The 60948-nt window shown below is 39.2% G+C and overlaps 3 protein-coding genes across 3 annotated transcripts in view; 1 reads left to right on the top strand and 2 right to left on the bottom strand.

Moving 5' to 3' along the window:
- Nucleotides 1–16979: 16979 nt before the first annotated feature.
- On the bottom strand, nucleotides 16980–31067 carry TRAM1 (translocation associated membrane protein 1). The gene is made up of 11 exons (XM_056485999.1): nucleotides 30809–31067; nucleotides 27827–27890; nucleotides 27131–27252; nucleotides 26812–26928; nucleotides 25869–25927; nucleotides 25402–25486; nucleotides 22635–22705; nucleotides 22441–22545; nucleotides 21760–21903; nucleotides 20750–20910; nucleotides 16980–17616 (listed from the first exon to the last, which is right to left on the bottom strand). Exons 1-11 carry the CDS (start codon nucleotides 30929–30931, stop codon nucleotides 17543–17545), a joined length of 1125 nt encoding a protein of 374 aa, XP_056341974.1. The 5' UTR covers nucleotides 30932–31067; the 3' UTR covers nucleotides 16980–17542.
- A 2538-nt stretch (nucleotides 31068–33605) lies between these two features.
- Nucleotides 33606–47822, bottom strand: LACTB2 (lactamase beta 2). Its single transcript, XM_056485998.1, has 7 exons — nucleotides 47589–47822; nucleotides 46895–47058; nucleotides 45454–45577; nucleotides 44282–44460; nucleotides 40142–40290; nucleotides 38343–38424; nucleotides 33606–35791 (listed from the first exon to the last, which is right to left on the bottom strand). The coding sequence occupies exons 1-7, from the start codon at nucleotides 47708–47710 to the stop codon at nucleotides 35748–35750; spliced, it is 864 nt and encodes a 287-aa protein (XP_056341973.1). The 5' UTR covers nucleotides 47711–47822; the 3' UTR covers nucleotides 33606–35747.
- A 3981-nt stretch (nucleotides 47823–51803) lies between these two features.
- The window catches only part of XKR9 (XK related 9), a 13666-nt gene continuing 4521 nt past the window's right edge, over nucleotides 51804–60948 (top strand). Inside the window, exons 1-2 of the mRNA XM_056485552.1 lie at nucleotides 51804–51908; nucleotides 55257–55799. Coding sequence (XP_056341527.1) covers nucleotides 55504–55799 — 296 coding nt within the window. The 5' untranslated portion in view covers nucleotides 51804–51908; nucleotides 55257–55503. The remainder of the gene's footprint in view (nucleotides 51909–55256; nucleotides 55800–60948) is intronic.

Here is a 60948-nt window from a genome sequence, read left to right as displayed (position 1 = left end):
GTGTGTGTGTGTGTGTGTGTGTGTGTTTACTTTCCAGGAAGATCAAAACTTCACATCTAAAATGCTTTGTTTTCCACCAAATTCAAACTTCTGTTCACCAGCACTTGTATCTCAGCTCTGATTTCTTCTGGCTGTCTTGCTGATTATTCCACTAGGAAGTACTTCCCCTACACAACATTTCTTGATTTGCTGAAACATTTCTAAGCATTACTCCTTTCCATGTTCTCCAAGCAATGCTGTCAGGAATGTTCTAGCAGCGTGTTTGTGAATTAAAACTGGTATTTTACAGTGAAAAAAAACCAGGAAAGGTCTAGCTTGCCTCTATTTTCTTAAAACTAACATATTCATGCAGCCAAGATGACTGTAACAGGAGATGTGCCCCTATTCTCTTTTTCTTCTCACCACTGCCTTTGCTACAAGAAGGAAAGCCACACGATCACACCTGCAGCAATAGCAAAGTGCCTGAGGACCCAGCTCCCCAGAATCTGTGTTTTCAGAAAGATCTTTGAGGGACACAGGCTACCATGATAATTTAGCTTCCTGCAAATAAATTGTAGAAGGGAGAATGGCAACTGAGCTAAGCATGCCTCAAAGTTGTGCCAAGGGATGTTTGGAATTAATATCAGGAAAAGTTTCTTCACCTGGAGGGCTGTCCCACAGTGAAACAGGCTGCCCAGGGAAGTAGTTGAGGCAGCATCCCTGGGGTATAGATGAGGCACTTAGAGACATGGTTTACTGGTGGGCTTGGCAGTTTTGGGTTAATGGTTGGACTCAAAACTCTTCCCCAACCTAAATGTTTCCAGGTATCTGCTACTGAATTAAACATCTATCTCTTAAGTATCTGAGCATCCTTGAGAAACGAGACAGAGAAAAACAATTAATAATCCAAACAGCCAGAAGCAGATAAAAAACTAGTTTTTATACAAAGGGTTTTCTGACTAAGGCCAAGTTTTTCTATGTAAAGAAAAGCAGATCAAAACTACCCAGTCTTTCTGATCTAAAGCACATTTCTGGTTGTATTATGAAAATTTCTTCTTTGGGATACACCCATTGGGAAGTTCCAGCATTTTTGGTCATGTTGGCTGTCAAAAATGCATGGAGCTTTGTTGGTGGGAAGGATGATTTTCTGTTTCCAGGCTCAGACTCTTATTATAGCTTAGATCAAACCCTGTAATAAAACACTTTAACAACTGCCAATTCTATCATATGCAAATACTTAAACTTCTACTGAATCCCCCAGCCTAATCAACCATCTACAGCCTTACTTACCCCAAGAACATTGCCAGAAGTACATTTGTTCCTCATCATTTCATATTCTAGGCATGGACACAATGTAAAGTTCAGTTGTGTTCATCTTATAGCAGCAAAAGAAGTGCCTTAACATAACAAGTTCAGAAAAAACAAATTTGAATATGTTGACATTGTCTGAAAACTGGGTTTTAAACTAACAGATCCTCATGGGTTTTTTTTACAAAAGCTTGGAAAGAGTGTGGAGTACAAGTAGATGCTCTTTTTAGAACCCAGAGTATAACCCCCCAGACCAAGCTGCCTTGGCCCCTACCTTTGCCCCCCTCCAATAAAAGCCAGGAATTCCTCCAGAGGGAAAGGGCACTGCTGGGTGTCCAGAGGTTGCACCAGGCTAGCAGGAGCTGCTGCAGCTATGCTACTGCAAAATGCATGTCATACCTCATTTTTGCCAGAGAAGAGAACCCATGAACAGTGACAATGAGCCATTAAGAGTGTGATGTCTCTGTATTACAGACCAGCTCTCTGGTCTTCCATGAAAAGGAAGATACATAAAAAACCCACCAAGTGAGATCTGTTGCATGAAAACAAAATGCAGAATGGCATAGAAGGAAAAATAAAACAGAAGAATGGCAGTATATTTCATTTATGACACCACCTTTAAACTTTATTTTAGTCTTATACTTTTTGGTAAATCAAGAAAACTCAGGTGGAGTTGGGATGACTGCATATTGACAGTAAGAGATTTCTGTTAAGCTGTGTCACTAACTAATAACAGATCACTGAGAATTTTTTTTAACTAAGTGGCTTGATAAGGAGGCAGCAGATAGTCTTCTAACCCTGACCTGCATCCACAGTGTGGATACACACAGCAGCCTACAAATAACTATAAATCTGAGAATTCTTAGCAGTGTCTTGAGGCTGCTTCCCAGCCTCACACCCTCAGCCCTGAGAGCTCTTCTCCTCCAGAGGGGAACTTCCTTGCCTGCAGGAGATCAGGACACCAGCCCTCCCCACCAGGCTCTTACCCCAGCACCTCAAGCTGAACAGCAGAAGAGTTCTCATCCATAACATTTCCTCCACCAGCTGGCAGTCCTCATCCCTCCTTTCCACACTGCTCTCACTTTTTCACTTTCAGGCTTTTTGTCTCCCACAGTCCCCCAGAACAACCAGCCACTTCCAATCTGCTGCTCCCATTTTGCCTTGTTGTATGGCTGCTCTTGCATAATTAGATGTAAAGTTTCCTTAGCCTGCAGCTGGTGGAGGTAACCAGACCTCCTCCTTTGCCCTTTTGGCTTCCCCTCTGCAGGTGCTTGTATCCCAGCTCAGGAGTCACCTAATGAAGTGGCCAGTGCCCAGGACAAACTCTTAAATAGATTAACTGGAATATTTTGGTGGGGGCAGGGAAGGGGGAACCCTCCCCCCAAAAAATGAAGGAAAAAAGCACCAGCAGCCTGCAGGAGGTTTCTGAAGTAATTTGGGCAAATTATGAAATAAAACGAAATAAAATTATATTTCCAATATATTATATTGCTGCCTCCAAGGGAGCAGAAGGGAATCAGAGAGGAAGGCATGGCTCTGGAGCATCAGGAGGCATAGCTGCAGTGGCAGCTCTGCTGGAGGAATCCTGTCAGAAGCTGTGTCTCAGTTAGGCTGGAGGCTCACCACCTTTGGTGGATTCACCTCTCAAAACCACCCTGCCATGTTCAGGTGAAAGTTGGCGTAGCTAAAGGTTTATAACCAACTATGTTCTGCTTTGTATTTTCTACTTGCATTCTTTTTATCATACACATCACTAAGAGACATATAAAAACCAGAAAGAACGGTGCTAAGAACGGAGAATACAGACTTTTAATCTTGTAAATAGGTGCTAAGCCTTGCTAGGGACTGCAGCGTTCCCCGTGCAGATCAGCATCGCTCCCTCCTGTGGTTAAAACTCACTATTGCTAATTTAGCGGCACTGCAGATCTCTGCACGAAAATTCAGGGAAGAAAAGATTATTTGTCGGGATTTGCATCTCAATGCACAGTCATATACCCGTTCATGCATGCAAAAACACGAGTACAATAATACACCTTGCACAGAGTGCACTCTGAACAGACGATTTCACCCTGTATCTGTGTTAAAAGGTTAAAAAAAATCATCTCCCTCAAAAGACTGATAAAAACAGCAAAGAAAGCTGGGATCTGATATGGAGAAATCTACAGCTTCTTACAAAAGAGGCTGTAAGGAATAGAGTTTTTCATATGCAAACACTGATTGAATTGTTGCCCTCTAGATAACCAATTGTCAAACCCACAGAGTAGCTTGAAAATTGTGAAACTGCTGGATCCCTTCACAGGATTGACACAGACCCTTGAATATCTTCTCAGAATATGCAGAATCCGATATAAGATTTTCTGTGAGCATTCAGAGAGTCCACAGACCTCAACAATTTACCTGTTAATTCACACCTGAATGGCATTTATGAGTCCAACACACAGGGTAATGGCAGAGTCCCTTATTGCATGTAGACAAGAGATGTGCTATTAATGCTGCTCAACAGAGATGTACCAAGGCACCCTAATGCCTCAGAGCCCCCTCCCTTGCCCTGGTTTCCAGCTTCATAGCACAACAGAGGATGCCTCTCATTTTGTCTCAATGCAGTGGACCCTTCTTATGCAGCTTAGCACAATAAGCTTGCATAAACAGGTCTCTATAGGAAAAAAAACAACAAAAAAGCCAGTACTACTTCCAGTCAAGCTGCAATTTAATCAAGAGAACAATCAATTATTTTCTCTGCTGTCATTGCTAACAAATCACATATATTAGAATGTTTATATGAAATATCATTTTGCAATAAATTCCTCCCCAAAAACATCGGTGAGTGAAAATGGGAATAAGAGACTGAAAGGGTTGAAATTTGTGTTCTATTAAGTCACTAGCAAGATATTTGAATAAGAAAGCATTCTTCCATTGTATAGTATGAGCAAATATACTTATTCACAGGAGTAACAGCCAACTCAGGTATTTCCAGCTGATATCAGGAAACGTTCAAGTTTATCTAAAATACATAGCTACTGTTATGGGTTGCAGAGAATGGCTGGAGATTAAGAGTTAAAATACCTTGAACACAGGACATACAATGTCATTTAATCCCAGGCAAAAAAAAAAAAAAAAAAAAAAAAAAGAAATAGTGCTCTCTGGGATTTTTCCACCCCACCTTCTTGTTCAAAATATTTGTTGCATTCAGGCTGCAAATGTCCTTGGAAGAGAAAAATAAAGAGAGCATAAAGGTGGTATTTTAGGAACAAACTGCATCTACATATGTCTATGCTTTCCAGGAACTTGCAGTTGCTATTTTTCCCTCCATAGTGACTGTGGCTGGTCTCTGTCTTACAAGAAAACTGGACCCATCCCTACAGGAGTTTCCCTCCAGGCAGCCTCCCCCCCCTCCCCCATCCTTAAGGAACCATAATTCAAGCTTAAATGCTTTGGAAAGAAATTCATTTTCCTACAGCATAGGAAGACTGATGCACAAACATTAGAGCAATCTAATTTTAGATCATTCAGACAATACGCTGGATCCTTACACACATTTATTTAAGGCTATTTATAGTCCTGCAGACACAGCTGGAACTATAGTCATCCATTGTGGAGCTATTCTGCTGTGCTGCAGCTTGGGAGGGAGGAAGGGAGGGAGGGACGAAGGAGGCAATCAAGAGTCTGATTGTTCTGGGGAACACAGGTAGAGAGGTGTTGGATGAAATGTTCATTTGCAGGCTGAAGGGAGATCAAAAGTTCTGGCCACTTAGCAACACTGCTGCTGCCAAGAACTGTAGGGGCACTGGAGAACTTGGAAGTCCCAAACTGCAGCAAATTACAGGCCCAGAGACAAGTGCTGCTCATAGCTGCAGGCATTGAAAAGGGACTGTGTGCCAGAGCAGGGGGGAAAAAGCCTCAAAAAAGTTTTTAGTCCTCTGGGGACATTTTTGGAGTAGAATAAATGGCTGTACTGTACCTCAGAGCCTGAATGCTGGAGTCAGCATCTCCCTCGAAGGCATGTGACTTCCAGAACAAAGTTCTTCTTTTTGCTGTAGGCACTTGCAAGTTCATCTGAACACTGGCACCCCACAGTCTCTAGGTCTTGGTTATTAACACACCTCTCAAATCCCAAGCTTCTTCAGTTCTTCTTTTTAGTTCATCTTAAAATAAAAAACTCAACAGAAAATAATCAACATATCTTCTAGGTTCAGATGAATTTTAACAACATATTAAGGCAGCATTTCCAATGCACACATCCAGCGGTTGAACTGTAATCCATGCTCCACAGTGTCACAAAAGCCTTTGGATCATCAGCTCTGGTTCTCCTGCTGTAAGATTAGAACATACTTCTTCTCCAGTTTGCCCTGTCTGATACACAGATCATCTTTTATCTCATCTAGAATCAAGTCCTGGGGCCTCTAGCTATTCTAGAGTAGAGGTGCTATTTTAACTCATGGTGTCATTCAGATATCCAGGTCAAAGGACTCCCACTTGAAAACAGGGACAATCCAAAGCAGTACAGCACAACATCTTGTTTTCATCACAGTATGTCTTGAGTAGGAAAACCTGCTTTTGAAATTATTGGTGATTTTTGACAACCTTCCCCATGGATCTGGCTGTACAGAACCCAAGGCCTTGCTGTTTTCCTATAGAGCAGCCACTGCAAGGCACAATACATTTGTACAAAGTACATTTGTAGGTCACAGATCCTTAAGTCAGTGTCCCAGTATCTATGTGAGCTAAATACGATCCACTATTTAAAGAGAAGTAGTAAGTTTAAAATCACTATTCCAATGCTCATAGAAAGACTGGGATCTTTGCTTTCAGATCTAAATCTGCTTTTGGAAGCATTATCCTGCTGATGTTGGCATGATCAAACTGCTTGGGACCCCAAAATAGAGCTCTCACTCAAGGAAAACACTTTGCATTTTATGAAATTGCCATGGACAAAAATGAGTGACTAGTAAAATGGGAAAAGGACAAAACAAACCATCATAATAAGGTCATAATATCATAATTCAAGACATATCATAATAATGTCCTGAAGATTTTGTTTCTAAAAATTATGCATTGTAGGTTAGTTATGACCCTTTAAGAACTAGCTGATCTCCAAAGAAACCCAAGCTACTCCCAGGATGATGGTGGGCCAGCAGTGCTTTTGCCAAAAGGGGTTAACAGGTTATGCTGCCTTCTTTCAAGACCTCATGTTCCCAGACCTCTGAAACACTCAGTGCTTGCTACTGAAAGACTGCAGAACCAAGGTATTAAAGCCAGCTTCACTTGCATATAAATGGTACTGTCAAAGAGTATTTTCCCAAATCATATGAAAAATGTTTTGATAGAAACAACTAGAGCAAAAACAGAGAACAACCACTGCACTAGAAACAAAAACAACAGACCACTAGAGTGAGCATAGCCAAGGAAGACCAGGCTGTACTCAAAACAAAGTTTCACTTCTGTGTTGACAAGTCACTGTTTATTTTCCTTGTGAGGAACTATTGTATCCCTGATCAATTAATATCCCAGCATTCTAGGAATGCAGTTATGCAACTCAACTGACATGTAAACACCTGCAGCTAAGATTGGATGCCATCCAGAGGGACCTGGACAAGTTTGGGAAGTGGCCCATGGTAGTTTCTTGAGGTTTAACAACACCAAAGGCAATGGGTTGGTGAACAGCTGGTGTCAGTACAGATCAAGAGCAGTCCTGCTGAGAAGGACTTGTAGGTGCTGCTGGATGAGAGGCTGGACATGACCCAGTTAAGTGCAGTCCCAGAAATCCCAGAAAGCCAAAAATGTCCTGGGCTGCAGCCAAAGCAGCGTGGCCAGCAGGGCCAGGCAGGGAGCTCTGTGTCTGCTCTGCTCTGGTGAGAGCCCACCTGCAGGGCTGCACCAGCTCTGGGGACAGCACAGACAGGACGTCAGCCTGTTGCACTGAGTCCAGAGGAGGCCACCAAGATGATTAAAGGGAATCTCTAAAAAGGAAAAACTGAGAGAACTGGGATTGTCCAGCCTGGAAAACAGACAGCTTAGGGGTGCCCTAACTGGGGCCTTCCAGTACCTGATGGGAGCCTGTAAGGAAGATGGAGAGGGACTTTTAACAAGAGCATGTAGTGACAGGACAAGTAGAGATGGATTCACACTGAAAGACAGTAGGTTTAGATTAGACACTAGATAGAAATTCTTTCCTGTGAGGGTGGTGAGGTACCAGAACAGCTTGCCCAGGGAAGTTGTGGATGCCCTATCTCTGGAGGTGTTCAAGAGCAGCCTAGATGGGGCTCAGAGCAAACTGGTCTAGTAGAAGGTGTCCCTGCCCATGGCATGGGGGTTGGATCTTTAAGGTCCCTTCCAGCCCAAACCATTCTGTGATGTGAAATATGTACCAGAAAAAAGTAGTTCAAGATAGAAAAAATGCAAATCTAGAAGTGAATGAATGATTAGGATATAATTCCCAATAAATTTAACATACAAGGTCAAAAATTAAGCATTTAGGTGAACTAGAAGAGGTACATGAAAGCACAGATAACCACATGTAGAGAAAAATTTCTGCACAAGAAAACACCAAATGAAGAGGGAACCCTCAGGCTTGAAAAAGAGAGGTCTATAAAATCAAGCATAATATGAGAGCAATGAAGAGGGAATGATTATTCACTACTTGAGACTCACACAAGGAAATCATCAGGTTTAAAGCACAAGCCACAGGAAATATTTTTTCCAAACAAGGCATAGTTAAATTGTGTAACTTATTGAGTATTGTGGATGCCAAGTATTTAAATGGGTTCAAGAGGGATTACACAAATGCATGTAGAATACTTCTATTGGTGGCTATAAAGAATTAAAAGAAAAAAACCCCAAGAGTTTTGATGTACCAGATGCTTCAGAAGCCTGTAAAGTGATAACTGCCAGAAACCAGAGGGATGAAACATGAGGACACTTCTCACAGTTTTGCATCCCCTCCCTAAAGGGCCATGAGTGCCAGAGGCTGGAGCACGTGCTCTGGGTTTGTCCAGCAGCTCTTTGCAGAGAAGCCTCACAGCTGTGGAGACAAGGAGTCTGCTGGGCTTCCCTGTAAGAGGAACCTACCAGGGTTAATCAGAGTTTCTCTGGCCTTCACTGCAGCTCATTCTCCTGACTTCACTGACTTGTGGGGCAGGGAAGGGGAAGAGGGGAGAGCAGAAGCAGAGTGTCAAGAGAGCTACGGCGCCATTCATGCTGCCTTTAGAAACTACACCATTTCCTCTACTTTCTAAAAAATATTCCTCCAGAAAGCTTCTGAGAGTTTTCTTGACAACACAGACAGTTTACAATGTCTGAACATTTTTCTTTTTTTAATTTTATTTTTTTATGGCACGCAATGAACAAAAGTTAAATACCAGTGCCAAGAATTAGAATGATTTACATCATTCTCTCCAGGGTGGGGCATACTCTCTTCTCCACTCAGAGGCTCCTAATGTTCCCCATGCTGCTAAGCTGTGTTGATCACTATAAATTAAAAGGTTTCCATTTCAAATCTCTGAAGCTCCTGAAGCAGAGCAGGCTTGGTGGTGAGGAACATGGGGTATGCATTCAAGTCCCGAGGGAATCAACTGCTTCCAGCCAATCTCAGCTCCTGGCTCCTGCTGCATTCCTGCAGGTCTCAGTGCAGCCATTCATCTCCAAAGCAATAGCCAGAGCAAGAAGAGAATGCTTGATATTGTACCTTCTCAGTGTAAGCATTGCAAGCCTTTGGACCTGCTTTCAGCCACATTTCCACAGATGTGGAGCCACACAAATTGATGTTTCACACACCATCTGTCTCAGAGGGCAGTGTGGCAAGGCCAAGCCAGTGATGAGGCCAATCAGACTCTCAACCCATCACCATCAGTTTAATGAATTACAAAACAAAGCACATTCATAGTTCATAACATGATTCAGATCATTTGCCATTTCTTAACAGGGCTACCCAAATCCAGATGTACAGGAAAATTTTGCCCAGACTCCACCAAAGTCCCAGGAAATTCCTGAAGGAGAGCCATATTTCTTATTATTTTTCCAGAGATAGATTTCCCTGCACCACTCTCCAGCAGCAAAAGCAATCCTATCAGGACTCAGAGCAGCTAGAACCAATGCAGGATATTTTTTTTTTTTCTGAGCAGACTTGGGTAAAACTACCCCAAAGACACTTACAAAAATTAGTGGACTATATTGTTTTCCAGCGTCACACAAAAACACTTTTCTATATAAAAGAGGGAATGTTAAAGAACAAAACACTTCCTTATCATCATAAAAAAAAATAATTCTGTAGACTGTAACTTTCAGCTTGTATTTTCTGAGAAGTTGTTTTAAAAGCTGCAGTTGTTTCAAAAGCTGTATGTTTTCATACAGCTCCTGCAGCATCTAAAGGGAGATGTCCAAAAGCAAAGTTCCCACCAAACAAGCATCTCCCATCGGCAAATAAAAGTTAAAATTTCAGTGCAGGAAACAATTTCATAAGCCTTTCTAACCAATAACTTCATTTTGAAAGCAATAAAAATTGGTGGAAATAGAGACAGCAGGTTTTCTTTATTTTCTCCCACCTCAAGGATTCAGCAAAGAAAGCAGCATCTGCCACAGCACTGTGAACTTTCCTACAAAACTGATCTCAGAGAGCAGATGCAATCTGAGGCTTACTTTGCACTCTCAATGCTGCCTTTCATCTAAGGTGTTGCACTTCTGGGCTAAGATAAAAGCTTTAATTCTGGATGCCTACATCCTGTTCTCTCAACCAGAAGTGAGGAAGTCGATTCTTGCCAAATTAGGACACCTTCCAAGCCCTGCACAGTATAATCCAAGCTTTATTACTATGTCAAAACTACAAGGAGATTGGTCTAATTTAATTCAATGCTGCTCTGTCTTCTGAGTTACAGCAGAAATACTTAAAAGACAGCAAGTAATTTTCCCAGAGAGTGCAGCAAGAAAGAGGACCTGTGGGACATTCCTGCTGGCTACCAGTCACCAACGCAGCTGTCGCAGACTTTGGTGGCCTCTAGTGGCTGTTTTGTCCACGTCCCAAACTCATCACATGATTTGACTCTGCTCCACTTGCTGGACCACTCCAAAGCTGGCATCAATCAGAGAGACACGATAATATGGAGAGGTGCAGCAGGGGAAAGATAAAGCAGCAGTTGTTACAATCATCTTAGATGCCACACACCCATCAAGATCTACCTCATCACCTACAGGACATTTCCTGTCACCACACCCAGTGGTAGCTCTGGTTCTATGGAAATTATGTGGTTTCCATTGATTTTTTAACACAATTTCTTTTTAAGCCAGAGTTTAAGCTATGATTTCCAACAATGAAGTCAAGAACAAGACGTGTCTTCATGAAAGACTAATCTTCACTTAACATTGTCTGTCAATTAGTTTGAGGATTTAAAAGTTACAAATGCAGGTTTTAAAGAATGAAATATTTAAGTAGTTCAACAGTTCTTCAAAAGCAGCAATCTGATGTGTCTTGAACTGATGTGAACACAGAGCTCATGGGGTCTGTAGACATCCCCTCTACAACGTATCAAACCAAACCTAATGGAAAGCAACATTCACAGTAAAACTTTTCTAAAAGTAGTCTAACTTTCCCTAAGTTGGGTACAGTTCTCAGATCCCACCACACTGCCAAATGACCCACAGAGCAGTGTGGAGGCTTCAAGTCAGACTGGATGGAATTTTGCTCTTGTGCATCAGGGAAGCTGAAGTCTACAAAGGCTTTAAAAGTTGTTGAGCTGCATGGAGCGGAGACACTGGAATAGCAGGTTCCCAGGCACTGCCCAGCACAGCTCTAGGTGCTCTCCAGGCTCATGGTTACTCTCTCAAGCTGGAAAGTGCAATTCAAGGGACACAAAATGCTGCACAAACAGCAAACAAGCCCTCCCTTCTCAAGAGGGAGAACCAATGCAGGTCCTCAAGCTGACAGAAGGTTTGAAAATCAATCACAATCTCCTGATAATTTTGTGCAAGTTCCAGCTCCATTCCTCTTCAGCCTAAGCAGATTTCCTGTCTCTGGCATTCACTGGTTTGAGTGAATCTCCCAAACAAAACACTGTATTTGCCTTTGAGCAGTATCTCCCTGATGCTGCTGGACTCTAAGCAAGGCCAGAAGCAATTTACGTGCTTCCCTTGTTGGTAACAGACTATTCAAGCACAGTTTTAATTTGATACTCTTTATTATGATATCCAGGAAAACAACAACAAGGTGATTGCTTATTACAGCTTCCACAGACTGGGGCTCCAGACCTCATTGTCCTGGGCACACACACGCACGAAAGACAACCCTTGCCACAAGAACTTACAATCTACAGAAACAAAACAAAGATAATGATTAATCAAGAAACAAAGAGGAGGAATCACCTGCGTGAGAACATGAGTTAAGTTTTGGCTTGGTTTCTAGTCTGGAGTTCAAGAGTTGAAATTCCTACTCTGCTACAGTATTCTTATCACCATGGGCTGAGTATTTACCTGTTGATTACAATGCAAGATACAGTCTTCAACATTTAAAAACAAATATAAGGAGACACAAAGCTCTAGACCGTAATTTTTCAAGTGGTATACAGTAAAACTGCAGTCTAGAGATTCAGAGATCTTAGGTGCCCAGTTTCCTAAATGAGAAAGGCAGTGAGAGTGAACTGCAATATGCAAAGCAAAACCATCCAGGAATATCAACTTCTGTTAAACCAGACTGACTAACAATTTTTTTTTTCAATTCAGTATATCAAATTGCCTAACATTCTTGTGTGTGGCATGAAGAAGTAACAACTGTGTTGTGCTGAACGACAATGCCTGACCTTTAATGTTAACCACAATAAATACAGACAACGAATGAATACTGAAATGCTATTAATTATAAAGCTACACTTTAGCTGCTCTGATTCTGCAAAAAGTTTCAGACAAAAAAGAAAAAACAGGAGTTGTCATTTCTGGCACTCACATCACAGACTTGCCATCCTTGAGCTGGATAAAACTAAAGAATCTGCAGAAACCTAAAATAAAAGTGACAGGACACATAGAAAGAGATCAAGAGCAAGTGTATTTGATTCAAAACTAGGCCGTATGCTTTTTTTTAAACCAGAAATAAGAGTTGTTGCCTTTTGAATTGGCAACATCAAAAGAGCTCTAAAAGGCAGAAAGCAGCCAGCCTACTGCTGCTGCAGCTCAGCACTCCTCACCCACTGCTCACCAAAGGGAATGGACAGTGGCAGATGCCAACAGCAGTCCCATTTCACCCACAACAGCACTTGCTATGTGGATGTGAGCTATATCCAAGTTCTATTGTCATTTATTCATCCTAAAGAGTTTCAGTTCCCATTAAGGAGGTCCTGATGACACTCAGCATATTGATGTGCTTATTTCTTTTGCACGTCTGATCCAGAAACACTCCAGCACTGATCCTATTTTAGTTCTGAAGAGCACACAGAATCCCTTATTGTGCACAGGGTTATCAGATCCAAAACTGGTAGTTCAGGGAGCAGTGTGAAGAGGGAATACTCACCAGACATCCACCACAACACCTTACAGTATATAAAACAACCTCACCAACAAACCAACAAGCATGGGCTAATCCAGTGCTCTAAAGATAATCCACAGCTCACAATGTAAGAAATTCAAATATGATGAACAGATGATAACTGACGTCAGTCCTTTGAAGTCTTTTTCTTTTTAAAGGATTTTCTAAATATTCCCCAAGCCTTCATTTTGTAGGACATTCTTATACCCTGCACCAGAAATAATTTAAATATTTGCATAACAAGATTCAGGCATTAAACCACAGCCTCCCCTCCAGGTGCCATCTCTGCATGCAGGCTCCCACCAGCCTGTAAACATTACAAACATCACCACTCCCTACTTTGTGCTCAAGTCCCTTCAATACTGACATTTTCCAGAGAGAACAATTAGGACAGCAATGATCACCACTGCATAGGGAGCCCATTGAAACTGCCAGTCTCCAGCATTTACAACACAGCCCCAAAGGGCTGAGTCACAAATGGAACCAAACCCAAGTATGACCTAGGAATCAGCTGGTGAACTTCCTGAAAACAGGAAAACAAGAGAAACCAAACAGTCCTCCCCTCCATGTACCAAGACATGCATACAGTGCAATTCTTGCAAGGCTGTCTGGAAGACCTCCTCCAGTACATAAAGTGTTGATGTGGAGAAAGAAAATATCTCACACCAAAAGAGCAAAATGCCCCACAGCTTCCTGGCTATTAAGGAAAGTGGTGTTGTTTGTTTGATTCAGGAGGAGCTACATTTTCAAAATCCCTACTTCTACACTGCCAGTATCCTCTTGCACCACTTGGAAACCCTGATGACAGGTAAAAGGTATCTCAGTACAGTAAAACACTACCAGTATTTCCCCTTCCCCGACAAGATCTGAAAAAAATCCATTAATACTTAATGGATTTGGCATGTAGGAACCTCCAGAGACCATGCCCTTTCTGGTACTGGTGACTGGAAGCCTTTATGGATCTCCCAATCTAGTGTAATTTTTAAGCAACATCCCTGTTGACAGGGGCAGCTGCCTTAGAATCTGATTGATCTTTACCCTGCAACTTTTCTTCCTGCTTATATATAATTACTTGTAAAACTCTGGGGTTACCATCCCAATGGAAAAAACCCAAACATGTTTGCTTTTAGGTGCACCAGCTCCCTGGTCTAGCTCAGCATGCAACCAGAAAGGCTTGTGGTAGCTAAGGCAAGGGACAGAACCACAATTCTGACAGCAACCTACATTACCTTCATGCTAGCATGGCTTTTGAAATCCTCCCTTCCCTTTCAGACCAAGTTTTTCCCCCAACTCAACTCAGGCACAGTCAGAAATCTTCGAAGAACAAAGGACTGCAGATGTGTATTGACCCTTTTTACAGAAGTCCAATTACCTATACCAGAGAACCACCCTGCTTATTACAATTCTGGGTACTATAACTCCATAAACACAACTAAAATTTTCAAATGAAAAAAGTATTTAGAAAAAATACCAAACAAAGCTTACAAATAACTGCTGATTTTCTAAGTGCATTATCCAAACATACATAATTTACCTTCAGCATAACCTAAAGTTAGAAGAAATAGCCTATGCATTTTCTCTGCTCAGCAAATTCCTTCACCATTCCTAAGTTTGGGCATGGGATCACCAGAAAAACAGTATTTCCAAAGAGAATTTTCACATTTGTGAATGATTCACACAGGAGAAATCAGTCTTTGCAACCAGTCAAGGAGAAAGCGTCCAGATGAAAACTAAAACTCTGAAAATTAATTTCAGCTGCTCTGCATTCCTTGTTTGTACTTTGAAATTAAATAGAATCACTTTAAAAGAAAAATACCGTTTTTGAGAGAATGTTCTGGCACATAAAACAAACATACATTTGATGGTCAAAAAAGGCCTGAAATCATCTGTTGTTAAATCTTGAAAAGTTTTGACAAGATGGGGCGAAGAGAGGGAGGTTTAAGAAAAAAAAACCAAACCAAACAAACCCTATCCACTGCCTGTGTAATTATTTAATTCAAATCCATCTAAATGGACAAAGCTTTCTCTTTGTGGGACCTGGTAATTGATGAGGATAAATTAACTACTGCCTATTTTATTTGGTGTAGGATATAATAATGAACTCCTCAGTCATTTCCATTTCTAATTTTCTTGATGCCATAATTAAGAAAACATGATTAGACAACTAATCTTCTTTCATCTTACTGAATCCCAGATTACAAGCAAAGAGCCAAAAATGCAATAACATTTGAAAAATCAATTTTAAGCAATTCAAAAGAAGTTATCCAGCCAAACATCACTCTTACACTAAAACAAATAATGTCAAACTAGAAATAGAAGCCTCAGTATCTTCTAAGTTTATGAGTGTTTCCATCCCAAGGCAGATAATTAAAAATTACTATTCTTGCCTCATCAAACATGATAAATATGTATTTTTAGTTATGAGAGAGGAGACAGAAAATACTAGCTTCCATTAACCAAGTTCTAGAACAACTGTTGTTACTTTCTATTACTTGGCAGATACCAACAACTCCTATAAGGCAATGATGAATATTAAGCCATTGTGGAAATAAAAGTGCTTTTGTAAATGTCCAAAGGACAAGAATGTCCATCCATAAGGCCAAAAGGAGACAAAAAGCAATGTCAGTATTAACAGTCAAGAAGATATTCTTCTGAAGTTTTTGGAAATTAACCTGAAGTTCACATTTCAAGACTACTGTGCTAAAGAATGAGGTTTACAAGAAAGAGTTTGCCTTAGGGAAACAGCTATTACAACCCTCAGACTCCTATAAGTCTTGAAGATCTCAAGAAGTACCTTAAATGCTCACTTCATAATTTGCTCCTCCATCCTTTATGATTCCCTCAGCCCCAGTACAACCAGATATCACAAGCAAACTGATTTAGAGTCCAAGCACCAGACTAGACACCTAAAATTTACCCCCTTTGGCTTAAGGTACAAGTTGAGAGCAAGGCACACAGAATCTGTGAAGGTTTTTCTAAAAACATCAGACACAAAACATCATTTAGAACAACAAGTATAGAATGTACACGATTCTCTCAAAATTTCCGAGTTCCAGTTTTCCAGTTTCGTGGTCAGATTGGACAGACTCACAGTTCTACCCCTTCCAATCAAGACATGGGATATCTACTTCTGCTGAAGCAGACTGGGTATTTTACAGGGCACACTGCCCCAAAGTTCTCAAGCTAAGCAAGTACAAGTCTGCCAAGTACACTTCAGGAGCTGTGAACCAAATACTTGGGAACTGTGACTGTAATCAGCTGAAATGTGTAATAAATTATACTGTAACCACTCTAAATAGCACTAAAGAACTGAAGAATGGATAGTTACTTGTAGTGAGGATTTTGTACTAGAAACGTTTATTCTGAATAGTAAGCAATTGAACTGTAGAAAATACAGAATGCAGATTTATCACTTTGTTGGGTATAAACTCAATTATAATAACAGTTTTTAATTAAAATTACTTTATTTATCAGCTTGATTGCTCATAATTACTCCTTAATCAATAAGCAGTTCAATACTTGGGTTAACTTGATAGACTAATTCAGCAACTTCTTCTTAAGACTGCAATAACTGTCTCACTCATTCTCAAGTGAAACAAATTAACTATACCCATTACAAAAGTGTACAGAGGAAACATTATCTGCATATTAAACTGGAAAACTAACTGGACAAAGTTTCATATTGAACAAAAAGATAATGAAAAAATTCTTAAATTTAGACTTTTTCAGTTGTAGCAGAGGTCACAATAAATCAGTTTTAAGAAGCTGTAGCTTTTAAATATTTTTTCATAAAAATATATATAGGAGAAATCAAACTATTTCCTAAGAGAGGTGAAACAAAGCAAAGCAGCTAGAATAAAGGAATGTTTCTCATCACTTGATCCATTTATCTAATTCCCACTTCATGGGGCATTAGTTGCCTCCCAAAACAAACACAACACATTGTAATAACCTCCACCCGTAAAATCAGGCAGACAAGCTTCAGAGAAGGTCCAACACACACTAATTCTCCAAGGTAAGTACACTTCAAAACCACAGACAGAGGTGGACAGTGCTACTCAAATCAACCCTTTCTATGGCCATACATGCTCCCTTCTAATTTTCAGGTGCTAACAGCTATATCTCAAAAAGGTGTTGTGTTCTTGTAAGAAATTTCTAACCAACAAACAATAAGACTCTGCAACGTTTCCAATTAGTTCAGTTTTGTTTTAATGATATGGGGCAATTCTTAGAGCAGACATTGTGCAGCTAGTAACTACCAAATAAAAAGGTCTATTGGTGTGGTCTTGGAATCCCAAATTGAGATGTAAATTTGAGTCAAGGTAATTAACTGAAAACCCAGAGTATCTGAAAATGTATACTATGTTTTTACTTCAATTTTGCAATACTTCTTGAGGAACTTGGAAAAAGTGAAGTTGGTAGAACAATATCACCAAGATTACAAAAACTGGAAGGAATTAATACACTGCAACAGTGATCCTCATTAAGTAAGTTATTTCATCACAGTAAGTATTTAAAAAAGCATCAATGTTTTTTAAAAATTGTTGAATCCTCCCCCCAAGTATTTGAAGAGAGATAAACCTTTTCCCTTAGTCAAAATGGTTTTTTAAAAAAAGTTTCTCAAAACAACAGCAATAATCAAAAAACATGAATTGTATTTTCTTTAATCCATAATATCTCTAGTGCTGAAGGGCCATCCATGTAAAAAGCAGAATCTTTGGGGACATTAGTCAATTAACTTAATAAAACCCAGTTTTACGAGGATTTATCCTTCCTGCTGCGAGGCGAGTCTGCTCCGTTTGAGGTCACTGTTCCATTTATTCCATTTTCTAGAAAAAAAGAAGAAAACACTTTTCAAATACAGTGAGTCTCTTTATATTCTATTACATTTTTGTGGGTCCTACACAAACAGCCTTTGATTTCTTTTCTGATGTATCTTCTTTGTTAAACCGCTTAATTATCATTCAGAGAGCAACAGTAAAATGAAGTTTTTACAACATGCAATATTTAAAGTTTACTACAATAAATTCCAGTTTCCTGATGTGGACAGACACTGAGATGTGTGCATTATATAAATCTAGACTGAAAATCAAGACCAGTTATGGTATTTTAGAAGATATTCTGTGAGAAAGTAAAGCACAACTTGAAGATACGATGACATGGCTCTGTGAAATTTTGGAGACACAGTATATACTCAGTTCTCTGCTACAGGTCTTAATTATTTATCCCACCTACCTCATAATTCTTGCCAAAATTACACTCCTTTAATTACCTTTACAACACTGATACACAGAGGAAATCCTTTATACACAGATGCACTCACAATTTTTAAAGCACATACTTTAAGATATAGAATTAATTTACGTTATGATGAAGATATTTACATAGCCAAGACAGACAGAAGTAAAACACTAGTTCAGATTTGCAATGGGTATGTGCAGGTGGAAAGAGTTCAAGATCAGGCACCTATCTAAGAACACAAAGCAAGGATGTGTTACCAGCTGCAGCTCTTGACTTCTATCCCACTTCAGGCCCAGAAGATCTCAAGAGGTTTAATCTGTTCAAGTACCACAGTGATGATTTGCAAGCAAAAGTTGCCCCTAAACCAACAATGCACATTCTGTGCATACAACTAGTAAAGTGGAGCAACGTGATACTATTGGGAATTTAAAGTATCCCCTTTATTCAGTTTCACCACAACCAAGGAAACAGATGTTGCCTGACAGTAACCATATTTATAAAACAGATCTAAAGAGCACAGTGCATAGACAGCTACAATTCTTGCAGCCTAACATCTCTGCCCTGACTCATATCATTCTGACTTCAAGCAACAGCTGCTGGTGTCTGGAGTGCTTTTAAAAAATTATATATATATTTATACAATGGACTGGTTAAACTTATTTTTTCCATCTGCAGATGTGCTGAAGGTCACTAGAGTGTGGCCAATCTACAAACACAAGTGTTGGCCTCCCTTTTTCACCCACAATACCAAAATGCTCCCATTCATGCATACAAGCAACAAAAAAAGGCAACAGGGAGAGCCACACATGAGCAAGAGACCAGACACAGGCCCAAAGAGTCAAGTGTGTTTGATCACATATCTGGCTGTAAATGACACCACCACTTTAAGCCTGCATAAGGTGATCTTTGGATGAAAACTAGATTATTTTTAAATAAAGAAAATTACAAACAGTTAATTAAACTCAAGTCAACTAACTGAAATTACACTTTCTTAAACAGTTTAGGTAAAACAAAGAACTGGAATCAGCATGTGGCTGGATACCCCACCTACATCCCCAGCAGGATTTTTCTGTCATTTCTTGCTTTTGGCATAGACTAAAAGTAGTACATCTTATTGTTCCTGGGCTCCCAAAAAACATTCAACCACAAAAAAAAAAAAAAAAAAAAAAAAAAAAAAAAAAAAAAAAAAAAAAAAAAAAAAAAAAAAAAAAAAAAAGAGTGCTTTAAGCAGTTCAATTCCATGTATTACTCAAAAACACTGCTTTGCTGCACCCTATGCAAGTGTTCTGAACAGACAACATAACAGGAGTATTCAAAACACAAGAATTTGAATGAACTGAGTTCTTTTATTTTCATTTAAAATAAGGAATAAAATTCTTCAGTGCTCAAGACAGGCATAGTTCAATTATTTTATGAATTAAACCACAACTCCAATTAACTGACTTTTTCACTATTTGTTTACCACTTGCAAGTCTCCACTTAAGTTGGGTGAAACCCAGCAGATTCACTAAACTACATGAATGAAATAGATTAAGAGATTTTTGAAAGTTATTACATTTCTGACTCTCTGATTAAATCACCATCAAGGTACTTATTTTAAAATTATTTGACATAAAAGACTTAAATAAAAAAAAAACCAAAAGCATAGTGAGAAGACCATGAACATGAAGCTCTGATTAAACAGGTCATTTACATAGGAAACTACCTTCACTCAATTATTAAAAAAAATTCCAACTGAATTTTCAGATGACAAAAAGACCCCCAGCACAACACAAAAGCCAAGTTGTGATAATTACAAATCATTCTAAAGGGAGTCCAGCAGAACCCTCAACCAACATGATTTTAATAAAAATAGAAACTTGGGAGAAATAAAAAAATTATTGATCCCCCACCACAAATCTCAGTTCTCAGTGCAAATGGTCTTGACACACATTACTTTCAATAGATCAAGAAGTGGAACAGGTTGGTAATACATGACTGGGAGCAAAGGATCATTCTGAAGAAAGCTTTTGAAACAACTTCTGTCATTTCAAAAGGGTGCAGAAGTTATTCAAGCTAGTAATTAAACATACAGAAGTTCAACTGTTGGTGCAACAGATATACTGAAGTACAGGGATTTTTTTTTTTAAGTGCACATAATCTTTTCTTGGAGGAAAGAGCATTTGTTCATGTTTCATATCGTTTTCATAAAAGGGCTTTGCCATAATTAAAAGTCAAATCTGGACTCTTCAGTTCATTTCCAAATGCTTCAACACAGGTTTAGAGCAATAAGGTGTTATTACCTTTCCTTAAAGAACTACCAGTTTCTGTTTTTTGTAAAAACAGTCCAACACAAAACTTTTTACTGGGTGGATCTAAACCCTCAGAATTTTGTAGCAATGAAAAACAAGCTGGAAATCTACCGCAAGAAAATTTTACAAATTTTGTTTCCTTTATATAAGAGAACAAAACATAAGTATGACACATTTTGTTCAAGTGATGAAATTAAAAAGAATAAAAAAAAATCATGCTGCATTAGCCAAATTCCTTAATTTGGGCAGTTAGAAAACCCAACAATATATAGTGGTTTTTCTTAAAAATCTATTCTCCCCATGGTAATATTCACCAGTACTGCTTCTGTAGCTGAGTCATCTGACTCACAAGTTAAACACAAAATGCTTCTTTTGCAACCTAAAGTTGGTTTTGAGAAGTCAAGACAACAGAAAAACTGAAACTACAAACCTCTTTCTTTTCTGGAGTTCTTTCCTTTAGCTGATACAAACTTCTTTTTCACTGACTGAGGCTGAGAAGAAGAATGCTCTCTCCACCTCCGAAGCTGGAAATTAATGAACTTCCACATCATAAATGCTTGAGTCATGCAGATGGAGGCCAGCACACTGATTCTAGAAACAAATAATAAGCAAGGTTTTATAAGGAAGTTTGTCTCACGTTTTTTGGCAACTTCCATCCCCTCCTCTTATTAACATCCCTTTTCTAAGCCAGGAGTTTGCTTGCATAGGGCAACACTGGGCTTAAGCACAGATTATCAAAACAAGATATAGAGTGATGGAGAAATGTTTGCCCATCAAAACTAGCAAGTACTAGGTTTCTTTCCTGCTGTCTTTCTCAGAATTACTCTCAGGTAGTAACAGCTGAAAATGGCTTAAGAGTGTCTTGCAGCTCAGAGTATCAATTTTGCAAGGTAATGCTGACAGGGTTAAAGTTTCAATAGCTCTTTTTCTGCATTCCTAAGAAGGTCAGGCAGTTGGATCACCCAGCAGCAATAGAAGCCATAATAAAGACAGAGAAAGGGGCAGTAATGTTTAACCAAGACCAAAGTTGCTCTGGACACAAGACCTTGACCTCTAAGATAAACTCACAGCAGTCATATCTAGAATTCTATTTACTAACTTTAAAACATTTGAAAGTAGTGTCTGTAACTGGATATTCCTTTTAATTCTGTTGGTTTGTTTGCGGTTTGGTGTTTTTGGTTTTTTTTGGGTTTTTTTTGTTTGTTTTGTTTTGTTTTTCTGTTTGCTTGTTTTTTTTAAACAAATAAAAGAGTGACCAGTTACAGATTTCTCAGCTGTAGACTAAATTCAATCTTACATAAGCTATTCCTATTGATCCCATTGGTTGCATGAAAACACTCAGTCATTCAGAATTACTGGCATTAGTACCATAGCATTTACACTGTGTATTTAATACGGGTTTGCAGAACATGCTTAAGAACTGTTCCAGGTTTACTATACCTAACAGCCAGGATGTTAAAGTTCCCAGTACTGAAATTCAGCTGCTGATCTTCTGCTCTTGCCAATCCAAAGCCAAAAGTGAGGACTGAGAGAATCAAGGTGAGAAGCCTTCCCAAAACAAAAAGAACTGCCCACAGTGAAAATCTAGAAAAAAAACCACCACAAACACCAAATAAACTTTCCATTCAAAATGAATGCACAAACAATGCAAATGCTTACCCTCTACCATGCAAATTTATTTGAAATGTAAGACTTATCTAAATACATGATTTTGCACCTATCTAAAATGCATCTTGTATTATGTTATGAAAATTGATTTCAACTCAATGGAAAATGCTTTCCAGTGCTATCAAGACCAAAAGCACATTTTTAGTTCTTACAGAGCTGGCTGTATTAGCAACCTATCCTGTTCCTTTCTCTACAAAACGTAAAAAAAATCCCACGTTAGTATAGATTGAGATATTTTAAACATTTAATACTGCTACTAATATTTACTTGAATGGGCTAAAACAAGGTAAAAAGTATACTGATGGTTTAGAAATATAAGTACTAACACTAGTCTGGAGAACTGTGGTTGCTTAAGAAACACTGAACATCCTTGCAATTTTGGTTTCTGGTTAGTTAAATGCAAAAGGCTCTAAGACAGAAATTACATGGATTTTAAAGATAAAGACTATTTACCCTTTCTGGTATTTTTCATCACTGAAGTAGAAAAGACGGGATATGTGGAAAAGGAATTCAACGAAGTAATGCAATACCAGAAGAACAAGTCCAAGATGGGTCAGACTATCAAAACAAATAAAACAAACATTCAGACATTTTGTTAGATACTTAAGGCAGAGACTGGAACCAGCAAAAGTTTACAATTGACTTACTTCAGAAGATAGGCTCCAGCAATATGGAAGAGGTAAAGTCCAATGTACACAATCTGGCGAAAGATATCTTCCTATTTGGAAGAAAAAAGTGGCCATGTGTTATAAACAATTTTATACAGTATTGTACTATGTTATCTGTTATTACAAACTATTCCCTAGTCTTGGAAATTCTTCTTGGTGTATCAGCTGCCTTAAAGTGGCCTGGTCTGGCACTGAGTTACTCAGCCTGGATCATCTAATTCCACACACAACTTATTGCTCACTTACCAGTAATATTCAGTATCTTACATATCTACTGTGAGAAAAGGCATCAAACATAGAAAGACACTTTTTAAAAGGATCCACTTTTATTTGTAATGACCACTGTGAATTTATATTGCAATATTTATTTTGTATGTATTACTGTATCATCAGATCCCACTGATCCACATGTTTGCTGCCCATCAAATTGTCAGATTGCTACAGAATAAAATGACAGTCTACAAATCAAAATGAAAGGTTTTTCAAGTGTTGAGATCAATTTTAAAAATTCAAGGCCATCCAAAATTGTGGCATGCTGTATCTGGCAGATGCAGAGAATACTATTATTAACCAGTCATGCTAAAGCACACAGTCCCACTTTAAGTCAGGCTTTAGCCAGCCCTATGAAACCAAACACTTCACGGAGAAGAAATAATAAAGAGAAAGACACACAGCACATGGAAAGCAGATTGTGTCATCTGTGAACAGAAGAACCACTGAAGTATGCCAGATCACAATAAAAACCTCCTTTGGAGTGGCAGCAGAGTATATTCAATTGTGCTTAAGAAACTCCTTCTTTTTAGAAAGATTCTCTAAACTTCAAGCAAGGATCTTTAGCTTTATCTTGTATATATTTTAATCTTACAAGAGCTATACTATGTTATTCAACACTCAGTATCAAATCCAACAAACCCATAGAATCAAACAATTGTGACAATATCAAACATCCCACTCATAATACACAAAGAGCAAGAAAACAAGTGGAGAAAGACCTACTCTAAATTATCTAAAAGAAAATGAAAGAAAAAAAAAATCAGATAAAGACACAGTAAGTACAAATGGTCAGTTTCTCCAGGCACAACCAGGACCAGCCTCCAACACTTTAACTTTAGTACTGAAATAACATTTAAACAGCCCATGCTGCCTGCTTAGACAAACTGTCAGAGAGTGTGGGCCTTGTGGAATAATGCACAAGGTATCCATGACTATACAGGAACCAGTGTCAAGAAGTTCTTTTCCTGTTTATCTCAGCAGGACAAGTAACTAGAGTAACTGAGTAAAAGCAGCCAGTTCATTCAGGAGAAGGAATAAGGCAAGGGAGCCAAGATGGCAGAGATTAAGCTGTGGTTAAAGAAATATCAACTATGAACTTGCTAAAATGAATTAACTATCACTCTTGAAACTTAATGCAAAAGTCAGAGGGCACAATTTCAAGCAGTTACCAAGTAAAACACTAGTATTCAACATACAGCACTTAGGCTACAGCTTTCCTTAAGTTAATTTAAGAAAAATCTCCACACTTGGCTGTGAAGTCAAATTTGAAAGGTATCACCAGCACAACAGGGGAACATCAGCTGCAGTGCATCTGCAAAACAGTATTCATACTGCATCTGAGCAGAATAAAACAGTGCATCTCGTTACTATTTTACTAAGCCTCTTCTAGGCTCCTGCACAAAGACCTGTGGTTATGAAACAATTATGTTTCATTTTCTTGAATAAAGCAGAACTGGCAACAGAGGTGCAGCCTAGTCACAGAGCAACAACAGTCACAGAATGGCTTGGGCTCAAAGACACCTTTGTAGATCACCTGCTCCAACCTCTATTCCATGGGCAGGGACATCAATAGCTTGACCAGGGTGCTCAAAGCCCTATCCAGCCTGACCTTGAACACTTGAAATGAAAGCAAATTCTCTGGGCATTGTGTTCAGAGTCTCACTGTCATCATCATAAAGAATTTCTTCACATCTGCTCTAAACCCATCCTCTTTCAAAATCATTGTTCCTTGTCACTACAGACCCCAATAAAAAGTTTCTCTTCATCTTTCTTATTAGCCCCTTCCAAACAGTGAGAGGCTACAATAAGCTCCCTCACTGTGAGCCTTCTCCAGGCTGAACAACCCCATCTCTCAGCCTGCCTTCAGATGGGGTGCTCCAGCCCCCTGTTCACCTTCACAGCTCTCCTCTGGACCCACTCAAACAGATCCACACCTTTCTTGTGCTGGGGACCCCAGAGCTGGATGCAGCACTCCAGGGGCAGTCACACCAAGCAGAGCAGAGGGGCAGAATCCTTTTTCTCCACCAGCTGGTCACTGCTTGTTGTGCAGCCCAGGTGACACCTGGCTTTTTGGGGTGCAAAGGTACATTGCCAGCTCATGCCCCATTTTCATCCACCCATTTAACTGCTATTTAAACCAAATCCCAGACTTTCATACTCCTTTGGTGTATAGAATTATTCACAGTTTATATTCCACACCTCTATTGCGATTCATGAAGGAACTGTGATTTCAATGAGCCTATTCAGTCTATCAATTCTGAGAAACAAAAACACCAAAACAAAACAAAAAAAAAATTGAAAAGAAAATCTCACAATCACTTGCTCTAGGGAAAATTCTTTCAGTGGATGAGAAACAGTAGTAATATTTATTTATATAGCAGATATTTAGCAATTTTACTGCAATTATGATTTAACTGAAAAGAAAAGAAGCCACCTTTCTCTGGAGCTCCTCCCATTTACATTTTAAACTTACTTTTTTAGTTTTCTGAAAGTACAGTTCTGGAAAAGCATGAAACCAGTATGCCAACTGTAAGATGTAGAAAAACTTCATTTGAAACCTGTACAATACAGCAAGAATTGAAGAGTATTATTTATTATGAATTACTTAAAACATTTCAATATCTTCTAGTGAACTCATTTTACCATTGTCTCTTAAAGAAAGAAATACTACAGATCCTTTGTGCCAGCCAAGACTAAACTAATATTTTTAATAACAAAATCATTAAGACAAAGCTTGTGAAAATGTAATTCTTTAAGTAATAGCTTACATATAAAAAAGCTACAAGTTGTTAAAGAATCGAGCCCACATAAATACATCCAAAAATACATTAGTAACTAATATAGTTGTACAAACTGCTTATTCTACACAGATTGTCCATGACACCCCTAGGCTGAAAGCACTCCCTCCTCTCCCCCAGCAATCCTAAGGAAGAGCCTTACGGAATCAGAGTGTGCGGATAGTCCCTCCACAGAGAGGTCGGATCTGATATATAGTTTTCCTAAAAAAAGAAAAGAACAAACAAAAAAAAACCCAATAAATGCTCTAAGATGTTACTTTCTAGTCAGAAATAATGACTGGGCACATATGTAAGCAAAAATACATCTACATACACAAGTAAAAGCTGCAGATCTATAAACTTTCTTTTTTAAAAATCCCTGAGAAATCACAAATAAACAAAACCAAACCAACCCAGAAAACAAATCCCCAAAACAAAAGACAGTTCCTAAGACAGTGCACTGGCTTAGGAACATAAAAAGCAACCAAACAAATTGAGTGATTATTCAAGACAGAATGTCCTCATGAGATGGAGATAATTCCAGAATTACTACAGCCACAAGTCTTCTCTTGTAAACTGCTAACAAACTTTGAACCTAACTTAGAGAAGGAAAGGTTTTCCAGGAGTTATCATGTTAAAACAAAAACAAAAAAGGCACAGTCTTCCCTTTCTAAGAGCTAAGCTCATATACATGCAGCCACTAGCAAAGAGTTTGTCACCTAAAAGCACACAGACCTGAGGTTACAGCAATCTGTCATATACCCCATTCCCTAAACTCCAGAATGCTGTGTGTGGTGTTTTCTAAACATTTATTTTATTTTAATAAACCAACATCAAAAAACCTAAAGAGAATTAAATACCGTAATAAAGTTAAATGGTTTTATCTTATTCAGTTTGACAGGAAATCAACTCAAGGCTGAGCAACAATAACACTACTGACTTTATACTCAGTTATGAATACAACTCACATAGAACCCTTAAACTTGTCCCCACTTTAAAATTAAAATCAGCTAAAACCAGAAAAATAAGCCAAAAACATATTTATCATCAACATAAGTGAAATTTTTGAAATCTCATAATACAAATGGAAGACAAAGCATACTTACAGAGACAAGAATACTCGTTCCCCAAACACAGGAGAAAAGGTAGAATGCACTAAGTTGCCCAGACTCATTGAACTTGCTATGCTTTGTTTTTGAAAAGTGCATTTTCCTGTTGATTTTCTGAAATGAAAGTCCACTGTTATTTATATGCTGCAGTACTTCACATTTATTTAGTAACTGCATTAGAGTATCTGCAAGTTTTAATGCACGTTTTTACAGTTAAAAATTGTAATGCAGAAGTTTACTTTCAAGTTAATAGTCTTAAAGTCTAATTAAAACCCAACAATTATCTTGATGAAAGGAATTAATATTTTGTACTTACATCCAGTACATACTCCTGAATTATAGCATGTATGATTATTGCTACAAGCATGTAAAAGAAAATTGTAGCCAAGTCTTTGATGCCATAGTAATAGAGAGAGATTGTTTCTGCAGATTGTTCTTCTAAAAGACAAACAGAATTAACTGTTAGGCACCAATACAGTTTAATGGTTAATAAGTTTATTTCTCAGAGTGAAACCTTTCAGACAAAAGGAGTTTGTAGTCAGCTGAACAAATAAAAGTCAAATTAAACTGCCACCATGAACTAGGTCACTAGACTGTTTATAGCTGTCTTCTCCATCACATCACAAACTCAACTTGACTCTGGAAAGATACTATAAAACTAAAATCTTAACTGCACTTAGGAAGCTTACCCAAATATACTGAAAGTGGACATAAAAATATGTTAAACTATCACCCCACTTTGACTCTAAAGATTATCACCTGCAAAAACAGAGTAAGAATTCATGGGAACTTATCTACCATTCAGATGGTGTTTCAGCACAAATGACAAACCCAGCAGAACAGAAACATTATCTTTAACTTAATTAGCAAAACAATGTTTTAATAAAGTGAAATTCTTGGAAGCAGCTCATTATCTATTGAAATTGGCAAGTTCCCTTCCTGTCAAGTCTAGGAAGCATGGCACGTAATGATGTCTGATACACTTCTAACTAACCTCCTGCAAGATACAAACCTGTGGCAGGAATGGTGACATTGTACTGAAGTGTAACAAAAATGACTGCTGCTTTTGCTGTGATCTGAAAGACAAAACACCAAAAGTGCTGTAAATTCTCATGGAAATAAACTACATTAAACTGAGAACATTTGCCCATAGCTTTGGCACCCTTGCCCAGCACGTTTGTCTCCTCCCCAAAAACTGACCAACTCCTATTATCTCGCCACTGCACCTGACTTTCCAAGGGCAGCACACATGGTGTGATCTCTATAGGTTTGTTTACAGAACACTCAACTTGCCAAATGAAAGATCCTTGAAATTGTTACTTACAAACAGCCTTTCCTACAACAGTAAAATGAAAACACATGCCACAATTCTGTAGTATTACATTAACAGAATGTACAATATCATGGAGTCCCTAGACCATGATGCATTCAGCATCGGCTGAGAATAAACTTTATTAATTTTTTTTAATTAGACAAAATTTGAAACTCAGTTATCATATTCAGAAATCTGTGGGTGATCTGAAAAATTGGACAGGGAAGGAAAAGAGGCATAAACAACAGAAAACAATTTCAGGCCAGTGGGATACCAACTCAGTACAATTAGCATTCTTTTGACCCTGGGGATCCTTTGGCAAGAAGCATAAAACAAATAAAATTAAATTTAGCAGTAGTGGTACTACCCCTCTATGATGAGCTGAGCTGTAAGAAAAACCAGAATGAATAAAAATAATTTGAAGAGAAGATGTTGTCCTAATGGTTTTCTTTGGGGGGGAGGGGTGGGGTGGGGATATAACCCCCCCCCCCCCCCCAATATATAAGATGGATTACAAGTTCTTATTTGTCAATAAGCAGAAACTTGTTCTTTACTATAACACATCTTTGTTGAATCTTAGCATGAATCAACATGTCCTGAATGAGAGGGAAAAATAACTGTGCTTTACCATATTCATGATCAGATGGTTTCTCATTGCTGTACAAACCCAACATCTATATGGTAATTAATAAGGCTGACAAAAAACCCAAGCTCCTTTAGGAATCCTGGAAGGATATGCTGAGTGTCTGAAGATAATGACTAGGTTACTACTAGCATTAATTATTCACAGGAAGTGAGATTTTTAAAACCAGTGCTTTGTCAACAAACCCTTGATTTTCTATGAAATCCTGAATACGTGGCAGACTGTTCAGTCCATGTAACTTCAGGGAATCCAACTAGTTTGCTCAAATTAGTGAAGTTGCCTTGGGCTCCCTATTCATCAAGGGAGTCCTCAGAGGACAATTCGAAACAGAATTCAGTTTTGAACTGCCCTCTGAAGGCTCTGTCAGCTACTCTCAATACTGGAATTGTGCAAGTATAAACACCTTACCATACTGACATTAACACAGCAAGTGATTTCCAGCACCTGTACCAAAGCATTTAAAAAACTGCAACATACTACATCTGTACCAACAGTGACACATGGCCTTCTTACACTGGGTTAGAAAATACAGTGTGTTAAAAAACCTCAAAACAAAATAATTCAGGACATTCAATCCCCAAAAGCCTCTAACCCTACCAGTAATACTGTTAATACAGTAAGCCTAATGTAGGCACAAAAAGAACAGTTTAGGTTTACCTCTTTAACTTCATTCCCCATGAGAATCACCATATAATAGCTGTCTTCATGATTTTTGATAGCAAACCCAGACACAACAGCATAGCTGGTCTGCCTTTTTATCTATCTATCTATCTATCTATCTATCTATCTATCTATCTATCTATCTATCTATCTATCTATCCTAACTCCACTGGCCTTCAGAGCTGAGCTGTACCAACACCTGGATGAAACCATCCTGAAAACCATCCCTATAAGGAAAAGGTCCACAACCCTTAACAAATGTCTAAAATAAATGTCTGAACAAATGCGTAAAATATCTGAAACATTTGGTCAACAGTGTCTTAATTCGCTGATCAATGATCTTAGATCAGGGATAACATTTTGGCGGTCACGTAGGTAATTCCAGCGCCAAAAAGGCACTGGGAGCATCTGCATTCAACATGGGGGCCCAGCGAGCAGAGGGCCTGCAGCAGGGAGAGCTCGGCTGTGCCGAACCCCGGGCGTTCGGAGGCTGGAGGAGGCGGCGGGGCGCCCATCCAGCCCATCCAGCCCATCCCAGCCCATCCAGCCCATCCAGCCCATCCCAGCCCATCCCAGGCGCAGGGCGCCCGGAGCCGCCGGCAGCCCCGGGATGCTCGGCGGGCGGGGGCGCGGGCAGGGGGACCCGAGCGCGGCCGTAAGGACACGTCACCGCTGCTTTGCTTTGCTTTGCTTTCCTTTCCTCTCCACTCCTCTCCTCTCCTTCCCTTCCCGCCGCGCCGCCCGCCGGGAGCCGTAGTGCCGGCGGGGCCCGGCGGGGCCGCGCACACAAAGAGCGGGGATCGGCCGCGGCGGCCCGGCCTCGCCCCCCGCCCCCTCCCCGCCGAGCCGCGCACTCCTCCCCCTCTCCCCGGCTGCCACGTAACCCCGCCGCCCGCAGGAGCCCCGCGGCCGCGAAGGGCAGCGCTCCGGCCCCGCTCGGCCTCCCGCCCGCGGCGCGGGGAAGCGGGACCCGCGTCCCGGCGGCAGCCACGGCTGCGCCCGTGCGCGCCGAGCCCGGGAGAAGGGCGTTCCCGCCGGGGAAGCGGGGATGCGCCGCGGGGAGGGCGCCCGCGGTGGCTCCCGGGCGGTGCGGCGGGCGGGTCCGGCTGCCGTCTCCGCTACGGCGGGTCGGGCGGGGGCCGCGGGCAGGTGCGCCGGGGGCGGCCGCAGGGCTCCCCTGCAGCCCGCACAGCTTCCCCTGCAGCCCGCACGGCCTCCCCTGCAGCCCGCACAGCCTCCCCTGCAGCCCGCACAGCCTCCCCTGCAGCCCGCACGGCCTCCCTGCTGCCGCGCCCTCCCTCCCCTCCAGCAGAGAGCCTCCGGCGGAGCGGGAGGAAGCGGGAACAGGACCCCCGGCGGGGGCGTCGGTGCCGCCTCACCTCGAACATGAGCCCCAGCAGGAAGATCATGGCCATGCAGGACACGATGTCCGCATGGTTCTGCACGATGAACTCGTGGCTCAGCACCGGCGGGTTCTTGTTGCTCTTCTTGCGGATCGCCATGGCGGGCCGGGAGCTGGCCGCCGCCGCCTCCCCGCTGCCAGCACAGCTCCTCCGGCCGCGGCCAGGAAGAGGCGGAGGGGAGGAGGCGGCCGCGCAGCGGGAATGGCAGCGCCGCCGCTCCGCTTCCCCGCCCCGCCGCAGCAGCGCCCCTGCCGGCCGGCGGCGGGACAGCGCCCGCCGCGCAAACGCGCCAGCCCGGGGCTCGCCGGCGCCGAGCGGAGCCGAGCCGAGCCCTGAGCGGCACCGGGCAGCAGCGCTGTGTCCCCGGCAGCGCCGGCCGCATACTGGCCGGCGACAGCCCGAAACCCGCGCTGGGCGCCGGCCCAGCTTCACTCTCCTGCCCGGCAGCGGCGCCAGGAAAGGACCGTGGGTCTCCTCCCGGCCGCGGAGCCGACCCGGATTCCATTCCCCCCGGAATCTCCCGCTATCCAGACTCACCACTGGTGTTTCTCTCCACCAGGGTTCTGGCTAAGTTTGGTTGCCACCAAAGCTCTGCCAGCTGCGCTCCCGCAAAGCGTGAGGAGGCCGCCCTGGCCGGGCTCGTTCTGGGTGCCACCGAGTGGCAGCCGCACCGGGCAGGTGTCCCCGCTGCTCACACGGTACTGTGTAACCAGAAAGGACAGTAACAGTAACAGTACATCCCATTCCAAGAAAGCAGACGGGAAGAAAACTAAGCGGGAAGCACAGAGCCAATAGACAGAAAAGTTAGATGTGCATTAAAAAAAAATTCAGTAACAGAGGCTCTTGTCAGGTTCAAACGATGAACGAGGAGGTCTGAGAAATCAACACTGATGCGGCGCTGAACCAGGCTGAATGCAGCGGCCCTTCAACCCTCGCAAAATTCATGCCCATCTTTATTATTAAAGCTTTTGTTAGGCAGATACTCTCAGTGGATATTTGGAAAAGAAATATAAAGAAACAGATAATTTATAGCTGAAATTGAGTGTTGTCAGAACGGCTTTTGCTGCCGGCAGGTTATGAATGAACACAGGGCAAGAAATTAAGGTGTAGCTATTTGGTATTGGTTTGCTTTGCCAGAATTGAGAGTGTGCACCAAATTCATTGTGTGAGCTGTTTTAAATAGGTTGATTTCTTCCAACTGTATGGAACCGATTGATCAATGTAAGATCAGGTTTTTCAACTATGAAACATCTTCATGAGCTGTGTAGATGCTCACAGGTTTTCTATGAATTTATAAGGAGACAGCTGTATTTGGTGTCTGGATATTATCTAGGACACTTAAACATACAAGTTTAGTCTACAGAAGTAGACTAAAGTCTACAAGAAAGTCTACAGAAAAATTTCCCTTCACAGCTGGATATTTTTTTAAACAGGAGCATTCCTATTTTAGTCCCAAGATGTTTTGTGTTCTAGAAACGCCTTAATCCCATGACTGTACCAGTATTGTGCAAATGTAAAGTAAGGAGGGCATTATTTCAACAATAACAATGTTGAAACATTGTAAAACAAAGTATATCCTTGATTGCATACAGTATAGCCATGGATGGAACATACTGTACCTATGAAATACACCAGGTTGGAATAAAAAATGGACTCTTTTAGGCAATATAAGTTTGCACCTATTTCCCACCTCAGACTTAAATGAGGTCATCTCATCTCCACAGAACATAACAAACAGGACTTAACTGGGACAAGACATGCTTTCCTCAAGCTTTAATCAGCAAGTGCGAGTGCCTGGTTAGATATCCTGTCCTACAGGCCCTCGGTTTCAGCTTAGCTGTGTGTTTGCCCTGATGATACACTGCAAACTGTGACACTGAAATGGAAAACAAGGCAACTTGTTGCCTCACCTCAAGTTTCCACACCTTCCTTCTATCAGGAGTTTCCTCTTCCGTCATATGAGGTTTTGTATGGCACTTTAGGCAAAGTGGGATGCTCAACCCTCAGTCTGCTGCTTGCCATGGGTGACTGGTCTATGTTTGCCAGGTTTCTTTCCAGACATCCATATTTTCCAGCACTAGGTTTCAAAATGATTGAATTATTTAGGAAGAAAGCTCCCTAAAATCTGAGTCAGAGAGAATTTCTGGCATCTTATCACAGAAGTCACGATCATGTGCATGTGTGTCCAAAAACCAAATACAGCGTTTCAGGTGGCAAAATCATGGAGACTTTGGCAGGAAGCATATCATGACACCTGCAGTAACAAGACACAAATGGCTTTCTATCTGGGAACCTTTCCTGCATTTATGTGTCATCAAACATGCTTAGAGATAGAACCAAGGACAATATTTTAAAGCAAATACAAATAAGCAAATTGGCAAGGAACAGAATGGAAAACTTCAAAAAGATGATACCTACCATCAAATGTCTACGTCTAAAATATAATAAATGATGTTGCTTTTCAGGACAGGATCTTGAAATTACCTGGCAGGAAGGCTGGAAACACAGTTTGTGCTTCCTTCTGCCCCAGCTGCTTAGAAATTTATCCCAGCAATAGTATTAGCCCTTCTAACCTGTTAAGACAGCAATAGCTCCCTCTCCTCTTTTTATTTGTAACTTTTAATGCATTCTGCACAGATGAACATATTCACATGAGAGATGTGAACGAGCTAATCTTCCTTTTTATACATACATGGCATATATTATTGTCACCTTTTCAAAATAAACATTGCATTTGACATCATCAACAAGGAGCCTTGAGACTTTCTCAAGATGCCATAGCAAAGTATACTTTATTATATATACATCTCAGTAACAGTGCAATTTCTGCTCTTAGTATTCCAAAGACACCATACGCAATCATTAATGACTTATCTGGTTAAACAGCCTTTTTCCTTTTTTTTTTTTTAATGTCAGGCAGTTGCTGCAGTACAGCACAGAACACGGAGTTTTCTATTTGTATCCTCTTGCTTTCTTCACTGCTTGCAAGTTCCAACAATTCTTTAAGTGCATCCTAAAGCCATTTCCATGTATTTCAAAATTTAGTAAAACAGAAGAAAATTGTTAAATGACATTAGATTCTTTCTTTAACTCAAAAAGGTAATCACCACTTCATACCAGTTTCCTGCTGTCTTAGGTTCTCAGACCTCATGACAGAAAACCATTGTTTCACTGATATTTCTGTTTCTGAAGCAAAATGACACCATTCAGAGCATGTGAATTACCTTTTTATCTTTTTCAAACAAGCAGTGATAATTACATTTTTATGCCTAACAGATAAGGTAACTATAAATTCATGGAACAGCTACAGGAAAACTAATTATTAATGAAAAGAAGTCCATTTGAAAACTGAGTAATTATTCCAAAAGGAACTGAAAAAAAAAAAAAAGTTTGTAGGAGGAAGGAATAAAATGTGTCTGGGAAAATGTAAGTAAATAGAAAATACAATAGAAAGGAAACCTAGGAGAAAGACCTCAAAATGCCACTGCAGAAAAAGTTAAAAGTAAACATATGTCATGATGTGGCCAAATTTCAGACCAATGAAGTTTGCAAGAAGCATCATTTTAGCAGAAAGTAATTATTTCCCTTCTTCAGGGGTCTGCCTACTATTTCAGAACATGATTTCAGCTTTGGGTTGCCATTCCTGTGAGTATTTTTGTTTTAGGTTTGTCCAGCTGATCAGAACAAATACCATCAGGTTCCTAAAATAATGTCAATTATTAAGACACACCTTAAGTACCCAAACATATATGTAAGTTTCATAAATGAGGGTACAGGATTGAATGGTGAATGGTTTTCACGGACATGTATTTGTCCTTGGTATTTTCAAACATCTCAGATCTGCTTTTGTTTTTTAAGACTGAGTAATATTATAAAAATGTATATATCATCAAATATACACACTTTGAATACACAAAGTAATGCAAATATTTATGTACTATTCTGCAAGTGTAAGGTTCACAGAGAAATTAACTTCCACTTTAAATTAATCTCCAAACATATTTTAATACACTGTACAGTATCTTACAACCAAATACAACCTTTTAGTTAAAACATTTCTACTTTAAATGGATTAACAGCAGAACTTGATTGTTAGTCATGATGTCACAGACAAGGTTAACTTCATATGGTGTGTAATACACATCTCAATTTATACAGCTTTTTCATCACATTCTTGCAGAATCTTATAAGTAATTTAAGAGCCTGCTCCAACTCTGTGCATTTTTTGGCACTCGTTAGTTAAAATTAATGAATCCTTTGAATGAATTCCATAGAAATGGTGTTTCCACCGAAAAACCACAAAAGCTTGAAATTACTTTCAGGGTTTCTTCAAACCTATTGCACTGAGCAACCAGCAAAGATGAGCACGGTCAGCTGAATTAGAAAAAGAACATAAACCCCAGTATTTACACCTGTTAGCAAAAATAACTTGGTATTTTAGAATGTACAGATAACTTACTAGAAAATCACTTTTTGAGATGCACAAGCAGGTGAAACCAGGTTTAGAATAACAAATTTTCTGTTTTTTTTTACTAGAGATTTCTTTTATATATGTGATTTATTAAGTTTATAATATTGCTTTAAGATAATATATTATTAAGTTTATAAGACCTTGCTATTTGTCTTTTGCCACCAATGATAGAACTCAGCATTTTATTGTAAGGTAAAGATTCAATCCTTCACACTCTTCTATTTTATTGACTCAGTACCCACCAGGGTATTTTAAAAATTTCAAAGAAGTAGAATGTGAAACACATTAGTTAACTTACTGTAACATTTCTTTAAAATCGTTCCCACTTTTTAAAAAAGTACGTAGAAATTAATTTTTATTTTACATGTAGTCCCAGCTCATTGTTATGATTTTTCATAGAGCGACCATGCAGATTAAATACATTCCTGAGCGATCTTGCCTAACTTATAAATTGTTTTTCCATCTGAAGCTGGGAGTTTCATCACGTACTGTTAAAAAAAAGAAACCAAATTAGTCACAAACCAATACTTAGATTTTATGTATAAACATTAGATTATCCCAAACTTAACCCTATGTCTACATGTGACATTTTTTATTAAAACTAATTAAATACTTTCCTTCATGCCAATGTTCAGTTTTAATTGAAGGTGATAAACATTAATTGTTTCACAATGTAGCCTAGCAGTATAAAGAGTGATTAATGAAAAGGTTTTAATAATCCTCTAGTTACTTAAATTTTGGTATATTAAACTTTCTAGGTACTAAGAAATCTGAGGTAGCAGCGCTTGCTGCATTTTCTGAAATTCATAACCTTTAGATGGAAAAAAGTGTGTGCTGCTAAATTAAGAACAGCCAAATTATTTTTCTCTCTTCATCAACTAAGATGTGAAACAATGACCAAATTATTTATATCCAACCATGGGATAAAGCTTACACGTGCACATTGTGCCACACTCCTGCTTACAAGACATGATTTCTGTTTTAAGTAAGAAGAGCACATCTGTAAGAGGCAGCGTCGCTCCCAAGTGCGGTTATAAAAGTTATGTACCGACAAAATCTGCAATCCCTAGTATGAAGTGGTTAATTAATGACTGCAGCAGGAAGCATATGGCCATCATTTGCAGTGAGTAATTCACTTGTAAGGTTGTAATATGCCTGTCACATTCATTATTGATACTGACAAGATGTTCCTTTGGAAAAACGTTTTGAGAAAATTAAGCAGACAGTGTTATGTCTACAGCTCAAGTCTTCCATAATGAGAACAAAACTTGAGATGCTGCAAGGTCTTGGAGTATGTGGAAAAGGCATCAAAGGACATTAAAATCAAATGAGCAAGTAGCAAGAGTACACAAGCATTTGTATGCTACATGCTCAGAATCAACAGAATCAGTCTTCTGAACAGATGCCCTTAATTTGAACTGAAAATAGGCAAAGGTCACGTGATGTTTAGCATTTACCAAAAGTCTGGGTCTAAACTTCTATTCAAAAATTCAGCAACCCCAAGTGCTCCAATGAGATTGCTTCTCACTTTCTCTGTGAGCACAAATTCAAGTTAAAAAAACAAAACTTCAAAGGGCATATCTCTGCTTCCAGGAAAGCAAGATATACATCTAAATCAAGGGCCTCCAACTGGAGTAGCAGAGTCCCAACAATTATTCTGACTAGCATCTTCTCTAGTTATTTAACCTTTCTAATAATTTCAAGTAGTCGATATTTCATGAACAGATACATTACTGTATCTGCTCTCTCTTCAAAACTAAAATGCGATTTATGAGAAAAACTGAGTTATTTTTGTTCAGTAAACATGAAAAGGGTGTTTTGAGAAAGCAAACTCTTAAGTCAGTAGCTCACTTGAATTATTTCCTGGGCATTCCATATACAGACTCTCTTGTAGGGAAGGCTACCTTTAAAGAGAAAGTTAAATTATCCACTTGATCTCAACAGAAAATGCTGTTGCTTGAACTACTTTGAGAGTGAAAAAAAGGGATAAACAGAAAACAGCACCTCATGCCCTTGATGAATCTAGTGGCATGAAACCGGAGAAACGTATAGGGCAACAATGTATGTTAATGATCCAGAATTGAGACAATATTTAAAAGCTGGCACAATAAGTACCATGCTGATAAAGTTTCTATGGCATTCTGCACAAAATAAGCCCAAAAAAAAGATATTCTGAACTTCAGGAATGACTGTGTTCATGTGAATCTAGTCTATTTTTGAATAAAAAGCAGGTTGTTATTATTATTACAAAATTTAGTCTTAATTGTTCAGTTAGTACCAGGTAGCCATTCTATCAGTAAGATAAACAGAAGGTCTAAGTAGAAAAAAATACACTAATTTTATGTTGCTATTCAGGTTGGCAAGTGCTGAAAATCTGCAATAGCTGTAAATTCATGTAATTATTTATGTATAAATTGACAGTCCTGAGTGCAGTTATGTATTGTACAGGAAGAAATATTTTCCTAAGCTTTGGCTGAGTAACATTTCCATGTGCACATGCCACTACAGAAATAGAATACTTCACCTTGTTCACCTTGTTCTTTGCTATGAGTAAAGCCACAGCGTAAAAAAACAGCTGCTCTACTTAGGTACTGTACTAATCAGAAATGGTAAAAAATTTACACTGCATGATTTGAAGTGTCCTTATAACACACACATACAAAAATATGCAAAATATTCAGCATGGACAGAAACTTATGTAAAACCATAAAATGGTGTGTAGATGCATAGTTAGGTATGAATTTCAGAAAATACAGCAAAGTATAAATGCTAGCATTAGGAATGTATTCTATGGTATGTTTTAAATAAAAATTTAAAGGTATGTGCATTGCAGTAATTGGAACTCTAAGCATTCAAATACTTAGTATAATATTTCCTAAAAGTTTGGAAATACTGTACAACCATTCTGTATATTACTCTACTTCAATTTGCCTGATGGACAACTACTTCAAAAAATCACATTTTTTTTCCCCACTAAAATAACATGAGAAATAGTGCATAGAACATCAAAATGAACATGACCCTCCTTCCACAACTTACACACTTTTCCTTCTTTTTCCAGCTTCTTCAAGTGGACTAGGAGGTTATGTTCTGCTGCTGGAAGTAAATTTTCAGGAATTTCCTAATGGGAACAAAAATATGCATTTTGTATTTGTTTAAATATCCATCAATTATTTTTTCAATATATGGACCCCATGGTTTATTACCACAGATTTTCTTCTTCTGAATCGGTATGGGAACATTCAGTTAGTTATGTAATAACAGGAAACTAAGATGAGTAAATCAATTTTACACCAGTTAAATGAATAGTCTAACAACACATTTTTGTTTACTTTGCTTGTTTTTTGCACTATCCATTTGTATGATGAAAACTTTGGCCAGCACTAAGAAGATTCCTCTTCTGAGCTAGGTCTGCCCTGGGTTGTCAGTGTAGCTGAGTATTTTTAAAGACAATATCTATCACTTCTATTCCACGACAACATTTACGTAAGTTTAAATATCCTGTAGCAATTAGCACCTCTAAATGAATAAACAGTTAAAAAATGGAACAGCTTCAGGAGGACAAAATATCTCTTACAATTCTTCAGTGCTCATTATGTAAAAAGCAGTAACACCTGCTGCCCAGAAAAGCTGTGGATGCCCCATCCCTAGAAGTGTTCAAGGATAAGGTGGATGGGGCTTTGAACAACCTGGTCTTGTGGAAGGTGTCTCTGCCATGGCAGGGGGAATGGAAATTGCTGACCTTTAAAGTCCCTTCCAACCCACACCATTCTATGATTGTATGATGATTGCTCAAGATCCCCCTCTGCAGCTCTATCACCCTAAATGTAAAGCTATTTTTTACCTTTTTGAAAATTAAAAAGTTCTTCAAATAATATGTGGGGCAGGACAATTCACTAGAAAACTAGTTAAATAAATTGTGAACCTTGAGAATACTTTGAAAGCATGTACTCTTTTTTTATAATATAAATCTGTAATAGAAAAAAATTCTTATATAGACAGGACAAGTGGTTTGTGATCTACATAAACACAAGAATGGCTCTATACTTAAAACCTAGTTGATTAGGCAGGAGAACTGCAGCAGCTGAACAGCCATAGGTAATGGTACATCAGCACTGCAAAACATTCACTGTGATGCAGTCATTCTTTTGGAAACTGAGGATCAGCAGAACCATGAAAAATGAGCTGTGGAGCTACTACAGACCTGTCCACAAGCCACAGCCATTGTCAACTTTGACATCTTCCTCCAAAGCAGAAATGCTGTATCTCATCTCTGCTTGTTAGGAGGGCAACTCCACACAGAGAAAAATTGCAGAGATTACGTGAAAGATGATGAAGCAGCAACCAAGTACTGTTAAACCAGTCTGATGACAGATACACACTACTCAACATCTGAGCTGCAATATCCTTTTCTGTGGAACTGCAGCTCACCTGTAACCTCCTGCACACTGATAAATCAAGAACTCAGTTTTCAACCATTCTTCAGGAGACTCCAACTACACTTTGGGAAATCCACAACTAACAGTCATGTCATATTTTTCACTTTGAACCAAGCACTACAATTTTATTTTTGCTTAGTCTTATGAAACTGTGCCTAAGACCTGGATAGTTAAATAAGCTTGTAACAATCATGTGGGCCTCACTCCAATTAAGTGCTTAAGCAAGACAATTTAAAGGCACAGTCATAAGTGAACTCCTAACAGGCAGAAATATTTTTTTATCCCTTCTAAAAAGCCATGATGATTTTCACTCAAAGACCAACACTGTTACATACAAGTTTTATGAACCTAACCTCAATTTTCTTTAGTTTGAGCTAAAAACTTTTAATCAACAATTACCTTGTACACTATCTTTACAAGCTCCGAGGATGAATATGATTTCCCAGTATTCTTCTGGAAAACACTTAGAATTTGCTGTTCACGTGCAAGTCGGTGAGAAATGTAGTTTTGAATTCTAGTATTTGCATCATGTACTACTGGGCCATGACCTAAAAATCAAAACACATGTACCAGAGCACTATTACTTACTTTTGTAATTAAGTACCCTACTGAATAATTGAAACATTCTTATGTAAACTCCAGTAGATTTAAAAGTCATGAGAAAAAGGTTTGAATGTCTGTACTACAGTCTGCATCTGCAAAGCATTAAGATGGAAGAATTAGGATATTAAAAGTCTGAATGGGGAAAAGGGAATACTTCAGATGGAATAAGGAAAGCCAGGGAAGACTAATTTAGGCCATTAGAAAAAAGGAAAGGAGTTCACTGCTGAACAGATTTAAAAGATGGGATTCAGATTACTGTATTATCTCTGTTTGCCTGTCTTCCTCTCCCCAAAGGATATTGATACTAATGATTTAAACTGCTACTGGCCTCTGAACAATAATGGCTGATGCAAAGGACTCAGGAACTACTGTCCTGCTGGGGCAAACACCAAGGTGACATCTTTAATTATGACAGGTAATTTTCCCAAACAAATCTTCAAAACTGATTCACATACTGTACTTAATACCTTTAAAACCACTGTTGTGATTATGATAAAAAAATTAATAGAAAACAAATACGTGAAGCAGTTGGAATGTGTCAGGGCAGGAAAAATGGAAGGCACAGGGAAAGTTATAGGTGGATCATTTTATGCCTGGCTGGTTAATAACCAAAACACATTTTTTCCTGACTGTGGCAGATTAGAAATGTTCAACTTACTGATAGGCCTTTGAATCACATTATGAAAAGGCTTAATCAGTAAAGCACTAACCTTTATGAAAAATCAAATACTGTCTCATGGTACATTAAAATGACAGACCAAATACTGTTTAGCCATGATAGCTACATGCATAGAAATTAAACTCATTGTGTTATCTATAGAAGAACTGACTTGCACAAATATTCATCACATGCTTTTTATAGCAAGGTTTCCTATTTCTATGCCTGCACAACTCACCTAAAGCAGCAGCAGCTACTTCCAGCTCTGCCTTCTGAGTGTAAACTCAAACTAATTTATAGAATTAATAGAAAAGAAACTACTGTAAAAATGCATTGCTTTTAGAAGTTATCATCATTGGTATAATCAGAATCAGTTTATTTTGAGGTTCTCTACTATTTAAAAAAATCACCATATTCTTTACTTGTACTCTTGGGTTTACTGTTTAAATGGGTTTTTAGTTTTCAAGCTTTTAAAATTAAAGCTTATTTTGCCTGAGGATAGACAGCTTATAGAAAAAGAGTGGCTGATTTTTCATGTTTTGTAGTAAAATGTCAAAGGAATCTATCCTTCTGTAAGTCAAAATATTTATATGTATCTCAACTTACATACTTGAACTTCAGCACGCTTGAAATTACTAAGTATACATTGAAACCTACCTTGTTTAAAAAAGTATCATAAATACAAGATATGTAATGTGTACATATAAAACTATACAGGCATAGGTGTTTATATTTAATGATTTCAAACATATTTAATATGTAGCTATTTTTCCTTACAGAATAAATTACAAGTATAACAGTATCTCTACTGTTACCATTTATACACCCAAAACTTAAAATTTAGAAAAAAACATAGTAAGATATACAAAGCAGAAACTGTAATGTTAACTGTCCATTCTCTTGCACTCTAATGACAGAAGTCTCACTAAAGTAATCAAAATTAAGGGTTGCACATGGAATCACAAGGCATTCTTAAAATCTGGCCCTACTCTTCCAAGTGATTTAATTGACTAAGACTACAAGACCAATGTCAGAACCTGAAATGGAGTCCACATTTTGCAAAAGGGACTTCATATCCATTACATCATCTGATCTGTAGCTGTTGTGTATGCATATGCGTACATTAAAGTGATATCAGAAAGGTTGGAACTAAATCCAGATGTGGAATTTTCTCATCCATCCCTTTTCAGGGACAGCAATACGGTTATTTATTTACCTATTAATATCTAAATACATGTAAAAAGTTACTGAGCATATGAAAAGCACTCTCAAAATATGATTGTCTTTCCATGAATTCAGCTTTAATAACAGACAGATTAATATTATTTCCTCATAACATATTGTGAAGTGTGAGATTCTATTACTTTAAATTACAGCACAAAGGACAGAAGAAAACAATTGGCTCATGAAATCTTACAAAGATTCCTAATTCAAGTACCATTTTTTTCTGTATTACCAAGAAACATTGTTTATTATTACAGGATGGGGAGCCCTCTGCTGACTAAAATGCTCTTTTCTTGTCCCATGGATTCTCATCAAATATTTCCTTTAAACAGGTATTACAAGTGTTGTGCCTGAGTCATTCCCACATTAAATTGAAAAAGAAACACAGAAGGGGAAGGACTTTCACGTAGCCAGCAGTGAGTTTGTTACAAAAATTCATGCAATTAGGAGGCTACCACATGAGTGCTAAAGCATGGGTGGAGGAAAGTGAAACAGTTCAAGAATTGTGAAGAGCTAATACTGCAGCACAGTATGCTTGGCTTATATAGAACATATTGGTAAAGCAAACTTCTGCTGTAGTTACACCTGACAGTAACAACAATTGTTCTGATTGGGCAATAGCACCTCCTGCACAACTGCATGTACATTTTGTGATGTGGATGAAAAAAGAAAGTTAGTTCCAAACCATCTCAATACTTAGCTATCATCACTGAAAATGCACAATGTCAGACTGGCTTCCCAACTGCAATTCCAGTATGAACACAGTTAAAACAGTAGCAAACACAAATAAAGAGCACAGATGCTCAGCCTTGGTGAATGCATAATCTAGATACATAACCATTAAGAACACAGTGATATACAACAGATAAAACTGATAAACCAAATAGAACTTGGCATATTTGGGGTTTTGGAAGGCAGAAATTCAGTTAGAAGAACAGACTGCATTTTGCATATTAAGATAGAAAAGATATTAAGATATTAAGAAAGAAAGAAAGAAAGAAAGTAAAACATTTGATTGAGATTCTGGAGGCTAAAAAATAGTTAGTTTTAAGAGTAGTTAAGTCAATAAATATGATCAAGTCACTATTCTGTCTATGTCAACCTCCATATCCATGGAATATGCAAGAATGTTTTTCTCAAACAGCATTTTTATGACTAGATCTTAAAGGACACATACTTCAAAAGAAGGCTATTTTAAGACTGAACACAAGAGAGTAGGCTAAACATAATGGCTAATGGAACAAGGCACAACTGAGAACATAGATACAGTAGCTTGGAATGACAAGTTGAAGATGAAACAGAGAAAGACAGAAGAAATCCTGAGATGTAGCTCTGAAAAAGCAAATGAGGAGCTTAAACCTTAGTTACATAATGAATTCTTAAAATGTAGTCTTGTCAAACAGACATGATATATCTGAAAAGTAAATGCATTCCCAAGGTTTGGAGGAGAGAGAAGAAAAGAATTAAAGGAAAGCTACAGACTGAATGAATAGGCAACTTGTTTTTAGAACATTTTTGGCCTCTTGGCTCTTGTTCAATTTAACCTAAGTCATTAACTTAAGAGAGCCACTTCACAGTTCTGCAGCTTTCCAAGATGAATTTGTGATTAATCTATACTGCAAAGGACACACAACTCTCTCAAAAAACTTCCTAGGTTACTCACATTAACAGTGTATGTGGGGATGAAAAGAAACAGAACAACTATTATTTTTTCTTCCAGGATAACCTTCAAGCACAGGGATAGAGTAATATAAGAAAATTAAATTTGCTGTATCATTCCAACAGTGAAAGATTTTGGCCCTTGCAATCTTTGGGCACAGAAAGACAAGACCTACCCTGAAATTGAAAAATTCCAGAAAGCCAAGATACCTATCACTGAAAATTTTCAGATTCTGCAAACCACCACGACAAAGTCAGCTTAGCTTACTGCTTACTGAATTGAATTGTAACATCAGGAATGATGTTTGATTGTAATAATAGTTCTCAAATTCTTAGAGGAGATATTTAAAAACTACACAGTAAAAAAGAGAGCAGCTAAAACCAAAAACACTTACCTGGATAAATCAAATCTGGTTTCATTTCTAACAACTTTTTCAAAGTTTTCATGTAATCAGAGAGGTCTTCTATTACTGTTGTTCCTTCCCCTAAAATACAGTCACCAGAAAATACAGCATTTTCTTCTTCTAGATGTAAAACCATATGATCATCAGTGTGTCCTGGTGTATATAAAACTCTGTTTAAAGAATAAAAAAGCATATGTTTTTCATACAGCATATATACTTCATTTTTGAACCAAGAACAAATGATGGTAAAATAATACACTTGCACAGCCCATAACAAGAACCAGAAAAAACTGACCAAAAAAGTCTGAAAAGTTGATGTAAACAAGTATTACTTTACCTAATCCAAATCCATTTTCTTATATCATGTAGAGAACACCAATCATCTCTAACATGCTTTCATTTACATGACACATCTTAATACAAGTGCATTAAAGGAGCTATGACTAGCCATGTACAATTTCTGTTATAGAGGGCTTTATTTTGAAGTATAAAAAATAAAATTGACATGTTATTTCCAGATTGAAACACTTGGAGTTCTTGACATACACGTTGTACTTTGGAAGGAGGGTAAGGATGATATCTATTCTTCTAGAAATTAACTACAAACTTCTAAACCCGATCCAGATAAAGTTCAGTCTCCAAAAATTTCTTTTTCCCTGAAAGCCCCATAGCACAGGGGAGCACAGCTGTCAAATACAAAGAACCACGGTCTTTCTGCTGTTCTGTGTGCAAGTCATTAAACACCTGCATGGGAAGATTAAGGACCCACAGCTTGGATGAGCACTGTGCTCAGATGCAGCAAAGAGACAGTGGGTGTGCATAGAGTGTATGGCAACCTGAGCTGCCAAGGAGCTGCACTGGGGTGTCCTTTCACGATCATTTCTGAAAAGCAGAAGGTCCTTATGCCGAGGCTGATGCAGACTGAAAGTAACACAACTCCAACCAGCATCACTGCTGATATTCATCAGATTCTTTCAGTAATGGCAGATGCATTAAAGCACTGATGAGGAACTGACAGAGCTGGTGCCAAATGTGGTGTAAGGGCAAGGCTAAACAGCTCCCAGCAATGCTGATGCAGGGCTGGAAGACCCCAAGTGCAGCATCATCTGATGCAACGACTTCCAGCTCCTACAAAATACTGAGCTCAGCAGAAGGCTGGTTACCTGAGTGTGGCTCCCTCTGTCTGTACCACATCTCCATCTTTAAGATAAAAATATTTATGTCCTCCTTCTATGGTTTCTTCACAGTGAGGGACACGAGGGAGCTTACATATGCGATATTCTGGGTCTAAAATTTAAGGAAAGCAAAGAAAATGACATTTTGAATGTGTCACTAACAAAGCTAATTCCACAGACAGGTTACTTTTTGAATAAGTACTGTTAATTATCACATAGTATGAATACAAAACTAGAAACAACAAATTCTGTAAAGTAACTTTATATTTGTAGAGCAACCTTATTCCAGAGCCAAAACCACTACATAGCAAAAGCCAATTGATTCTGAATACAGCACTCTGTACAAGCAACAAATTTGAAGTTAGAAAAAAAAATCACAAATGCAATTAATAAAGATCAGTAATTATTGTACTTTACAAATGTTTCTTCTTGACTCATGAGCCAATTCCCCCAAGTTTTTACAATGCCACTAAGATTTCTGCACTCACATTTTGCTTTATGATTCACAGAAGCATCACTCAACATTTGCCTAAAACTGGATGACGACTTTTTGACCTGCAACTTCTCTCAGCTTTTATAATTCCAAACAGTGTATAAAATGCAAACACCTTGGCTGGAACAGCTATAGATAGCAACCCAGAAAAGCATTTATATCTCTTGCTACTCTTCACAACCACACTGATAGGCTGGCAAGCCCGAAATCCTCACCAAGACATCAATACACCCATGTCTCCAAGACACCAATAGTTTTCAGTAGTGCCCAGGCCCCATTGCAGATAAACACCTGGCAAATTTACAAAATTAAGCTCGTGACAAAGCTCATGACGAAGTCCAGCATTGTTACGAATTACCACGATATCCATACTGCTTATTCTCTTCTCAGATACCAACACAGAAATGTCTCTTACTGTTTATCAACATGGAATACAAATTTTTTAGATCAGACTTTACTTGCACACTGTCCTACTGCTTTCCCCTCGTGCTCTGAGGCCTATGAATTTGTCAGCAAGTACTAATGGGCTCCTGTAAGGAATCCCAAAGCTATGCATATTTATTTTTCAAAGTTCAAGCTATTTGTTCTTACAAAAGTGAAAATAACAATAAATTTATCATTGCTGTCCAAGTAAAACAGAAGCAGTGTCAAGTTTTTCTCACATCTCTTAAAAATACAATGCTGATGGTAATTTTTCATTAGAAAAATTCACTATGAAAGTACATACAGGTATTGAAGAAAACATATAGTACTACAACTCTTTCATTCAGATTATTCATTGCTCTCAATCTACACACTGCAGCAGTATCATGAAGTTGCATGTAGTTTATACAGCAATTCCAGAACAATAATCCAGTTGATTTGCACAGAATTCAGTTAATGTCTTTCTTGCTATGTATTTAACATTATCAACAATATCTGGAGCCTCTGGCCTACCATTTGGGATGTGTTTGCAGATATCAGGTATTCCACCAGTATGATCACGATGCCAGTGTGTCACTAAAATTTCCTGAATCGCGATGTTGAACTCTGACAGTGCCTGCTTTAAACAGCCGATATACTCAGGAATAGCTGGCTCCCCGGTGTCAATAAGGACTCTTCTACACACGGACCACAAAAAAGGGAGAGAGAGACACACACCAGAGAATAAAGAGTGTTCATATGACAGCCAAGTAATAATAATACAGTAAGCCAAGATGGAAATTTAGCAATAATGGATGTTTCCATATCCAGACGCCACATTTTGCCACCTGATACTCCACCCTCGTGGCACAACAATTTAAAAAGTGGGTTAAGTAATAAATGTAGGCCACACATTTACAACTCCGCGACAAGTGGCAGAACCGCTCAGTACGGCGATGCCTGAGGCACCCGCCCGCTTCCCTCACTGAATTCCCGGCCTCAGCCCGGGACGAGACTCCACATCCCACGGCCCAAGCCGCCTCCGGGCACCAGCCCCTAAAACTTAAGGCTGTACGGTTTCTTTCCTCTTTGACACGCTGACTAAGGGATTTGGGAACAGGCCGGTAGCGGCCTCTCGAGTGGAGGCAGCGCACGGTGCCCGAGCCGGGCCGGGACAGCGGAGCCTCGCCCGCCGAGCCCTGCCCCGCTCTGCCAGCAGGGTCGGTACCTGTGCCCGGTGCCCACCAGGTAGGTGTTGGTGCCCTGCAGGGTCATGGGCCCCGGGTTGCAGCCCAGCACCCGCACCACCCGCGACGAGAGCCGCTCGATGCGCGGCAGCAGCGACACCATGTCCGCAGCGAAGCGCCCCGAGCTCCGGGCTCCGCTGCCCTCACGACGCCCCGGCGCGGACGGGCGGGCGGGCGGGCGGAGGCCTCTGCCGCCCGTGCTCCGCCTCCCGGCGCCGCCGCGGCGCCTTCCGCCCGCCCGTGAGGCGGCTCCTTCCGCTGCGCGGCGGGGCGGGCGCGGGGAGAGCCCGGCTCCCGAGCTTTGGCACTGCGGTGAGCCCCTGTGGTGAAGTTCTGCTTCGTGCAGGAAGCCACCTCGGTGCAGTTCAGTTCTCCGTGCCCGGTGGTGCCTCGCTGCTGCCCAGTGCCCGTGCTCTGCCGGCTTTTTCCAGAGAAATTTGTTGTAAGAGACAGATGTCTCTGTGTCCCAGGAGCACACGCACTTACAGCGTGTGTAGGAGCTGCGTGTGCTCCCTCACGACACATAGGAGCTGTCTAGGATTCAGCATTTTTAATAGAATTGGAGAGCTACTGGAGCGTGTCCAGCAAAAGGCCACTAAGGTGATGAAGGGACTGGAGCGTCTTTTTTTGTGAGGAAAAGCTGAGAGAGCTGGGACTGTCCTGCCTGGAGAAGAGCAGGCTCAGGAAAATCTCATCAGCGTGTGTGAAAACCTGAGGAGAGGGTGTGTGTTGGACAGAGCCAGGCTCTGTCACAGGGCAATCGCCTCAGTCCTGTCATGGTGACCGGTGCGGGGGCCAGAGGCAATGGCACAAACTGGAACACGGGATGTTCACTCTGAACATCGGGAAATACTTTTTCCACTGTGTGGATGACCAAGAGTTGGCACAGAGGGCCCAGGGAAGTTGTGGAGTTTACATCCTTGGTGATGCTCAAAACTCATCTGTACACGGTCCTGGCAACTGGCTGCTTGAGCTGAGGGCTTCAAACATGAACTCCAGTGGTCTCTCCCCAGCTGAGCCATTCTGTGATTTTGTGAAATTATGTCACTGTCATCCAAGCAGAAGTAATGTGTTTGCAAGCAGCATTCATTGTTGATCCTGCAAGGTGCTGAATTTTGCCTGTTTGGCTTTGCAGCATCTCCTCTGAAACCCGTGACTAATTGTCTTACAAGTGAAATTGTTAAAGGAAATAGGGCAGACTTGTTCTCTCCTTAAACTGCATGGTAATGAAGAATAAACATAATTTAACCTGAAATAAAAGCAGGTCGTATTACTGTGGGTAACTTTACTAACATTAGAATTTCAAATATTATCTGATTGTTTTATATTTATATAAAATCTCATATGGTACCTGTAATAAGGTGATCATAGCAATACAAAACCACTGCCATAAACTGTACCGCTGATGCTGATAATCCCTATATTCAGGCCTTCAAGCCAATTTCCTTGATTTATCTGATAAATCTTTACTTATTTGAGATAGATATAAAATCATTACTTTTTTTTTTTTTTTTCTTGCTAATTCAAGCACAAACTACAGACAAGAGAAGGGATTTTTCAGGTCAAAGGAAAGAAGCTTTTATGTGTGCAGGTGTGCTGCTGAAATTATCAAGAAAACACCATACACAATATTCTAGTCTCTCCCCATATCATTTGCCTGTATGTCCTTTTGTAAGAAACTGTGACTAGACCTGAATTTACCTAATCCTGAGGTATCTTCTTTTGCTTGTTTTATAACACATTTGTATAGCTATTGGTACTTTCAACCCATTTTCAGTCTTCAGGTAAAGTTTAGTTTAGTCCTTAGAAAAAGCTGCTGCCTAACCCAAGGCAAGCTGTGTATTTAAGTGGCTTTCTATTTTTAAGAAAATTATGAATATTTAGAGAGAGTTTCCAAAATTATGTATCTGAATTTTATATGTCATTGATAACTCAGCAAGGTGCCATTATTTTTGACATTGCAAGGCTTTTTTCCCCCGAAATTAAGAATTGTTTGGGAAGCTGTAGACTTGTTCTCTGGGGAATACTTGTTACTACTCTTGCTGTCCTGTAGTAAAGCATTTTCTGATGTTAGGCAAGAGCTGTGAATTTGTTTCATCTGTAGGTGGCAGCAATGGTGCCTTTGGAGAATGAAATACAGGTTCTCTGATCATGATTTTCTGCATAAGCCCATCTGTTTGAAAAATCTGTTGTTTCTCTTATAATATAGAGGTTAATAGGCATGTAGTAAAAGTCCTGCTATTATGCTCTGATGTGGTACAGGAAAAGATGTATGTATACCCTTAAGTTCTTTCAGTTCTCTGACTGTTTTGTATTGTTAAATTTTTGAGGGAGAAAGGTAGGCTACCACTAAAAAAAACCAAAACCAGCTGAGTTTCCTAAATAATAAATTAATAAACCTGAATTAGATTGTTGGTGATATACAATGATTAATTTTGTAACAGCTAAGAGATACATGAGACACAGACTGATGTTTCTGAAAATACCACAAGGTTCGAATTTTTAGCACTCAAGAAATCTTTGAGTACTGGTACTTGGCTTTTTTTCACATTTTAAGTATTAATGTCGAGGATAAATGCCTCTCCACTGTGGCCTGATTGAACTAAGCACAAGCATGTAGTTCTGCAAAAATTAGTCAGAATCAATTGATACAAAATGTCTTGAGAGACTTTTCTTCATAGCCATTGGCACATGAATATCTCGTTATGAGGATTTTTTACTTGCAAATTTTTCTTTCTGTTTCATTATATTTTTATTCTTTTTATCTGGTACAGTGATAAGTAAAAAGACCTTAAACCAAAAAGAAGTGAAGCAGATTTTGCAGAGAGAAAGGCCGTGGGATGCAGGATTCCTCATGGGGTGGGGGGCAACATTGTATAGAAAATGTATAGATCAACAGTCAGATCAGCAGGTTTGTGCGAGGGGGATGATTAGGGGGAATGATGAAGGGCCTGGGATATTTCTTTAGTAAGGAAAGGCTGAAAGACCTGGTACTGCTAGTCTGTAGAAGAGAAGGCTCATCAATGCCTATGAATACTTCAAGCGTCCTTCCTACCACATTTGGAAGCAAATAAAAGGATATGTACTGAATACCATAGGAGATTTGTCACAACTGAGAATTGTGCTTGCTTTGATGCCAAGTCAAACCAGAAAGCAAATAGATCATCCAGCCAGTAATTTATCTTGTGGGTTGCTTGGTTGACACTCCAAGAATCAGGTACACAAACCTTTCCCCTCCCTCTGTGCCATAGAGTTTTTGTATTTTTTTTTTTTAAATTATAACAAAGATCATAGCAGTGGGTTTGTGACTTGGCTGACTTAATGGTCTTTCAAGCACTGCAAGGACTGCTTAGGACTAGGATGTTTCTAAAGTGTCAGAGAGAAGCAGGAAGGCACACAGGAAAAGACAAGGGTTGATATCACGTTCATTATGAAGACACTGAGGATTGTACCTCCTGTCCTAAGCTAGAAAAACTACAGGCTGAGGGTGAGCATCATCCTGTGCAGTGCAGTCACAGAGGCAGAATCACACCTGTGCCTTGTACCCTGCAGCTGTTTTAAACAGGCATAAAAATTTCATGTTGAGTACCAACAGCTCAGCTGGAGCAGACTCTTGCAAACACCTGTAGTTTTACCAGAGGAAAACAATTTTAATCACCTGTCCTTGGCCACATGCAATCTCTTCATTCATCATTACACAGAAAGGTTATCTTAAAGTGCATTGTAGTACAGTTTTTAATTATAGCCAAAAAGATTGTTCTTTTTGCATACATCTTTGGGATATATACATGAATATATATGAATGAATCAATATAAGCAAACATATGCATATAATCACACACATCTACACTTGTGTTTCCAGAAATATTTATTGGCTTTTGCTCAACAAGTCTAATGAACTAAAGTCTAAATTTTAAAATGAATACACAGACACAGAAACAGAGGCAAAGCAATTATTATTTTTTTTTTACTTTGATGAAGTAAATTGTTAAATGATTTTATTGAAGAGAAATTTATAATCTGTTAAACTTAGTATTTATTATTAACAGGGACTTCTATACCAAATTTTTAGAATACTATTTTTATAATGCAATCATACAAAGGACAGTTCTTAACAGATAGCAAATCATTAACTGTGTCACATGGTTTCCATATGATTTGAGTTTCACTTTGTGTTATATCAATAAGTCCTTTCATTTCCTTGGATTGCAAGTCTTATAAAGGTATGGATGGAAATCGATGAATATTGAAACCTACAGTTTTGGAAGTGAAAAAAACCTCTATCCATGGCCAGTATTAAGGTAACTGCATTTTAAAATGGATTTTTAAATATATAGTGAAAACCGAAACCTTGCTAATCTAATTTTAGTGTTTCTGCTTTATTACAGAATGATTCTGTATCACAAAAGAATTCAGTATGTTAGTTTTTAGAGGGGGCTTATATTTATGTTGACTGACAGTTTACTCTTTCTGCTCCTGTCATGTTAGATCTCATATAGTTAATAAGATTGGGGACAATTTAATTCTGATTGATACATGACACTCTCTCCTGTAGCACTTAATTGAACCCCACTTGGTACTGAGACCATGCTGCTTTTTGGAGTGCTATCAGGCATAAAATGTAGGGCATTAAAGGCTGGAATCTTTGACAGTGATTTCATGTGCACCTGTGAGCAGGTGTTGGTGCTTGGATTTGGAATTAAGACAATGGACATCTGTGATTACAGATTTTTGAGTCTCAGGTAGAATTTTTTTAGGTTGCCATGAGCAAAATATAAACCTTCTGTCTTTTCAGCTGTTCCAAGGCTCTTTCAGGACTAGAATCCTTATTCAAAATAATTGAGACAGTGAGGAAGCTGACATGCTTGCTAATGTGTGGCTCTTCATTTATCTCAGCTAACCTGATGGCTTCAAATAGCACCAAGATGTCCAGACAGGTCTGCAGACTGCTGACATGACAGTAGTTTGGACAGTAGGCCTGTCAGGAGTAGAAATCCCCTGGCTCACGGCTACTCTTCATACTGTTAGTTCAGAGGAGTCTGCCTGTAAAACTTCCTTTCTCATATTCCTCTTTGTGAAGTGCTTACGTACAGAAAGGATAGGGAGGCTGTAAAAAGGGAGGAATCCTGTTACCTTTTTTACTCATTTCAGTACAAGGTTAGAGGTTACTCCTTGACACTTGAATATCTGGTAGAGTATTAGTCATTAAATGTGAACCTTGTTATCTTGCCTAATTTGGCCATAAATTGTCTTCCAAAGAGCTTGCTGCTTGAATCCAGGTATTGATTAACCTGTTACTGTTGTGCTTCCTGGAACAATCAAATAGTGAACTTGCTTGTTTTGTTTTGTCTGATGTTTGTTTTTGTTTTTAATATGTTCTAAAAACTGTAGATACAGCTTGACAAAGGTGGTACTCAAGTTGCAGAATGACATGTTGTTATATAGAGTAAATACTGTTTCCTTTGAAATTTTCTTGAATAAACCCTAGTAATAAACTCTTAAGTTCATTCATACACAAATTTTCAGACATAAAATATTCAGAGTCACAAAACAATTGGGGTTGGAGGGACCTCTGAAGATCTTCTAATCCAAACCCCCTGCTGAAGCAGGTTCACCTGTAACAGATTGCACAGGATTGCATCCAGGCAGGTTTTGAATATCTCCAGAGAGACTCCACAATGATTGGGCAACTTGTTGCAGTGCTCTGTCACCCTCATAGTTAAGTTTTTTCTCATATTCAGATGGAACTCCCTGTATTTAAGTTTTTACCCATTGCCCTTTGTCCCATTGCTGGGCATCACTGAAAAGAGTCTGGTCCCATCTTCTTGACACCTGGCCTTAAGATATTTGTGTTCATTTATGAGACACCCTCTCAGCAGTCTCTTCTCCAGTTTGAACAAAACCAGCTCCCTCAGCCTGTCCTCATGAGAGAGATGTTCCAGTCCCCTAAACATCTTCATAACCCTCTGCCAGACCCTCTCCAGTAGTTCCTTGCCTATATTTGAACTGGGGGTCTCAGAACTGGACACAGTACCCCAGATGCAGCCTCACCAGGGCAGAGTAGAGGGGGAGAATAACCACTCTTGACCTGCTGGCCACACTGTTCACTTGCATCGCCATTTGCCTTCTTGGCCACACAGAGACATTGCTGGCTCATGGTTAACTTGTCTTTTTGTGTTTGTAAACACAGAGTTCAATTTATGCTGGACTTTGTACTGAAGTCCACTTCCCAGAATCTAACTGTGAATTGGATATAAATTGCATTAGTGATTTTCAAGAGATTAGTGGTATTTTATTGAAGAGAATAGGAAAGAACTGCAAAAGGATTCCAACTATCCCAGCTGCAAGATCACCTGATCTTTCTGACCTCTTCTGAGCCAGGACATGAAACCTAAGTAGGTTAGAAATAGCTAAGGCTTAGATCAAAAAAAATAATCCATAGACTCAGCACCTTTCCAGGCTGTTATGTTCCCGCTTGTCTTCATTAGGAAATTAAGCAGTTAAGTTTTCTTTTTTGGGTTTATACCTAGGTCACAGTGAAGATGAGCCCAGTCAACCCAAGCAAAGAACAGTCATTACCTTTGTTTATGGGTTATTAACCAATTCTCTCATTTCATTCCTCTGTGGCAGTGTGCCTGAACTCACAAAATCGAAAGGGACCTGCCTCCGCATGCCCTTTCCCTGCTCCAAGTTCCCTGGTGCAGCTGTTCCCCATGTATTGTCTGCAGCTGTTTGGCACTGGCACCAGCCCAGCCTTGGCATGTCCTGCATCCCATCCTTTGCATTTGCTGCCAGCAGCTTTTTACTAAGATATATAAATGAAATAAAGGGACTTCATTATTTTAACTTTATAGCGTTGCAGAGGTGAATGAGAAAAAGAAATGTACCACCTTTTAGCTTTTCTGTTTCGCCTGCCAAATACCACAGATCTACAGAGAAAAGACATATAAGGACTATGCAAGAGGTCACAAGAATCCTTGCAGTGTTGGGCATTGTAAAATGTATTCCTGACTACAAACTAATTACATTTGCATGAGCTATGTAGTTAAATCATCCGTGTGTAGCTACACACAGCTTAGAAGACATTTCTCAAAGAGCTATAGACTGGTCTTGCTCTGACTCCTTACAAACCTCTCTAACAGGAGAGCTGCAATCCTATTTAGCACTTTCCTACTGCATGTGGTAAACCAAGCAGGAATGATAAAAACAATGGACATATGCACACAAATGCAGTACTGCATTTGGAAACTGCCAAATGATGTTTATTCTGATGCCATGGTGTGTGCTCAAGACAAAGGTTTTCTCCATGTTTTGCACTGTGCACAGTAAAGGAGAAGAGTTCAGAAATGAAGAAAGTTCTGGGAAGGAATCAATCTTTTTTCCATAAGCTGCTTTTATGAACTTGCTTGTTTCTTAGTGTTTTGCCACTCTTAGGAATGATCTCAAGACCTGCTTGAGTGGAGAGTTGCTGTTTGGGAGAGTGGGTGATCTCAGCAGGTTCAGAAATGCAGCTCTCTTGGGCTGATTGTTCACCAGTATCTCAGCACATTCTGCATTTCGTACTTACCTGTTCAAATTGCTGTAGGATATTTTAAATGATGAAGATATTTTTGCTGCTAATCTTCCTTTTTTCTTCTTCTTCTTTCTAGGAATCAGTAATGAAGAATGACCCCATCAATTAAAAAGACAATTTACGTTTTCCAGAATAGATGTGTATTTTAGGAGTTAATTTAATATTTAAATCAAGAGCATGGGAAAAAGCAACTCTCTTTGCCATAATAAAAATGGATAACCCAACTTTCCTTTGTATGAAGCAATATGAACAGGTGATATTGTCAGGAAAAAGACTCCATTGTAGGAAAGCATTTAGATTCCTTTACATTTAGTGAGGAGAGAATGACAGTTGCAGTTTCACACATGATGAAATTTACCAAGCAGAATTTATTTTTTTTAGTTAGTGGAATGATAATTTATGTAGTTGATATAGGAGTTGACTTCTGGGTAGCTAGTAGATATTTCTGTCAAGGACAATATTCTTGGAGTATATTGATACTGTGTTTTAGAGGTCTTTCATCAATAATAACTCAGATATTCAGTTATGAGTGGTTTAAAAACGACTGGGAAGGTACTGATACTGGGAAGCTGAAATTGGTTTTTCTAGTTCATCTCTTTCATTGTGGAATTTTTATAAGGTAAGAACATTAAACACTTATTTTAAGATGAGAAATCATGGTGGTTTAGGACAATTCTTAAGAAGTGCTTAGTATGGCTTCAGGGACAAGACCAATTCTAGCCTTAACAACTACTGTTCCATGAAAGCAAATGGATTTTTGTCTGGTCATGCCAGTGATAAATTTTGTCAGGTTTTGATAGACATGTAGTTTGTCTTTCATATGCCTTGTAAATAATGATTTTTATCATTCACAACCCTACTTTGTTTGATTAATCAGCCATTTGAGGAGGCATACCTAATAAAAATTATTGTTTTGAAATGTACTGCTGTCATAACTGATAAATACGAGTTTTCAAGGTGATGTTATGCACGCTAAGCATTTGAGATAGCTGAAGAAGTAATGTTTGAACCTGAGTGTCTAACCATATAAGAAAACCCACTAAGATTCAGAAGAGATATGAGTAGCTGAATAGTTAGTCAGAATACCTGCAGCAGTCTTCCCACAGGGACTGACTTAATGGTGATAGGAAACTTTGTTTGCTTGGTGGATTACCTTAATTGTAAAGCAATCCACAAAACTCTTGGATTTACCTGAACTCATACCCTTTCCAAAGAATATCTCTTACCATGAATTTCTATAATTCTTTCCCAGAATTAACTCCATATTCTCTGACTGATTTATTATCTAGTAAACATTGTTTTGTCCTTTGCTTTGACAGTGTTGTCAGCTTGGTCACTTGTTCTTTATTGCACAAATGATATTTTCTCCAGTGCTGCTATTTATGCTTGGAAAATTTCCAAGATGTTATGTATAAGTTACAAAGTTCTTGCAGCCACTCCTCACAATTCAACTGTGGTAATGCGTGCTGTGAAGTATAAGCTGGTAACAGCAAGCTGGCATCTGTGCTTGTACCTTGGTGATTAACTATTAGATACTTTTATTATACCTATTTTCCTTGGGTGTATCAAGGTACAACTTCCTCCTGCTCTCCTTCTTAGTCATCTGATTTATGCAGTTAATTTAGACAAAGAGTCTCTCAGGTTTATTTGTGCAGTAAATGCATAAAAATAGATTCTGTCAAGTCAGGTCACACTTGTTAAGGTGAGATTCTTCAGAAGGTCATTTGGGGTAGAAACCTGTATTCTTCATTCAAAGAGAAAAATGAGGCCCTAACCAGTAAATAAGATTTAGTCTGTGAACTCTGGATGCTTGAAATTATAAAATGTGAATAAACCTTATCAAATTATCTTTTTTCATTTTTTCCTTTCTTTCTTTCCTTCTTCACTCTTTCATCTTCCTTTACACCTCCTGCTCCATCTTTGAGTTTAGACTCCTAGAATGGCTTGGTTTGGAAGGGGCCTTAAAAATCCACTCATTCCAGCCCTCCTGCTGTGGGCAGAGATACCTTCCACTTGACCAGGCTGATCAAAGCCCCATCCAAACTGGCATTGAACACTTCTGGGGATGGGGCATTCACAGCTTTTCTGGGCAACCTGTGAATAACCACCCTAACAGGAAAGAGTTTCATCCTGATATCTTGTCTTAGTCTACTGTCTTTCAGTTTGTAGCCATTCCCCCTTGTCATATCACTCCATGCTCTTGTACAAAGTCCCTCTTTGGCTTTCTTCTAGGCTGTCTTTAGGTACTGGAACTGCTGACTTACAAATTAGTACCCTTTGGGTACTGGAGGTTTGTGCAGTGCACAGGACAATGGGAATCAGCTTGGTTTTACTAACACACTGAAAGTGCTAAGTAATAAATATGAAAATCAATTTGCTATATATATACATATATACAATATATATAAAATCAGAGGAAAACAAAATTAAAAATATTTGTTACCTTAGAAGGCTTTAGTTTCTTTTTTTGGAAAGAGAGCATACCTGCAATTATATTTCATATGAAGTGGTATGCTCTGCAGGGAGACAAAATTAAGTTGAAACTGTACCTATTAACTATGCTGACTAAAATTATATTCAGCCTGACCCATCTAAATGGCTCACACAGATGTTTGTAGAATTGAGAACAGTCTTGACATAAGAGACAACATTAAGACAATAGCACAATCAGGGAATGTGGGGAAACGGGACATTTCCTTAGGGCACCATATGGATTCTGGAGCTGTCTGATGTGTAGCAGTGTCCTTCATCGGCCAAGGACACATCTGTGGGAGACTAAAAATTAGCAATTCATAACCTTTGCTGTCAGAATAGAAGGTTACATAGGCAGCAGCCACTGTGATACTCACAGCTGCTGTTGTGCCTCTTGATGCTTAAAGGTAGCCCAGAATGCCCTGCAACTTTGATAGAAGCAGATGTAGAAGATTTTTTTGCATATTTGTAAAAATTAATTCTAGGTCTGTGAGGCATCAGAGTAAATGTGAGTCCTTTGATGAACCGGGGGTTATTTCATTATATATTTCTAAAAGGCAGTGAGAGGAATTCAGAGCCATCATAGGTGATGGGCTGCAGGGTGGGCCGTGTTCTGAAGCAGTACCAGCTTGCAGCAGTCAGCACACCTGTGGGAGATGCACTCTGGAAAAGGAAGTCATGTGCTAAGTGACAGAGCTCTGGGAGGAGGTGAGTAGGTTGAGGAGTATCAGGGATAGAGAGACACATACACAGACTGCTAGAATCACACTCTGCCTTTCCTGTGACTCCCCTACCTTCACAGATACCCTGCATAACAGGTATGAGGCTCTGCAAGTGGAACTGAACAATAATGATGATGTTGGGTCATCTGGCTTGCAGATGTCACTGAGCTTACGTGTCAAATTCTTACTGCTCTCTACAAATGAAAGCAGGTTGTCATCAGGTGGGGGTCAGTCTCTTCTCTTAATTAACAAGTGACAGCATGAGAGGAAATGGCCTCAACTTACACTGGGAAAGTTTGGATTGGATATTAGGAAAACTTTCTTCACTGCATTGGAACAGGTGCCCAAGGAAGTGGGTGAGTCTCCATCTCTGGAGATATATAAAAGATATGTAGATGTGGCACTTAGGATATGGTTTAATGGTGGACTTGATAGTGCTAGAGCAGTGGCTGTTCTCAATGATATTAATGATCTTTTCCAAACTAAATGATTCTGTGATTCTATGTGTTTGATCATATTTTCTTAATATAAATTTACTGACCTAAGTATTGACTTAGTTGGATCAATTTCATGGATTAAATCCAAGTATTTTGATATTTAGAAGGTGAAATTTAACATGCGGCAGAGAGTAATTTTCCTTTGATAAGGATTTATACAATGCTGAAAGCTGTGACTGCATGATCAGAATTTTGACGTGACAATCATTATTGCCAGGCCACTCACACCCTGCCAATATGAATTCCTAAATGGCACACGAATATTTGTTGGTGTAGTTTGAGGAGATGGGATGTGTAGTATAATACTGGGATTGTGTTGCAAAGTCAGTGGACATCTGAGGGGAAGCATGTGGTATGGAAACATTGGCAAGGCAGCTTGCTTGTCACATGTGAAGGCTGTGAAGCAACAAAACAAAATAGCTGTCACCGCTGTGAATTCCAAGCCAGAGACAAAGCCTTCCTAATTTTACGGGATCAAACTTCATCACTTGTGAAATGATGATGAATATCTGGGAACATCTCAAGAACAGAGAGACAGTGGATCTGTGTTTCCAGGAGTGTTTATAACAAGGAGGAGCCCTGTCATCTGTATTCTCTGTAAAGCAACAGAAAGGCAGAAACCCTTTTTTTTGACTCCTGTCAAAGTGAATGATATTTAGAAACACTGGTAATTGTTTACCATTCACATATGACAATTCTAGTTGTAAAGACAACATAGGTTTTTTCTCTGTTGGCTTCCAAGTAGCTTATGTACCATGAAATAATGAAAAACATATTCTCTTTAAATAATTTATGGAGAAAAAGCAAATGATAAACCTGCATTTCTCTGTATTATTGGCACAACCATTTCACATTCCAGTTAGGATGTACCTCTCCACAAAATACATAACTAATCCAATACTTTCCATTAATGTGTTTTTTTTTACAGTTGTGGTACCTTTTTAAAAGACTTTTTACAGTTTATGAATATTGAAGCACAGAACTTCTATAGCAATAGATATATTACAGGAAATTAGGTTAGAGAAGTATAGCTATAATAGTTTCAGAGCAGGCACAGGGTTTAACTGAGCTGTGGTCATGATAAAGGAGAAAATTTAAACCTGACCTATGCTTTAGTATGGACTGAGCTTTGCCCTAGGCTAGGAACATAGTTCAACACTGGGTCTAAAAGTTGACAATGAGCCCCTCCTTAGAGGTCATATTCCAAAGGTACAGATGAGAATGAGATTGTAAATACAAAATACTCTTAAAACATGAAAATTTGTCACAGTGAACTTACAGTAAGTGACATAAGCACATGGAGCTCAGAGAATGCCACCCTGCTTAATTCTGTGGAGTCACCATCCCTGGATGTGTTTAAGAAAAGGCTGAATGTGGCACTCCATGCCATGGTTTAGTTGAGGTGTTAGAGCATGGGTCGGACTTGATGATCTTGAAGGTCTCTTCAAACTTAGTCATTCTGTGAATTCTGTGAATTAATACATAATCAAAGAGCGGTAGAAGTATTTGGACTTTACTAGAAAAAAATAATGTATTCTATAAAGTGTTCAAAGTCAGAAGTGGACTAACCAAAACCTAGCTACAACTAGTGACAAATAACAATATAACATCTTATAACAATCTTATAACAATATAAACCTAATGCTCAGAAGGAATGAGCTTTGAAAACTGACAAGTGATTTCAGGTATGCATTCAGCTACATATATTTATGTAAAATACTCCTTTTAGGATATTTCTTGCCTTGCATATCACCTCCCATCTCGGCTGTGAGCTCTGCAGCTTGAAATTTGTGCAGCTGGTTTCCACTTTTTGCTGCTTGGACAAACACAGGCTCTGGTGAATTAATCCATGGACAATGAGCAGATCAGTCTAGTCTATTTTTTTTTTCTTGAAAACATTGCAAACTTTCCAGATTTTTACATCTCAGATGGAAGAAACAGATGTTTTTGAATACTAATTGTTTTACAAGCAGAAAAAAACTTTAGATGCCTTGCCAAACAGTTCAGTTCTTTGCTTATGAGTGACTATTCAGGGAAAAATAAGATAAATACACAAAACCATAAAAATAAAAATGAG

This window comes from Oenanthe melanoleuca, chromosome 2 (assembly GCF_029582105.1).
Source record: "Oenanthe melanoleuca isolate GR-GAL-2019-014 chromosome 2, OMel1.0, whole genome shotgun sequence".
NCBI lineage: Eukaryota > Metazoa > Chordata > Aves > Passeriformes > Muscicapidae > Oenanthe > Oenanthe melanoleuca.
This window is presented reverse-complemented; position numbering and strand designations above follow the sequence as displayed.

What these genes read in the sequence shown, in the direction of transcription:
- LACTB2 (XM_056485998.1), bottom strand. Translation starts at nt 47,710, where the DNA reads ATGGTGTCGCTGCTGCCGCGCATCGAGCGGCTCTCGTCGCGGGTGGTG. An exon ending in CTGGTGGGCACCGGGCACAG is followed by an intron (nt 47,059 to 47,588) that starts GTACCGACCCTG and finishes GTCCGTGTGTAG; the next exon opens with AAGAGTCCTTATTGACACCG. An exon ending in GGAAAAAGAAGGAAAAGTGT is followed by an intron (nt 35,792 to 38,342) that starts GTAAGTTGTGGA and finishes TTTTTTTAACAG; the next exon opens with TACGTGATGAAACTCCCAGC.
- TRAM1 (XM_056485999.1), bottom strand. Translation starts at nt 30,931, where the DNA reads ATGGCGATCCGCAAGAAGAGCAACAAGAACCCGCCGGTGCTGAGCCAC. An exon ending in TGCTGGGGCTCATGTTCGAG is followed by an intron (nt 27,891 to 30,808) that starts GTGAGGCGGCAC and finishes TTTGTCTTTCAG; the next exon opens with ATCACAGCAAAAGCAGCAGT. An exon ending in GAACTCCAGAAAAGAAAGAG is followed by an intron (nt 17,617 to 20,749) that starts GTTTGTAGTTTC and finishes CTTTTTTTCTAG; the next exon opens with AAAATGGAATAAATGGAACA.